This window comes from Gossypium arboreum, chromosome 11 (assembly GCF_025698485.1).
Source record: "Gossypium arboreum isolate Shixiya-1 chromosome 11, ASM2569848v2, whole genome shotgun sequence".
Taxonomy (NCBI): domain Eukaryota; kingdom Viridiplantae; phylum Streptophyta; class Magnoliopsida; order Malvales; family Malvaceae; genus Gossypium; species Gossypium arboreum.
In genome coordinates, this window is record NC_069080.1 from 11,696,208 (window position 1) to 11,768,296 (window position 72,089).

A 72,089-nucleotide genomic window follows, 5' to 3' on the forward strand; every position below is an offset into this window, starting at 1 on the left:
GATTGAGGTTCATTACAATATAATACATTGTTAGATTTATTACAATCTTATTTTTTTAATTATTTTGTCACAAGTGTGTTTTCTTTTTATTTCAGGATGTTATACTAATAAATTTAATTATTTTAATAATTCTTAAAAATAAAAATATAAAAACTAATTTTAAATTTGTGAAAATACAAAGATATTTTCCAAAGAAAGACTACATGTATCAAATAATAGAAGACAGTATGTAACCTATTTATATAATTCCCCCTCATCTCTTTAATACTATTTTACAACTTCTTCTTTGGGCTACGAATCCTTTTTATCCAAATGAAAGCAAGTTTGCAAAGATTTCCCTTTCAATTCCAGCTCTCCCCCTAATCAGTCTCCAAATTCATACCAATGGCAGTTTGCCTTTGTCCAGAATTGCCATCCAAGCTATGACAGAAAGCTTAGGAATGTGCAACGGAACCAAATAAGACTATCCCATCCTAACCTTTTCCTAATCTTAGAGAAAATCAGGGTTGAAGTATCTCATATCTGCACCAATGCTCTTTGCACTTAAATGCCAAATAGACTGATTTCTAATGACAGCCATGCCACCCGAACAGACCCTTCCTACTTGGCATCGTACAAGTTGGTTCCAAGAGACCAAATCTTTCGGACCAAGCTAATAAAATAAAAATCGGCAGTCCTAGATTTTTAACATTCGAACGAGTGGTCGTTGGTTAGCATTAGTAAGCAAATTATTGAAGACTAGATATTCCTTCAAAAGCGCTAAAAAATGAATGATATTCCCATGAAATGATCTGTGCTTTTTCTCCAACGTGGAAAGATGATAAGATATGTGCGTTCAGCAACCATTTGGAGTTACCAATTAAAATCCCTGTTCCTCTTATCGTTTCATTTCCTGAAAACCTTAGCACAACTTTTCTTCTCTTAATCCAAAAACAAACAAGCAACAATGGCAACCCTGTGTAAGCCTAAGAGCTGTAGCCAACGTACACGTCTCAAAAAAGGGTGGCCCCGTCAAGGTGGCAACCCTAAACCAGCCCTGGAAAAGGGTGTCCCAGTCCAAGAGGCGGATGCAGGTAATGAAGCCAGTGAGAGCTGCCCCGGATAGCATATCGGAAAAGGTGGAGAAAAGCGTCAAGGAAGTGCAGGAGGCGTGCTCGGATGACCCGGTAAGCGGAGAGTGCATAGCGGCATGGGACGAGGTGAAAGAGCTGAGTGCAGCAGCCAGCCACGCCAGGGATAAGAAGAAAGACAACGATCCTTTGGAGAATTATTGCAAAGACAACCCGAAGACAGATGAGTGCCGCACTTACGATAATGGAAGTATTATTTATATTATGACGTCCTTTTTTGTGTTTGGTGATGAAAAATTTGGAGTTGTCCTAAAACTCTTTTTAAGTTGTTAATGTCACACTGAAGATGTTATTGGTGGTTTACTTGTTAAAATCATGTAATCCTATACCATACCACACACTGGAAAAAGAAAAGAAGAAAAGATTAATTAAAAGAGTTTTTACGGATATATAGCATATACTATATACTCAATTCCTGTTTATGCAGACTTCTAAGCTTTATGCACCCTGGGTTTTCCTCCTGCACCAACCTCCAGCTCTTGCTTTTGGGGATTTTTATATCAATTTTGATTCAAAGGGCAACATTGAAGGCTTTGAAGAATATAAAGTGATTGACCCTTTATAAATACATTTACTTTTCCATCTTCGTTTTATTCTTTTTTAAGAAATTACAGTTACAACTATGACCCGTGTGGAATGTTGTCTTAATAATAGTTGAAGGCCGGAAGAAAAATAAAACATGAGACCAACAAATATATGACATCTTTGTAAATTTACAACTTTTTTTTTTAGAATTTTAATTCCTATTTTTTAGACATTTAATATTATTAAATTAGATTCATTATAATATTATTCTTTTGATTATGTTACCATCAACAAAATGTCAGACTTTAATTTTATAGTTAAATTTTTAGAAATAAAAGTAAAGAAGTAAATTTCAAATTTTTAAAGAATTGATATATTTTAACTTATATATGAGATTGATTTAATTGTACACAAATGTCGATCGGGAGAAAGCAACAACCGAAGCTTGAAACTAGAGCATGACAGATGGTACCCTCATACATCCACCTGCAGAAGCTAGGACTTTAGTGTTCAAGTGAAAATAAAATGGGTTAATCCCTATTTCTGGTCATGAAATTTGGCAATAGGCTTTAATTTTTGTTGTTGTTGTTGTTGTTTATATTAGTCTTTGTATTTGGTAATTGTTTATATTGAGTTTTGAATTTTTTTCCTAACATTTTTAAAGGAAATATTAGGGATTAACTTGGAAAAAAAAATTAGCTCTCAATGTGAGAATAATTATTAGTTTAGGGACTAACTTGAACCGTAAAAAGTGTATTCCTTAATGTGAGAACACATGCTGAGATCAAACCCCAAATAATGCATTAAACCAAATAAAATTTTAAAAAAAATTGGAAATCAGAGTTAAATCTTCATTTGAAAAGGACTTGAATTGAACTGTTAATAATTTCGGACCACTAAAAATGTTTTTATCCATTTAATAAGGAGGCGAAGGCCTGCTCTCCATTTGCAATCTTCATTTCGCATCAGCATTTAAATTACATCAACAGTCCCCAGTATTACGTTTCAATCATTCAATCTTCAAAAATTAGGTACTAGTCACCGATGTTATCAAGTTTTTACATTTTAATTACTTGTCTCATTGAGGAAATGATGTGTCATGTTAATTCAAAGGGTTAATAATTAATTTGACCTACACTAAATAAACAATATTTAAAAACATACAAAATCATTAAAATAATTAAAATTTAATAAAACCTGAAATATTTTTTGTTTGTTGATAGATATAATCCACTCGTTGGCCAGCCATAAATATATACCATAAAGTTCAAAAAAAAAAATCAAAAGTCCACCCTGTCGTATGATTCGTTTACTAAATGAATGGCTTTTTGTTGAATGATGTGCAGGGAAGAATTATAAGATTAAAATGGTTTAAGCAACTAGATTCAAATGGGCAATGATTGCTAGATTGTTCCCTGGCAGAATTGACAATGCAGTAAATACCATTGGCATGTGATAATGGCTAGGAAACATAGAGACCAATCAAGCATTTACAGAAGGAGAAAGACTTTATCATCTTCTTGTTTTGCCACTCAAGCTTTCCCCTAAAGGATTGGATTTGATAATTCAAAACAATGCTACTAGTGTGACCAATCCACCATTTCATGAAGCAACATACAGAATCTGCCTCAACTACCACTCGTTTAGCCCTCACTCCTTCATTAGCTAGACTAACCCATTAATTTTTCACCACTTTTAGTGCAGTTCACAAAAGAGGTATGTTCTTTTTTAACTAACAGTAAAAATGATTATTTGCTTTTTTTTCTTTTCATGTGAAAAGTGGAAATAGGATTTTGGCAAGTATTATGGGGCAGCATCACCCGTTAGCCAACACAAGGAAGAAGAGTCTATCCATCATACTCGAACATATCAACCAAAGCCATAATTGGCTGTATCGAACAGGGGAGCTGCCACGGCTCCGGAATCTCGGGGATATCAATGGCATACCCGTCGGCTTCTTCCACAACTTGCAGCACCGAATTCAGAGACCGTAATCTCTCGGTCAATTCCATCGCCTGAGCTCTTAAAACATTATTGGCCGATTGCATCTCGATGTAGTATTGGGTGGCGACGCCGATCTTTTCAGAGATCTGACTGTTATCTTTCTGTAATGCGTTCACTTCCTGAACCAAATCTTGGAGCCGCTTCTGCTTCCTCATTCTTGATCGCCTTGCCGATTCACGGTTTGATAGCATTCTCTTCCTTTTCCTCTCATCGATGTTTGCGTACTGCGGATCCGAATCGGATGAACTCGCTGACCTTTGCAAAGAAGCCATAGCAAGGGAAGTGTTGTTCTTTTTTTTTTTATCCGGAAGAATATTTAATATGAACTGATAAATTGAATGATAATTAAGGAATTCAAATTTCTTCAATAGTCAGAGAACTTAACTAGGGGTTAGATCTAGATGAAGGGATTGATGAACAACGAGGGGAGCTGATTCATGAGAAAACGTAGAACCAGTAAAGGAAAACAACTGAAAACGAGTGAAGAATACGAATTCGACGCATGAGGATGGCGTAGCTCATAGAAAATCTAAAATCATTGAAATAGTTCTATAATAAAGACTCAACTCCGCATTCGCAGATCAGACATGAACAATATAGTCGAAAAATAACAAACAAGCAAGTCAAGAAAAAAAAAGCCCTAGTTCTAAACCAGATCTAAGATAAAAGAAAAGAAAATGAGACAAAAAAAAGTGGAGACTCGAAAGGGAGAAGGAAAAGAAAAGAACAAGAAACTAAGAATACTTAGCTGGATGAAGAAAATTAAACGCGAGAATAATTGCAGAGCAGACGAAACAGGCGCTGGCAAAGGCGAATCGAAAAGAGGCTTTGAAAAGAGGGGATGGAGGCTTTTATAGGCAAATGAGGAAGGACTTGATTGGGTGTTGGATTAGATTAGTGGATAAAATAATGATGAGGTGGAGGGGTATTTAAGGTCTTTTCACTGAGTAACTTAGTGGTTGGGTGTCAGTGCTGACGTGCAAAGTAACGCCAGCTTTACGTTCAGCACTTTCTTAGCACTTTCCAGCCCTTTTTTTTATTTTGGAATATACCCTATGGATTCTTTTTATTTCCTATTTCCAATAAAAATTAAAAATTAAATCATACCACGCAATTTTTAAAAGTAAAATTAAATTAAAATATAAATCTTAAAAGAGGGAATGACTGATAAAATTTTTATAAAAGTTTCAAAATTTAAAAATCAATATTTTTAATAATTGTTTTGATAATATTTTTAAATTTTTACTCTAAATCGTGTCACGTAAGATATAACATCTTATTTAATAATTAAATTAATAATTTTAATAATAGAATAGCATTATTGTATAACATTGATATTTTGAAAATATAATTAGAATGTTTAAAAGTTTAGGGACCATTTTAGAATTAAAGTTATAGTTTGAGATGTATGGTCCAATTAACTTTAATATATATATATATATATATATATATTGGGTGAAAAACATAGAAATAGAATTACGTCAAGATGAATTGAACAAAAGTATCATTAATCTTGTCTTGTCGAATGAGTTCCAGAACTTCATTCGGGGCAATAACATAAACCTAAAGACTTGAATTCTTGCCTAGACTCAATTTCGCCAAACAATCAACAACTTTGTTAAAATCTCTATAGACATATTTGATGCACCATTGCCCTTCAGTTCTCATAATTCATCGTACTCTTTTGAGCACAGTAATATCAGAGTCTGTCATCATATTTTCTTATAAAGCCCTGGCAATCTCTAGATTATTCGTGTGAATCGTGGCCCTTTTAAAACCTTTGCTAAGCATCACCAGTAGACCATCTAATATTCCTCAAAGTTCTGCTTCAAATATTAAGCATCATCCCAAACAATAATTAAACCCCAAGATCTAATTCCCACGTTGATCGCGTAAAACACCCCCAACAGAAGCTCTCCCATCACTGCTAGTAACTACACCATCAGTGAACAAATTAACCTACATGTTGGCCATGTGTGTTTGAGAAGTAGTTGTTAGAGAGGATTGCTGGTTGACTCATGACTAAGATCGAACTGTTGTGCCCAACTAATGTAAACCTTAATAGTTTCAAGAGGCGTCCAAGTGATGCATTGAAAAATGAACAAGTTATTGTATTTCCAAATACGCCATGCAATTAGCCCGAAGAGACAAGACTAAGAAACCCCTCGTTCAGACAATCACACATTTGATCAAAGATTAGAAGTCAACCAATCCTGTAAAAATCTGAAAAAGAAATGACTTTGTCTATTGCTAGGAATGACTTGTAACCAAGCTTTCTTCCCAGCCAAGCAATCTTTAAGAGCATGAAGAGTATCCTCAATTTCACAACCGCAATTAGGACAAGAGCTATTATGGTTGATTCCCCGCCTAGAATGCTCCAAATTAATTAGAAGCTTTTGCTTAGAAGCTAACCAAAGGAAAATTTTTACTCTCTGTGACCCCTAAACTTTATATATTTATTAATTTAAAAAAAGTTTTACTCACTATTTGGCCTCTGAACTATACTCATTTTCCCATTTTAGTACATGAACTTTTTTTTTTCGTTTTGGTATCTATATTTTACTCTATTACATGTTTTATTAAATAAAAGCTAATCGTGCTAAAAAAAGTTGGCCAATGAAAACATGTCATGTCATGAAGAACATGACACACTGATTGATAGCGTGGTATGGTTACCAAAGTTAACTGATGTTGACCATGTAATCAATAAAAATTATTAAAAATGGTTAAAATTTATGAAAATTATTAGAAAATACTAAACAATTATAAAAGTAATTAAAAAGTGTTCTCGGAGCTTATATTATTCATTTTGGGTTGATGGGTTTTTATTTTGGTAATATATATGATTTGTAAAAAATTAACTATGGGAATGAAGTATATATTTTATAATTTTTCAAATTTTAAAAAGTTATTGAAATTTATAAAAAATGTAAAATATTTAAAATGTTATAAAAATATTAAAAATTATAAAAATATATACTTCATTAAAACACCTACAGTCAAATTTTCTTTTTCTTTTTACAAATTGTAAAGAAAGCCAAAAGAAAAAAAACTCACTACTCAATATTGAATAATATAACCTTCTAAATCACAAGTTTTAATTATTTTAATATTATTTTAATATTTTATAATTTTTCAATATTTTAAATTTTAAAAATATTTTTAGATATTTTTACGATTTTCTACATTTTTTACATTTTAAATTTTTTAATTTTAAATGATTTTTGTTTGATCAACATGAGTCAACGTAGGTCAACTTTGGTCAACCTTCCATAGTATCGATCAACATACCACATTACCGGTCAATATGCAAAGTCATAGATGACGTGGTGTGTTTTCATTGGTTAACTTTTTTAAAAGGTACTAACACGGATAATAGAATAAAGTTTAGATCTTAAAATGGGACAAAAATAATAATATCAAAGTGAGAAAAGAATATAATTCAAGAGCAAAATAGTGAGTAAAGGTAGTTTAAAATAACTAAAATACTAGTTAATAAATCTTATTAAAAAATTGACTTGTAATTTGAATTTATTTTTGTGGTGAACTTGTCAATTGGGTCATAATATCCTCGAGTTTATGGTAAGAATTTTATATTTGGTAAGGGTGAATAATCGGTTTGGTCGGTTTTTTTACAATTGACTTGAACGCATTAAAACCAAATCAATTAATTTTTATTGATAAAACCGATCAAAGTGAACTAATATAGATTTTATCAAATATTTTGATTAACCGACCTAATTTTTTATTATATATATTTATTATAAAATATATTTTTAAATCATTAAAATATAATATAATGGAAGCCATTTTTTTGGTCAGTTCAGTTATAGAATTCAGAAATTGAGAATTGACCAACAAAGCCGACTAAATCGAGGATGAAGCCAACAAAACCATCCCACCCGAAAAAATCGAAATAAAAAATGGATTGTGTCGATTTTTCGATTAAAACCGAGCTTTACTCTCCCTTAGGATTAGGTGCTAATGGTTAAATTATGCTCGAAAAGACTTTTTAATTTGTTATGTTTGTATTTTATGTGTTGCTATTTAAATTTGTTTGCCCGGAGGAACAAGTCAGGAGTACGCCAGAAAAGCACAATGAAAGGGGAAACTATGCATACAGTGGATCTAGTTGGACAAGTGGCGTATTGTAGGATTAAACCATATGAGTCTATTTTATTTAACTTCTATATTGTAATAAATTATTATAGATATGATTTATTATGTTTAAATACATTTTCCTGTTTCTTTAATGATAACGATTTACGATAAATGTCAAGGAAAATGTCTTGTGTTAAAAGTCTAAGAATGTTGTTTAGAAATTTTATTAAGTGAATTGTGTAATAACACCCAAGATCCATACCCAAAGTATCGTGTCAGATTAAGGGCATTACACATTTGCTGTGGATTCCGATCTAATCTCTTCGGTGATTTTGGCATGCTAACGAATGTAATAGCTCTTATGAGCAAATTGGCGTGTTCTCAATTGGTTACTCGTGTATTTCTTTTATTCAGAGTGGTTTATTGGGTTGAATGTTTTCTGAATGAAATGTTTATGATATGTTATATGTTTGAATGAGATGTGCTCAACTTATATACCTAAATGTGTTGGCAAGATGTGGAATTTAGTTAAGTTATATGTATATATATATATAAATAAATGTTTTGGCGAGGTGAGTTTTTTTATGCTTTTAACCTATGAGGTTGCTAGGTATATTTAATTTTTACCCCGTTTAATTTCTCCTTTCTTATAGATCGTAGTTGGCGGAACTCGGTAGGCTGATTGATCTACAACTCACACTATCCAACTTCTGTTCCTATGGAATTATTTTAACTCTACATTGGGTCTAGTGGCATGCACATATAAGGGATCTATTCTACAAAATTGAATGTGAAATAATTAGTAATGGATTGAATGTTATATATATACTCTTTCGTGATGCTTGTTCAATGTTGACATAGACAATTAGCACGCTTGAAATGAAAATGATTGCATGTATTGAATATGCAAACTTATTTTGATAATTGACGGAATTAAAATGCAGACCACGTTATCTTCGTTGATTGTGGCATGGTGTCCAAATGCTACTCTATGTGGTGGATAAAATTAGATCCTGTGGTCACGACATTCATATTAAGTACAAGAATATGGCGAACTCGCTTTCATATTCATTCGGCGAAGGGCTTGAGAGGACATCTTTTGGTGGACCACCTTGCCGTGCTCCATTTGAAACTTTCAAATGAAAACTATAAATCACCTAAAGCTAAGGATGTCTATTTTAAAACCTAATCAGTTTCGTTTAAGTTATAACCTCTAATATATGTGTAATCTAAATAAAATTATATAAAAAAAAAAATTGATAGTTGTGCATGTGAATGTCTCTGTTTTACTGCAGCATTTCATAAATCAGATTTGGTAACTAAACTGGACGAAGAGTGTTACATTTAGACTCTTATTTATGATTCTTTATCACTTAGAACACACTTCAATCAGTTGTCTTTCCATTGGACTAGTAAGAGAGCAAATGAGACAACTCATTCTCTTACTAGGGTGGCCTTATTCTATGTGAACTACAGTAAGTATGATATTCCTTCCACTAATCTTCTTTTTGTTATTAGTTCGGATACAGTGAAAGAGATGGATATATGATCGAGTGTATGGTAAGTCTGTTTGGTTAGGATTAGTTTTAGGTCTTTTCCTTTATGGATTTTTATATATCTTTTAATATAAATCTTATATATTTTACTTAAAGAAACAATTTGATAATATTTAAGATTAAATTGAATTTGAATTAAAAAATTGCTAATTTTTTTGGTTTAAAGAAACTTTTTATTTATCAAATGCAAGTTACAAAATTATATTAAAAATATATTTAGCTTAGACTCATAAATCTCAAGAATAGTAGAAGCTGACGAAGCAAACTAGAAACCTAGAATAAAAACCAAGGCATACGAGCCAAGAACATTTGACCAAAAAAAAAAAGCCAAGAAACATAACATCAAACTTCACTCGAAGCTTGCACATCAAACTCACATAACATCAAATCGAATCATCAATTCGGACAGACAAAGGTTGAATTAGTTAGTAGAAACACAAGCATCAGAAGAGTCAAGCTCGCAAATTGAGGCATTAGCCACTAGATTAGGAGTCATTTTATGGTGCATTGACTCTCGCAAACAAAGCCATGCTCTCCTCAACAAACCATTGAACTCCAATATAAATGGAATAGAGAGAAGAAAGAGCTTTTAAGGACTAACAAACGTTTTCCTCCCCAAATGAGATAATAAAGAGTCGACCCATCAAAATGGAAGTAAATGAAAAATGATAGTGTTCTTCCAACTAGTCAACCATGTTTGTGGTAATGCTTGTTATTATATCAAAAAACAAGTTGAAGAGGAGGAAAAACAAGGGAATATATGAATATATGAAAGGAGGAATAAGATGAAGAGGTTGGAATAAAAAAGTAGAGGGAAGATCGGAGAGAGGAGGGACGGATGGCGCACAATAATCCAAATAGAAGTTGGTTGCACGATGGCTATAGCAAAGATGAGGGGTTTTAAGGTTTCTTTAAAAGTTTAGAGAGACATAGAATAATTTTGAAAAGAGAGATAATACTTTGCTGAGTTACTGTTAAAGTTATTAGAAACTTGTTTGATAGTGCCAAATTTAAATAGATGTTATTTTTAACTAAAGATTTATTGTGCATTAATTTAACATATGCAGTTTTAGTACAATGTTGCCAACGAGGTGTTGATATTGTCGAAAAAGGCTAAGGCTCTAACTTAATTTTTACGTAATTAGATATGTGTTTTGTCATGTGTAATTACTATGGATCATTTTTGTACAATTATATTTCTTTGCTCATTTGTGTTTGAAGGAATATTTATAATTGTAATTAGAATAAATATTATAATAAAATAAAAATTTAAATTATTCTCCCCAAAGTGAAAGCACTGAATCCTAGACAAACGAACAAAGTGTTGTGTGTGATTAGTATAATTGCATCTCAAGTCTTGACCCATTCAATTAGATCTGAATTATAAGGCAATCCAATTAAATGCACCACAAGTGTTATTTAAATGCGGGCATTTAGGCTTAGTTTTGTTTGTTACACTAAATTTTAGGCACACAAGATAAGGTGGTGAAATTAACCTTAAAGAAAACTAAAAAAAAAAAAAAAACCACCCAGAAAAAGCCTCAAGAGCAAATCGGGATGATTCTTCATTCATCCACAAGCCACATCGTTTGATTCAAGATCTCCTATTCAGCTTCCTGGCGTAGTTCATTCAATCCATTAACTACAAACAATTTTATTCGCTATTTACAATTTCCCGATTTAAATCTAATACAAAATAAATGGTCGAACGAGCAAAAATGGCGACCGATGATATTCCATTGGATGACAAGGCCAAGAGAATGAGAGATCTATTGTCAAGCTTCTACTATCCATATCATGGTTCATCTCCCAAAGCTCATTCAAATTACGAAAACTTGGATTCCATCAATTCCGCATCTTTCAATCCTGAGCACTACATGAACCTTCTCGTACGCCTCTCCTAATTCTCTTTATCCAAATCATGAGTTAAGATTTAAAGGAATTCTAATGCTAGATTTATAGAATTTTTTTATGCTGAAGTCTGTTTTGACTAATGATGTATTAGACTGGATTTGAATTGGAAGGTTTGTTCCTTTAAAGCATGGATTGGATTAAATCTGTAGGTACAAAAGTCGAATTTGGAAGAGCTTCTTCGGAAGCATGTTGAAATGGCAGCCGAAATCAAGAACCTTGATACTGATTTGCAAATGTTGGTTTATGAGAATTACAACAAGTTTATTAGTGCCACGGATGCAATTAAATGGTAACTTCTTTCAATCTTTGAAATTGTTAGTAACAATTGTCTCTGCTACTATATTTATTGAATAGATATTTCCATGCAAATTTTGTTACTCCTTTGTTTGATTAGGATTTACTATGTTGTATTAACTGGTTTTCAACTATAATTTATTTAAGAACTCTAACTCAAACATTATTGATTTTAACAGGATGAAAAGTAATATTGTAGGCATGGAAGCAAATATGGAGCAACTTCTTGATAAGGTGTGTAAAAATATTTTTGCGTCATCTCTATTTGAAAATTTTAAAACAATGCATTCAAAAGAAACGTAAAGAGAGGATTATTGCAAAGAGTAAATTTTATTCATTTGCGATTGTAGATAATGTCAGTGCAATCTAGAAGTGATAGGGTCAACACTTCTCTTTTTGAGAAAAGAGAACACATTGAGAAGTTGCACCGAACAAGGAACCTTCTGCGTAAAGTTCAGGTATCGAAAAATGTTTGTGGTGAATTGTGAGTAACATGACAATAGTTATAGAACTACACTGAAAGTAGGTTAACCAAATGTAGCCATTATAAGTATAGTGCAATATTTTATCAAACAATCAATGGTAAAGGCTATGACATTTATGCGTTTTAGATGTTACTGCACAAGGGAAATTTTCAGATTGGATAATTATAATATTACTTTAAGTTTATATATGAATGGGTGAGATTCAAAATTTGTTTTATGTGGGAAAGAACAGTTCATTTATGATCTACCCGCTAGACTTGCAAAGTGCGTCAAGTCAGAAGCATATGCTGATGCAGTCAAATTCTACATTGGAGCTATGCCAATTTTTAAGGTCATTGATGCTTGCCTTATTCATCTATTTTGTATATTAATTTTATTGTTAGTACTTAACTTTGCTTTTATGTCATAGTTTTTTATTCAAAAAGTTTGACACAGACCATTGATTTTCTTACCAGGCATATGGAGATTCATCTTTCCAGGACTGTAAACGAGCATCCGAAGATGCAATTATTATAATATTAAAAAACTTGCAGGCATGTTTATCTTTGTGTTATGCATGCAAGGTGATGTTTTCTGATAAATTTTTAATGCTTGATGAAATTTTCTTCTCAGGGAAAGCTATTCTCAGATTCTGAATCCATTCAAGCTAGAGCTGAAGCTGCAGTGCTTTTGAAGCAATTAGATTTTCCGGTTTGTATTGAAACTTTTAGATCAGATTTTAACTTAGGTTAGAGCTTAAAGCATTAAACACTAGATAGTCTAGATTAGCTACGGTGCAAGCCATTTTCTATGCATGAAAATACATTAGCAAATAGTTGGAAACTATATCATCCTTTCTTTCTCTCTTTGATGTCTTCTTTAAAATACATAAAAGAATTATTGTGGATAACCTCTAACATCTACAGTATATTTATTAATCTTAATGGTAATATTGTTCTCTACAAAAGTTTATTTATTTTTTATTTAAGTTATATCTATTTGACATAAATACATATGCATGATGCATATCCATAATTGGTGCAGGTGGATAGCTTACAGGCAAAACTCCTTGAAAAGTTAGAGCAATCTCTTGGAGACCTTCAATTGAAAACAAATGAAATTGAGAATGTTCTACGAGAATCTAATGATCCTTCTAAACAAGGAAAAGGTTTTGACTCGGTTCCTGGTATAGGCCATGAGGTAACTAAGCATGAAGTAGCATTTTTTTTTTTTTGTAATTTCTCATATTTGACTTGGTGGGTAGGAACTAGGGTGGATAAATGAATTATAAAAGGAAAGAATAAAATTGTATTTTTGCAAAGAAAATGCATGGCTTTTTGAACCATGTTAAATTTTTATAATGCACGTTCTTTTGTGAAACTCTTATATTGCCTTGCGAATCTTATGCCATCAATGTTTTAAGGTTGATTGTTTTCAATACAAAAGATTATGCATAATGCAACTGGATGTATGAAATATTTTATTTCTGCATTGCAATTATAACTGTCTATAAAGGCAACTAACCAATAATTTTCTTCACTATTCAATGTGTGCTTGGTACTACATTACTGACCAAACTCTTTATTTGTTTTTTACAAATTTCTTTAGGGTTGAATGCTTGTTCGTTAGAGCTCTATATCATTGTTAGTGGATCTTTGTTAATGACCAGATAATGTGTTTTCCAAATTATCTCTAATTAAATTAGCCTATATGACACTACTTTTGTGTTTTTAGTTCTTTAACTGTAGTTAAATTAGTCATCTCAAGCATCCCTAAAATAAAAGGAGGTTGTAGGGAGTACGAGGGTAGAAAAGTGCCATCTAGACTCATGAAGAACCTTTTCAATTATCTAAAATAGGTCTCTGTCCATGGATTTGCGGAGGCTATTCGTGCTTATCGAGTAATATTTCCTGATTCTGAAAGTCAATTAATTAAACTTGCACAAAACTTGGTTATCAAGTAAGCAGCTTCAATAGAATTTCTATTGTTTATAAGAATACGTAGCACGAGAAAGTTCCACTTAAATGTTGCCTTTTTCTTCAGGCACTTTGAAATGACTGGGCAACGTGTAAAGAGACGAATTTCTTCTACCAATTTCCTTGGTGCTCTTCGTAAGTAGTGTGCATTTGCTTTTTCTCTTCCTTCATGGTTTTAGCAATGCAGCCCCAAATATTTAACATAACTAATGAAAAAGTCTATCATTATTAGCAAATGCACATTCCAACAGTGTTTGCATAAGTCAAATAGTTTATCATCTTATATGACATTTAGAGATGCCTTTGTCATATTATTCTTGATGGAGTACTTGTTTAAAATATTCCCCAATTAACTAGAACTAAGACTTTTTTATGTCCACGAGAAGATTGATTCGAGATAAATCACTATTGTTTAATACTGGTGTGAATTCAAACTTATTTGTTTCTAAAGTCATTAACATTATTAGTTATTTTGCTTTCATATTAACTTACGCGTTATAATTTTTATAGTATTTTTTATTCTTATTTTGCACTTAAATTTATTTAGCCATTTTTTCCCATTGCCAAATCCATTGTAGGGGCTATATGGGATGATGTGCTTCTGATGGATGGAGTCTTAAGTGAGGCTGCGCTATCTAATTTTTCTTTGGAGGTCTATCTCAAATTTCATATGAAATCATTTTCTTTCTAGTCTTTTGCATTTTTATCTTCTTTAATCTTGAGTAGAAAGATAAGCAGTGTTCATATTGAGGGACGAAACACCATCTAATGATATTTTGTGGTCTCAGGTTGCTCATGCAACTGTTAAAAAGTATGTTGCCAGCACATTTACTTACCTTCTACAAGACATATCAGGTTATTTTTTCTATTGATTGTCCTGCCAAAAAATATTTTACTCTTTTGGAGTTTCAAATCACCCAAAAGATGAGAGCATGGTTTAGATTTTACCATGTGCAGGTTGTTGTTTTTACCCATTTTATGACAGAAGTCTAAATATCTAATCAACTATTCTTCATTCCTAGCTAAGAGTATTAGTCCACTTGAATTTTACCTGAAATGTATATACCCTAAACCAAGCTTTGCAAAATCCTATTTATTATCTTCCACTTACAACTGTGGTTATTCTAGAATAGATATCATAGTTATATCATTAATAATTTTCAAAAGCATGTTCAGTTGGCAGTTGTTTATGGAAAATGATAGGTTCACTAATGGTTAAACCATATATAGGTATTTATGCATGTATTCTACATAAACTTTTAAAAGTTTGTAAATTTGCGCAAACTTGATTATTTCTTATTGATGTTGGTTTTATTTTATGAAATTTACCTTAAGTCTGAGTTCATTCTGTTCAATTTACAGATGCTCTCTTGAAAGTAAAGGTTAGCCCAAAAGAGGCAGCAGAGGAACATCCCTTACAGGCTGCTTTGGAGGCTAGCAAAAAAACAGTACTCCAAGGCAGCATGGATGTCTTACTGGTAACCATGAGATGCTAAACTGACTCTTATTTTATGCATGTAGAAACGACTCAAACTTTTCATTCATTGTGTACTACTTCCTGTAAACAATGCACGTCCATATTTCATGTTCCTAATTTTCATATTTCTCTCTTATTTAGATACTTATACTACTTCAATCTGTAAATGCTTGACATACTTTCTAGATTGAAAAACAATATCAATCTAGTTGCATTTTTATAGTAGGTTAGTGTGTGTGTATGTGTTTTCTTGCGAACTTGTGCATTTTCATTATTATATTGACTAAATTTATAGTGTATGCGCAACTTATTCATTGAGCATTGAGTTTCATTTTTAAACGATTTGCTTACTACAGGATTTTCGCCAACTTCTTGACGAAAAGTTAGGGCTGCTAGTTAAACTGAGAGCTTTCATAATTGATTGGGTTCAAGAAGGATTTCAGGACTTTTTCAGGTCTCTTGATGGTTGTTTTCTCTTGCTTTCTGGAAGAAAGAATTCATCAAGTCAAGATCAAGGATTTTCAGAAGGAGCACTTGGTGAAAAAGTTCTTGCTGGTCTTGTCTTGGTCCTAGCTCAACTTTCTGTATTCATTGAACAAACTGCCATCCCAAGAATTTCTGAGGCAACTTTTTCTCTCACCTGATAAATTTACCTTACCACCTAATAAATTTTCACTACTATTTTGGGCTCAGCCATATTTTCATGTTGCACTGTCAGGAAATAGCTGCCTCCTTCTCTAGTGGTGGTGCACGAGGCCACGAACATGGGCATGTTTTTATTTCGGGGGAGATATGTCAACTATTTAAGTTAGGTGGTGAAAAGCTTTTGCATCATGTAAGAATTTATTCTTTTCCTTGTTTTGAAATTATTAAAATTAAAATTTATATTGGATCCGTGGGATGTGTTTTATCTAGTTTTAGTTTTGGGGTTTCGAATTCACAAGCATGTTGATATCAAGACAATATGTTGCCTCAAGGGAGCATATATGTTTAACGATTTTATTTTCTGGCATTGAATGAGCCATTTCTGATATGTTTTTTTAAGGGAGAGCCAATTATGTCATTGTTAATTATAAGTTCAATTTTGTTTCATTTTGCAGTACATAAATATAAGAACGCGAAGAGTATCTACTTTGCTAAGAAAGAGGTTTACAACACCAAACTGGGTCAAGGTTAGTTTACTGTTGTATAATCCTCAATTTTGAGAGAGATTCCCCTTACTAAAATAGTTTAAGTTTTCAATAATTTATGTTTTTTAATACCTGCAGCACAAGGAGCCTAGAGAAGTTCATATGTTTGTTGATTTATTTCTACAAGAGGTTAGTGTCTCTTTAATAAACTTTCTGACTTGACATAGATATAGTTTTAAATCTTTGCCTTGCAGAGTTCGATATACATAAATATTTCGATAATGTAGAACTTTTCTAAGATGCATTACGCTTTATCCCGCGATTCTTTGTTCTAGTTGAAAGCAGTAGATAGTGAGGTGAAACAGATTTTACCTGAAGGGCTATTGCGTAAGCATCAACGGTCTGACAGCAATGGAAGCACCAACTCATCACGTAGCAACGCATTACTAGATGATAAAATGAGTAGGTCAAATACCCAAAAAGCCAGGAGTCAGTTATTAGAAACACATCTAGCAAAATTGTTTAAGCAAAAAATAGAAATTTTTACAAAAGTTGAATATACACAGGTATGTATCACCTATGAATTTTTGTGGTTGTGGAAAAAGTGTCAATGTGATGCTATTGAAACAGAATGAATGGAGTTTCCTTGTCACTGCAGGAGTCAGTTGAAACAACTATAGTGAAACTTTGCCTTAAAAGTTTGCAAGAATATGTCAGACTCCAAACCTTTAATCGAAGTGGTTTCCAGCAAATTCAGCTGGATATTCATTTCTTAAGGACTCTTTTGAAGGAGAATATTGAAGCTGAAGAAGCGATTGACTTTTTACTTGACGAGGTAATTGCGAAATTCCTAGTCACGAGCTTTAATCTTTCTGTGTTACATAATAAAACCGGGGTATTGCTCATTTTTATCTGATTTTTGTTCCGCTAGTAATGAAATGTGGATGTTGGATGTAGGTAATTGTTGCTGCTTCAGAGCGTTGTTTGGACCCAATTCCTTTAGAGCCTCCAATTCTGGACAAACTTGTACAAGTAAAGTTATCAAAATCCAAGGAACATAATCTAGTTAAACCCCCAGATGTTGGTAGGTGAAATTGCTATGGATAGCCCCACTTTTTTATTTCTCGTGCTATAATTTTATGATGTGATTCATTGGTCAAAAAGTTCATTTACATTTTTGGAGATTTTGTATGAAATGGTGAAATGTAACAGGAATTCCAGTTATATATAACTATGAAAGTTTATTTGTAGTTAATGTTGTATGAGCTATCTTATCATATATATGAATGCTATGAATGTTTTGGTTTCTTGTTGAGAGGGAAAAAAATGTTCCAATTCCTCTTCCCTCTTTTTATTTTCCCTTCTTGCTTTCCTCGAAGACTAATTATCAATGCTATGAATCATCACATTTCAAACTTGAAGCAAGTTTTATTTTTGTGTTGCAAGAACAGCATAGTCATTTTCTTTTGGATGAAAATATTACTTTGTTAAAAGGATTTATCTATTTGGTCATTTATAAATTAAATCGTTTGTGTATAATCATAAATTAATACAAAAAAGAAATTATTGTCACCATTTAAAACACAATTGAATCTTAATATAACTTAAAGTTGATAATCACAAACTCAAAAATAGAGATTTGATTTCATAAATTAAATATAGTATACTTAGTACCTGTGAGATACCTTAAAAACAAAAATACAAATCAATCTCCTATTTAACTTTTAAGACACAAAGTTCTTGATGTAAAATCAAAGAACCAGTAAGAAAAAACAAGAAGAAGATATGACCAAAGCATCAAGCAATGACTTGACCAAAACAACAACAAAGAAAGATCCAAAGTTTTGATCCACGACATTACTGCATCACGTGGATAAATGATCCTACCACTTTGCTCCGGAATGACCACAAAACATCATCTCTTTGATCGTAGTTTGAAAGAGTACACGCGAGCGAGGTGTCTAAAAGAAATGTTTGCTTTTAACCTCTAATAAAAAGAAAGTGAAATAAATCTCCATTTATAATATTTTACTTTACAACAAATAGAAATAAAAACGAGAAAGCTTGATATGTTATAATTTACTAGTGTTAACATCGTTTGATTTTATTATGAAAATTGATAGATCGTTAAATTGGTTGTCACGTGTTTATGGTGTGACGATCTTTCACCTATGTAGATAATATTTATAATATTGATTTAAAACATATTTAAAAATACTCTTTCCCACTCAATTCCCAACATTTCTCTCACTGCGTCTCAAAACATGAAATTTTGCATATTCCAAAAGCTTTTGTGGTGATTATCACGGCAGAAGAAATTAGTCAAACACTGTTGATGGAAAACTTGTAGACAAAAATGTTGTGTTTTAGTTTATTTTAATTTGGCTTTAGTATTAGTTTTAAGTATATTTAATATTTTTCTAAAAGTCATAGTTCCTTTTTTTTTTTTTTTCTGTGTTTGCCATATATACGGAACTTTAACAAAGGACTTTGTTGAGATAGAACAATGTCTTGGTAAACAGGACATTAGACTTTAAGATGATGATGATGAGGAGAATAGCCCATTTTTCATGCATCCCAAATTTTGTAAAGTCTTTGTAAGACCTTCGACAGTGGTCAATTGGTTGTCTGGTATTTGTTGGAGTGTTTTGATAATGTTGGGGGCTAGGATACAATTTACTGGTAGTTACCAATGTGATGCATATTTGATTAGTTTATAAAACTTGTAGTGTCATGGTTATAATTTGGTTTTCTCATCTATTGAACTATTTTAAAAGAGAATAACATTTGAATTATACCCATGTATATTATCACCTAGCTTTAATTTGAATGATTCTAAAAGTTTTTTTTTTTTCTTTTGAGAAATTAAATTTTTAATTTAACTTGAGAAAATATTTTTCTTAAAAAACAACTTGTTTAAGAATGTTTTTATCTTAAAAGTACTATTGAGAAACATTCCTAAGTTAACCTTACTTTAATTGTGGTTATGTCATGTCTGTCTAATTTTTATTTTAGAATTACATATTATAACTAGTTTGGAGCGAGTTGTTTGTGTGCATTAATATAATACTTTATTTAATTTTGTTTTTTTAATTAATTAATGAATTATTTGTTTAAAAATGTATTTTAAGTTTAAAAATTGATGTAAATTAATTTTAATATTGTGGAAGGTAAAAGCTAATTTTTAAAAATATATTTTAAGTTTAAAAATTACTATATATATATTTATGTCAATTTGTTTTGTAGTTTGTATTTCTTATAATTTATTTAACATAATTATAGATAGGATTATAATTAATTTAAAAAATTTAGGGCATTTTAATGCATCCATGCACATTTCAATATATGCACATTTAGAGCATGTATTATTTAAGATAAATATCACACAAAACTTGATATAAAAATAAAGTACATTTATATATGTATAATTTTGTATTCATATAAAATTATTAATTTTATTCAACAAAAATATAACTTATAATAATATATTAAAAATAAAATAAATTTAAATGCATAAATATTATGAATAATAAATATAATTTTTTAAAATTAATTAACAAATTAAATATAACAACATGAATTTTTTTTGTAACATGTAATGAATTAATGAAAATATATCTTTATAAAGGATTTGCCCTGAATTGTTATTTTTTATTCTAAATTTTTTGAGATATTAAAAAATATAAAGAATCTGCTTTGGATTAATTTTTTAAATATAATTACCAACGACACGTGATAGATAATTATTATGGAAAATTACCATTTATAAATTATGCCACATAAAATTATTATTTTATAACCTTATATTGTTATAATATATATGAGATTAAAAATATCAATTCAAAATCTTTAAATAATATTGGTTGAAATGAATGATTAAGCAGATTATGTTTTGATACCATTTGGAAAGTGATTAGTTAATTTGGATTAGTATTTGCTACATTAATTGTATATCTTTTCTATTTCACAAGTAGTATTAATAAAACTTTTATTTATTGCTCTGTCAAATACTAGTGAATGGAGCACCACAATGACCTTGTGGCTGTAGTTTAGTGGTTAGAATTCTACGTTGTGGCCGTAGAGACCTGGGCTCGAATCCCAGCAGCCACAAATTTTTATTTTCAATTTTCTTGCTCTGCTGTAAAATCAATCACAGCCCAAAATTTTGATAGAATTATCATGAACGCGCATGACCGTCCACCCACTCTCTCACAAACTCACAAAATACACCTGGCTGTACCGTATCCATAGCATCAACTTTTTTCCCGCCCAAACCCTCTTTCCCTCCTCATCTTGTTGCCGCCAAAATCTCATTGTTTTCACTGCCTAATTCCCATATTCTCCCTCACATCTGTTTTCTCGCTCTCGCTCTCGCTCAGTTCACTATCTCATTTCATTCACACGTTCAGTGAAGGAACCATGAAGGACCTCAACTTCGACGCGGACAAAGGTACTCGTCTCCCCCATCCCTCTTTCCATCTCTGCTGCATCATCCCTTCACTGATTTTTGGCTTTCTTCCCCCCCCCCCTTAATTTATCGACAGCTGTCGCCAAAGATTTCATCTCAAACTTCGCAGACGCAAATGGCGACGCAAAATACATGGACATCCTTGTGAGTCTTCCTCTTTTCTTTCCCTTCATCCTTACCATCTCTAAACCCTAGATCTCTTTTTGTTTTTTACTACTTGAGTACAAAAAAGAAAATAGTACTTTACTAGTATTCTTTTTTAGTTCTCTTGCCTAATTATTTATAACCCTTATCCTTTTCTCCATTTCAGCAAGAGGTCGCGAATCGTAAAATTAAAGCAGTACAGATCGATCTCGAGGACCTATTTAACGTATGATTCTTCCTATTTTCCTCTTAATTTATTGTAGTTTTTTTGAACTTAATTTATTTCATTGGCTGCTAATTCCCTTTTTGCAGTATAAAGACTTGGATGAGGAATTTTTGAAGCGGGTTACTGAGAACACTCGAAGATACATTGAAATTTTCGCAGGTGCCATTGACGAGCTTTTACCGGAGCCTACTGAGGCATTTCATGATGATGATCATGATATATTGATGACACAGAGAGCCGAGGACGCTACCAATAATACAGATGGGTCTGATCCGCGTCAGAAGATGCCTCCAGAGATTAAACGTTACTAGTATGCTTCAAGAACTAATTCTTTTACTCTTGACACATTTAAACGTGTCCTAAATTCTTCCTTTGAGGGATAATATATAATTGCTGAGTTTATGTTGGCATTTTATTGTTCTTGTAGCAGTGCATTTGGAGCTCATGTTTTACTAACCTGTTGGTTAGTTCTACCCTTTTGGGTTTTAATAATAATTTTGAGTTTATGTTGGTTAGCAAAGAAAAAAAGAGGAGGTACAGGAAAGAGTTAATATGACTAAACCATTGGGATTAAAAAAGTTTCCATTGCTTACAGCTTAAGTTCAAAAGTTTGTTGTGGCATTTGGTGGCTAGCTAAGTGGAAGCCCCCAAAATGGTGTGCAATTTGAAGTCAAATACAACCAGATTTAGATGCCATGTGATTCTAATTATAGTTAATTATTTTCTAGTGGGCCTTGAAAATTGTAAATTGTTATTAGTGGAAATTTTGTGGGAAGAAATTTTTCTAGTATTTTAATAATTTGATCTTTTAAGATATCTGTACAAGAGATATTGTTTAGCATGCTCTATTATGCATATACGCTGTTTAAATTGTGTGAGAACTGATTCTTTTTAGGATACTTAGAACTGCGTTGGTTATGTTCACTTTTTTTTATCCAGTGAAGTTTATATCAGAGCACCTTCAAAGGGGAGGCCGTTTACCATTAGGGAGGTGAAGGCTTCGTATATTGGCCAGCTTGTACGAATATCTGGTATTGTGACTCGTTGTTCGGATGTTAAGCCTCTGATGCAGGTAGCTGTCTACACATGTGAAGAATGTGGTTGTGAAATTTATCAGGTAACTAATTGTCAGGTTTTATGTCTAAGCATTAAATATTCTCTTTGCCAGTAGGGATTGGTTGAGATGATAAGGATGATATACTTCACTTGTAAGGCTTATATTTGATTCTGGATACCTGAAGTCATTTGTTGTCGATTTATGAGTCAAATGTAAGTTTTGACTAGCCTGCAGCATGCTTTGGTCTTGGAATGGGATAACATCTACCACATGTATATATTTCTACCAAAAAAACATATTTTCTTCATTTAATACAATTTTGCTTAATTTGATAGTTGAATAGCAATCTAAAAATAGTGCCCTGTTAAGCTAGATATCATATACATAGTTATCCTTTTAACTGGTTTGCAAGGGACCTTAAAATGTTGGCTTGGTGTATTTTCCTGTAAATTTTTTTTTTCTCTTTCCATTGTGTGCCAAACAGGATGTAACTGCTCGAGTATTCATGCCCTTGTATGAGTGCCCCTCAAGGCGTTGTTCAGTGAACAGGAAAAAAGGGAACCTTATCCTTCAACTTAGAGCATCCAAGTTTTTGAAGTTCCAAGAGGTTATTGATCAACATGGTTTTTTAAGATAATAGCAATGAATTACTCTGCATTGTTTGTAATGTGTAATATGAAATTTTCCAGGCCAAGATTCAAGAGTTGGCGGAGCATGTTCCCAAAGGCCACATTCCGCGGTCTATGACAGTTCATTTTAGAGGAGAAATGACGAGAAAGGTTGGTTGTCATGTTGATTACATGTAGATGAAGTACCAAAAAATATATTTCCTGAAACTTCTTTATGTAGACATTGCACCTGTTTCTTTTCCCCTTTCCTCCCTTGCAACACTGCATTTCATGGCTGGAGACAACATCACATACTGTTCATAATGAAATCTAACTCTGCTGACAATGAATTTGTGTTACCTTGTTTGTCAAATACAGGTTGCTCCAGGTGATGTTGTTGAATTATCAGGCATCTTTCTTCCCATTCCTTACACTGGATTTAGGGCAATGCGTGCTGGATTAGTTGCAGATACCTATTTGGAAGCCATGTCTGTCACCCATTTCAAGAAAAAATATGAAGAGTAAGCTGCTTTTCTAATGTCATTTTTGGAAGGCACTTGTGGTTAATATCCATCTTTATGCTTTCTAAAGTCAGTATGTTAGCTTGCATAGAGGACATCTGATATAGGGGTCTCGGTTGTCTCCATTCACTGAAACAGATTATTTTCAACTATCCTTACAATATGTGCGTGCATGTATTTACACTCAATTATCCTCAAGTGCAGGTATGAACTTAGGGGAGATGAAGAAGAGCAAATTGCACGATTAGCTGAGGATGGTGATATATATAACAAGTTGGCACGGTCATTAGCACCTGAAATTTATGGACATGAAGATGTTAAAAAGGCTTTGCTTCTTCTTCTTGTGGGTGCTCCGCACCGGAAGCTAAAGGATGGGATGAAGGTAATATGTCACTTTATGTTCTATTGTATTTGTTGGCAGTAATTTTTTTGCTTATCATTTATCATTAGTAATATGGCTCACTACAAAGGTTGGCCAATACCTTTTATTATTATTTTACTTGGAGAGTTCAAATTATGCCCTTGAGCTATATGGCATCAATTTTGTCACCCCCTTTTCTTTCCTACCATCAAAGAATCTTCTTTAATTAATACCTACCATTTGCTTCCATTTGTATTTCTCATTTGAACATACTAATAGCGTTTCAATGAATTACTTGGTTACTTTGCAGATCAGAGGAGATTTGCATATTTGTTTGATGGGTGATCCTGGTGTTGCCAAAAGTCAGCTTCTCAAGCACATTATAAATGTAGCACCCAGGGGAGTCTATACCACTGGCCGAGGAAGCAGTGGAGTTGGTCTAACTGCAGCTGTGCAGAAAGATCCTGTCACAAATGAGATGGTCTTGGAAGGGGGAGCCCTGGTGAGATGTGTTCTTTTCTTTGTACTATAATTTATTGTATTCAAATGGATATGTTTATGGTATGAGAAAGCATAGAAGAATATGGCAACAATAATTGCTTACAGTAAGGACCGCGTATATCATGCCAACCTTTTGTCTGTATCACCCATGTTACAAATTATGCCTTGTTCTGTTAACAGTTATACTTTTAAGTTGGTTTTGTTTTATATGTGCATTTAGTATATCTGATCTGAAATATAATCTGTTTCATCTAATTATTATTAGTCTCAAATATGATCCCTTTTATCTGATTATTATTTTCAAAGTTCCTATGGTTTAAGAGAGACATCTTGATTCTGTTTCAGGTGTTAGCAGATATGGGTATATGTGCTATTGATGAGTTTGATAAGATGGATGAATCCGATCGAACAGCAATACATGAAGTTATGGAGCAGCAGACTGTGAGTATTGCAAAGGCAGGGATCACCACATCTTTGAATGCAAGAACTGCAGTTCTTGCTGCTGCTAATCCAGCCTGGTAAAAATATTTCAGGTCCTTCAAAGTTTTTCTAATTCTTATCGCGACTTATTGTTTTTGGCTACTATCCTACATGAACTGAAATGGAAATAAGGGGGGTGGGGGTGGGGGTTGGGGAGAAAAAGAAGAGCATTTTATTAACTTGAATCATATAACTTGTTGTGAAGGGGAAGATATGACCTACGCAGAACGCCAGCTGAAAACATCAATCTCCCTCCAGCCCTTCTGTCAAGATTTGATATTCTGTGGTTGATCTTGGATCGAGCAGATATGGATAGTGATCTTGAGATGGCAAGGCATGTTGTTTATGTGCACCAGAATAAAGAATCTCCTGCACTTGGCTTCACTCCACTTGAACCATCTGTTCTTCGGTAAACACATTAATTGCTTTTCCATGGAAAACTTTTAAGAACTTTATAGTTGACTCTTCCTGTTTGTTTTATGAATTTTCGGGTAGCTACATGTATTGATATCTCGCTTTTCTTTGAAGTTCCAGCATCATGTTTGTAACGATTTTTGTCTAGAAGCCTTGATTTCTTTAGTTATTATTTTATCTGGTTTTATGTTTTTTGTTTGCAGTGCATATATTTCTGCTGCAAGAAGATTGTCTCCTTATGTTCCAAAGGAGCTAGAAGAGTATATTGCTACAGCCTATTCCAGCATTCGTCAAGAAGAAGCTAAATCAAGTACACCTCATTCTTATACTACTGTGAGGACCCTACTGAGCATTCTTCGAATATCAGCAGTAAGTCCTGATTTTCTTTACTTTTTTTTTTTTTACTGATAATATCTTCCTATCTTTTTCTATGCTTAAACGGGGTTAGGGAGGTTCTGTTTTCTTTGGGTTGGGCTAAGGGGAGGGCAGAAGGATGTGGAATGTCTGGATCTGAAATGTGGGTTCCTCGCTGATTTATTGTTTACAAAGAAATTCTCTTTTTATTTTAGTTGTTCAATATGAAATGCCATGTAGATTGACAATAAGAGTGTGTTGTGCAAAAACATCTGCTCCTGGGTGGAGCTGTTTTCTTTTTGTTGGAATTGCAATTTACATGAAGTTCATATAATTTTATCACAGGCACTAGCACGGCTTCGTTTCTCTGAAACTGTGGCCCAGAGTGATGTGGATGAGGCTCTTAGGCTGATGCAAATGTCAAAATTCTCCTTGTATTCTGATGATCGTCAGAAGTCTGGTCTGGATGCCATATCTGATATATATTCAATATTACGAGATGAAGCCGCAAGGGCTAACAAGATGGACGTGAGCTATGCCCATGCATTGAATTGGATATCTAGAAAGGTTTTTTCTCGATACAAGACAGTTGAACTTGAGTTGTTGTTGCTTATTATTTGGGAAAGTGAAATGTTATTCCACAATGAATGCCACTAAAAACTGAAATGTGTATGATTTTGGTTGTCAAGTTTATGTAAAGCTTAAAGATTTTTTGTTTGATTTGACAGGGATATAGCGAAGCTCAGTTGAAAGAATGTTTAGAGGAATATGCTGCCTTAAACGTGTGGCAGATACATCCCCACACTTTTGATATTCGATTTATAGATGCTTGAAGTTGCTATAAAACCACTTGGAAGATTAAGCTGCATCCATTTGCCAAGTTCGAAATTAAGAGATAGTTGTCCGCTGTACCATTTTAAGTTAGTAGTTAGTATTTGCAGAGTTGAGTTTGAACCTTGTTTGACTGTAAGATTGCAAGTGATTATGTTCTTCACATGCAGCAAGATAAAAAACGTTTCTGTTTCAACTTTTACTTTCTACTAATAGCGAAAGAGATGATTGTCCAACTTACTGCATTATTGTACTGAATTCACCCTTCCCTCTCAGCTCATGTTTAGCTTGTTGGAATTGAATAGAAATGTAATGGAATAGTTATGTGAGAATTGAATAGAAGTAAGTATAAAATAGTTCGATCAGATGGTCATTTTGAAGGACGAAGATACAAAGCTCAGATGCAACATCCATGCATTTAGCATGTACGTCTGCAATTTAGAGAGACCAAGCTTTGCGAATCGTCAGCAATAAAATGCTGAATAAAATCGAAATAAGCTGAAGCCATAAAAAATAGGATAGTAGTAACTTTTTTGAAATTTTATTTTGGTTTTGTATGTTTATTTAGAATGGGGTATACGATTGGTCATGACTTTAAGTTTATTGGTTAATATAGAAAAGACTTATAATTTTACTTTTAACTCTCATTTTTTAAAATTTAAAATACATTGAAAATAAATATGATAATATTTTTCCCATTTGATTTTTTTTGTTAAATCATAAAAATACAAAATAGGTAAATTCTTTTTCAAGGAAAGAATAATCTTTTGAACTTTTCAAAGAAAAAAATAATAATCTCTTCAAAATATATCCTATTTTATTTAAGAATTAAAAGATATATGTATATTTTATATTTTTAATATTAAAATTAAGTTGTGCAGGATTTGTTAAATCCTTAAAATGAAAAACATATTTTGCAGTGATTCTTAATAACTGGCTTGTAAGTAATATATAAGCAAATTTGTGAATTAAAATAGGGGGCATAAATCATATATCATTTTTATAATGACAGGACATTGAAGCCTTAAAGTGGAGTTTAATGACCAACTATATGGCGATTTGTGTAGGCGCCTCGAGAGGGAAGATAAAAAAAAAGAAAGCAAGAAGGGAAGGGCCACCCTCCAATCTCAAAACCAAAGGCCAGCACATTCTCAATATCCTTGTATAATCATTGGTCGATGTTACTGCCCAAAAAGTTGCACACGGCACTGAAAACCTCACCAAGTCTATATAATTTACCTTCAAAATTAAAAATGAGATAAATAAATTAAATCATCTATTGAGAGTCGATTTTTTTAAAAGAAAATTTTCAAATAATATTCATTGAATAGTCTATCAATCTTTCAACAATTAAAAATATTTTATTTCATGAAAGATTTTATCTCTAATATTTTGTTGATAGCCTACATGCCACGAGCACATGTTTTGTAGGCCTAATTCTTAGAGTTAAGAGCGTGTTAGTTGGTGATATTTACAAAGCTAAAAAAAAGTGCCAGTATAGAACATGTAAATAAAAATAGACTTGACATGCGGGGAAATGCCTTATATGCCTTAAGTAGATGATTTGAATCTCTACGTGCACATTTAAGGTTAATTATTAAAAATTATAAAAATATAAATTAAAATTTTCTTCAGCCAACTTGTCTTATAATTTTTTTGTTAATATGTTTATTTTTTTATAAGAAGGCTGTATCGTACCTGTAACAATTAATAATCTCAAAGATAAATGAATTAAAATTTCATATATCAATCACCCAAAAAAATTACCTAGTTAAGAAAAGTTGTTTTATTCCCAATAATTTCATTAAATAAATGATCCCTTAACTATGATGTTAGGCGTTTAATTCTCCTTAAAATAAATGGAGCACATTTTATAGTTAACAATTCATCTATTCGAAAAGCACCCACACAGATAAACTTAGTTATTGCTTTCAACAGTGAATATCATTACAACAAAAAATTTTCGTTAAATAAACAAAAGGATAAATCACATCAATAGTAACTCAACTTTCAAAAAATAACAAATCAGTCCTACTAACTATTTTCCGTTACAGACTTAATAGAAAATTGACCTGACATTTAACGAGATAGAAAAAGAAGAAGAAAAATAAAAATTTTATCCAAAAAATTCATTAAGGAGAAATTTAAAAAACTTCCATTACCCACAAATTAAAACCCATAAAACCATCATTAAACCAAAAATTTAATTCATATCTCTCTTTTCATCTCTCTTCTACAAGAAGAAAAAACCCACGAAATCATTAACCCAAAAATTAAAATTCTTTCTATTCCTGTCTCTGATTTCATCTTTTGTTTTTAAAGAAAAGAAAAAACTTAAAACATATTCTGTTTGGTTCTTAATTTAGGTTTCCACTACTGTAAATTAATTAGTAAATGTCATCTGTCCCGTTACGCCTGTAACTAAAAACATTAGTGTAGATGATTGATTTGTTATTTTTAGATAACTTTTTAAAAGTGAAGTCACTCTTAATGAATTTACCCAATTAAAAAACAAACCGATATTTGGCCCCCGGTTTATTAGAATTTGAGGCTAGAGAAGTCAAAGTGGCGTCGTTTCAACAAAATCAAAAACCCTAAATCTAGAGCCAAACGCCAAAACTTTGGTAACACCTGCCGTCCTGGAACAGCGGAGAAACTCACACCCAGAAAGAAAGAGCTTCTTTGATTCTCAGGTGACTAATGTATTCTCTTTCTCCTCTATGTTTTCCTTTTTCGTCTTTCCGCTTTTATGCTATGCCCATTTCCTTTACCCAATTTGGTAGTGAATAATGTTATAGAGCAACAGTAATACAATTAATGCATACAAACTTGAAACAAAAAAAAGTACAGTTGAAAACAAGGGAAGAATCCTTCATACTCATCTCTGTTCTAGTTATTATGGGGCTTCTGGATTAATAAATTTCATGCCTGCTTTGGTGGGATTCTACTAATTATTGACTTGCCTAAAAATTGTAGAGATTGTGATAATGGAGGGTCAACCGAAAGTTAAAGCCTCACTTAGGCTTGGTTCTGAATTCTACACAGTGAATGCAAAAAAGGTCGGTGCTTTGTCTGAGCAGCTGTCTTCAATGAAAGAAGAAAGTATGAGCATACTGAAGGATTATATTACCAAACACAACGTTCCCAATGATGTCCCTGATGAATTGGTTGAAGGCTCTTCTGAAGACGACGAAGAAGAAGAACCCAAGAAGTCTAACATCAATCCCAAGAAAGCTAAGATCAACTAGTACTTAGGTAAAAAACATGTATGGAATTATTCTAGTTTTCAACCTTGTCAACCTCCTGTGTCATTGAAGAAACGTGAATCAACTATTTTTAGCATTATGTTGAACAAAAAATGCATTGTGAAATAGATTTGGAACTGATAGACTTTGGAGCATGTTTGTACTTGTTTGTTTTAAGTAGATATGATTTTTATGTCAAGAACACGCAAAAAAGGATAAAGGAGAGAACCCTATCAGCCTATCAAGAATTGTATTTCTTGGAGCCTTTTAGCAAATTATAACCATGCACAAAAGTTATCCAGTGCTTATATTTATGGCTTTTCTACTTGTATTAGTCCTTTACCTGTTCACATGTTTTCCTATAAGCTTTTCGTTGAATTTGTTCGTATTTACCTACAAACTTATAGAAGAGGCTTTGTTGAAAGGCGTTTGTTTATAGCGAATTTGGTGAATGAATTTTTCGAACCATTAATCAATTATTTGCACAATTTTAGTTTTTTCTTTTCTTTTAATGTTAATACCACCAGACAAGACTGGTAATCATTTCAAGGTTTAAACACTTTTGATGGCAATTATGTTCTGTTAGCTCCTTGACTTAACTTTAATATAGGAGGGCAAAAGGATATTCCTGCTAGCAAACATCAATGGAACCATCTCCTAGTAATTGACAGCAATTGACGATGTATTTGATAGTTATGCCATTGTCAATCATTCGTTTTGCCCACTTTAAGATACAGTAATATGAATATGATGCGACTACTTTCTTTTTGGTCGACCAAACCCTGCCACTATGAGCTGGAACGTGTGAGATGCATTGTGCCTGCCTGCCATTGAGTCATAGAATTTCTGTGCTAGTTTTGGCCTCCTGAATGGAAAATTATTATTTGTCAATGGAGAAATTTTGACCCATCAGGATTCAAGGGTTTTGATCAACTGAACTTGTAAGAATTCATTTTGGTGTATGAGCAACTGCATTATTTTGAAATTCCCCCAACCCGGCCCCACCCCCCCACAAAAAAAAAAAAGGCGGTTAGCACCAATTAGGCCCTTCCTCATAGTAAAGACAATGCTGCAGTGCTTGGCATTTCTTAAATTTCTTATTTTATAGTACATTGGTGGGTGGATTGGCAGATTATAATCCTCCTTTAAAAAAAGAAAAGAAAAGCAAGCTACGGCCCACCAATCTGTACACAAAATCCATGTTTTTTTTTTTCTAATTTTTTCCTTTTCTCTATTCATATTTCTTTCTTTGAGGGCCTCTATTCATATTTTCATTCTAAAAGAATCGGGGGGAAATTTGGATTACAAGAGGGAAGTGATTGGAAAACTTGTATATATGTATAGTAAGATTGTCAGACATTTTGAAGCTGCTCAACATTGTCTTCATCATCAGAGTTGGAGATATCCTCGTCGGTAACCTGTGAAATTTGTGGTATTTAGTTGAAGCTACAGATTTTGTAAATAATTACGTTGATGTTTAAAAAGGGTAAACGAGATAGGGAACTGACATGCAACTGTCGCCGAATGCTGTTCCGAATAGCTGTAATTACCCGAATCAATATGTACATTGGCAGTATAATGCCAGTAGCTCTAAAAAACAATATCTGCAAAATATGCCAAAAAAAAAAAAAACAAACATAGATTAGAAAAAGCTACAAAACTATTCTTAGGATCATACGGAGAAAAGGAAGAGGGTACATACTGTAAGAAGTGCAAATGGATAATGATCAGTTTCGCCATTCAGCACAGCAAAGAGATGTTTGACCAGCAAGACGACAGTAAACTGCCAAAACACATTAACACGATAATAATAATCAAATGTCAACTACTTGTTACCGGTGGGGTGATTTTGGACTAAATCCTGTTCTCAATTGATATAGCAAAGAAATGAAAGACATACAATGAGGGCCACTGATTGGCAGCAAGATGCCCCTCTGTCTGCAGCTGAAGTACATTCGGACAATTCATTTTCCTCAGCCAATGCCACTAATCTTTGCTCTTCTGCTTCAACCTCTGTTCTTGGAATTTGTAGGCCATCTCTGAGATCCAACAAAAACGATTAGGGGAAAAGCATGCCTAACTTTTTACGTTAAATAAGAAATAAAATAAAATAAAATAAAGTTGAATGCATTTTTGTTAAAAGTGGATAATTTTTTTATTAATTTTCAACCGTAGCAGCAGCTGGCAAGTCATGCGCCATTACCAACAAATTACGAATAGAGAAAACAAAATTAAAATTATACCTGATGGTTACAGCATCTTCAATCAGCTGAGCCTTCTTTGAAGGAACTGTTACTGTATATCCTGGTTCATATTCCTGCATTATACAATTAAATTTTTTTTATTCATAACCGTTGATTATAATATTTCAATGTTCGAATAAAGATTAAATAAACCTCTGGAGACCTTTTTTTTTTTTTTTTAAACTTCCGATATAAATAAATCATAGTAATAGTTCTTTAAAAACATTCTTTAAGAGAATTCCAGGAATCTGAGATATTGATATTTAAATGAAGTAATGGAACCAGAATTGGAAACCATACTTTAGTTTGTTTGATAATGAAGAATCCGATAGCAACCAACTTGAATCACATGGAAGATGACAGGGAGACTTGGACAAAAAGAAAGTTCGAAACAAGTTTTGAATACCCCAAGGTCCAAAACAAGAGTTTGAGAAAACAAATAACCCGTTTCGTATCAACACAATAATTAAGAAAAAGAAACAAAAAATTGCTATAATAACCAAATTTGAAAATATTTACAATTTTTGTTATTGCTATGATCATTAAAATTCAGACCTGAAGACAAATTTCACAAGTTGTGTTTCCCTTCTCGTTACACCATCTCTGTATACAATCTCTATGAGCAAACTGCGAACAGGTAAAATCAAATCAAATCAAAACAAGGAAAACCCAATTATCGGAATCTGAAAGGGGGAAAAAGGTTTTACCTTAACAGTGCCTGAACAAGCACAAGGAACTTCCAAGCTCTTAAAGCTTTCCAACTCTTCTTCATGGCAAATTCTACAGAGTGAAATTGACGAATTCGATGAGAAATTATCGACAAACAAAATAACATCTCCCATTTGTTCTCAACTTTTTCCCCCTTTTACTCTGTTTTTCAAAACTTGCTTTCCCCTTATTATTGATGTTCAAATTTGGCTATCCTCTGTTTTCCTTTTAAATGTCCCTATTTCATCTAGAAACTGGACTTTAAATATAAGAAACGGGTATCGAAGTTCCACAAATGCCCCCCTGCGTTATTATTAAGTGAAAATTACATAAATAATTGGCTTCATTTTTATTTAATATTTATTCAACGAAAGACGCGGTTTAAACTTTAAAGCCAGTTAGGAAAACCGTAAACTCTAAGCCTTTGACTTGCTTCCGCAGTATTTCTCATGCAAACAATTCAATGGTCAAACCCAAAATAAATGCATGTAAATTTTTTAACGTGTTTTTTTTATCTAACAAAATTAGACTTTTTCCCTTTTTTTTTTTTTTTAACATTTATTGATTCAAATGGAAGGTTGGTTTTTAGTGTAGATTTTTCTTTTTTGTCGGATTTAAAATTTTCGCTATTAGTAGTAATGACTAGCTTTTTTATCGTAGATGTTTTTAGTAAAGGTAAATAATTGATCAATAAATATGCTATGTTCTCGTAAGTAGGAATTAAGCTTTCAACCAAAAAGTTAATAGTAGGAGCATAGCTTCAGTCTCTCAAAATAGAAAATTTTTATTTAAAATTTTAAATTTTTAAAATTATAAATTAATAAATATAAGATTACACTTTTAACCTCTTAAAGTAATTAAAATTTTGATTTAATCCTTTAAAATTATAAAGATATAGAATGTTAAAATGATGAAATTATATTTTATTATCGTAAAAATTATAATTTAATTTCAATCGTCCCCAAAAGAAATTTCTAACTTCGTCCCGATTAAGAGAGAAGATTAGCAATCGCCAAAGTTATATTTTATAGTTAAGTGTTAAAAATATAAAATAATACATTGTAAAACTTTAAGAAAATAAAAGAGTTATTGTTTTAGAGAAAACATATAGTAAGTATTATGAGAGAAGTTATTAAATATAACAAAACATTTTGAAGAAGAAAGCTGATATTTTAAAATTAAAATGTTATTGTGGGATTGGAATAACACGGTTTTTGCTTGGTTTGGGTTGAATTGTATGATTCCTTGCTTGTAGACCGTGTCGGAAATAATATATTTTTTTTAATTTACTTTTAACATATTAGCTAGTAAAAGATTATATGAAACAAGGTAAATCATATGAAAATTTGAGCCACCATCAACATTACCAAACTATTAAAGTTATATCACTTAGATTATTTTATTAAATGACATGTTAGATCTTATATAAGTAATGAAATTTTAATAAAAATAAGTATTGTAAAATAAATGTTTTAAAAATATTGACTTTAAAATTTTTGAAGCTTTTACAAGAGTTTGATCATTTACTTTTTTTTTTTTTTTTTAGTTTTACTTTTAAAATTACACAACAATATTCTATTTATTTAAAATTTCATTTTAAATTAGCTAGATAACATTTGACATGTCATTTAACGATTTTAATATAAAAAATTAATTTATATAAATAATTTTTAAAAAATTTGGGACCAATTAAAATGTAATATATTTTGTTATATATTATTTGACTACTAATATTTTATTTAATAAGCTTTTAAAGATAAATTATTGTTTATCTATATACTGAATTATAGATAAGAATTTGATTGAATTGTTACCCATAAATATATTTTAACTCATTTGATAAATTAGTCCTTTTGATGGGATTTAATGTTAACACACTAAACATACAATCTTCTAAAGTTTACCATTATAATAAAAATAAGTATGCTATATAATTATTTTTAAGTATGCCAAAATAGAAAGAACAAAAATAACAATTTTATTAGAGTTGTTTGTAAAAAGGGAGGTATACGCAAATATATAGAAATAATAGAATAGTTAAGAGTGAAAAGAGTAGTAGTGGTGGATTGAGATTTATTTTCATCTCTCATTTTCTAAAATGCCATTGTTGTATTGTTACCATTTTCCATTATTACCCATCCTTCCTCCAAAAATCATCTTTCGTAATTAAACCTGTCCCTTTATGGAACCCAAAACCAAATCATCATTGCATATTTGTATTAAGGGTGAAGTACCTAGTTTTTCATCATTTTGATGACTGAAAAAAATAACAAATATGGCTCTGCTGTTACATAAAGTTTTATTTTAGTCGCATTTGATTAATGAAAATTTTGTTTTAACTTTTATAAATTTTAGCTTAATCACTTATTTTATATATTATTGTTTTATCAAGTTCCTTTTACTAAGAAAGAAATTAAAATCAATTCTTTAAAAAAAAATAAATTGATTTTTCCATGTAAATCTCTATATCTTTTCTTATAAAAATTTAAGTAATTTTTTATAAAAACTTTTAGTATTTTTTCTTTTATTTAAAAGAAATACTAAAATTAATTCAAAATAAAAATAAAAAGATAAAATAAATTAACAATAACATTATTCTTAGCCAAATTAATGTTTTGCGGTTAAAATGGAAAGCAATATGTAACGAATGCGATATTTACAAATTGTTTTTGACCAAAATAAAAATGTATTAAAATGGAGTGAAAAATTATATATTTTATCCTTGTATTAAATATAATTTGGGCAAAATTGGAAAATTGTTTTTTGTGGTATGAAGTAACAGACTGATTAGAGTTGATCATTGTTAACCAGGATCCCTCTGTTCTCCAATTCGAAAGAGTTTCTTTTGGGTTTGAATTTCAGACGTCGGATCTTGAATCAACGACTCCTGAAGTTTTAAAAAAGGGGCACCGCTTTTTAAGCAAATTAGTAACAAACGCGCTCACCAAAAAAAGGAATGAACATAGAATTAGCTGTGTGGTTCCATTGGATGGGACCCTCCTTTTTTGACAATGGATAATATCCTTTTTCAACTATAATAAATTATAACTAATATGCAGATATATCCTTCTTTAGAATTTTTAGGATGCTGACATCTGTGCTTATCCTTTTGTCGATCTTATCGTCTTTTCCTTTTTCTCCAATTTATTTTTCTCACTCTAATTGGACAATTTTGATTTGTATTCTTCCCATAATTATGTGTTAGAATAACTTATATTTTCAAATCATATTCAATTAATATATATACTTATTGATTAAATTGGTATTACCAACTCAATTTAAAAAATACAGGTCAATTAAACTATAAGATTTTTAAATCATTGGCTTAATATGTATTTTTTTAAATTTAAATATATATATATATATTTGACTGATGTTATAAATTGCTTAGAGCAGTTGTTTGATCACAAAATGGCAGCGACTGAAGTTTCCAACTTTTAAGCCTCACAAATGTGGCACAGCAACTAAATTGACACAATCGCACCAAGTGGGCGGCACTGACATGCGCTTTGATGGTCCACTTCATCAAACTCGCCCTCGCCGTCCGTTTTCAAGTGATTAGGGTAATGGAATCCACGTCTTAATTACTTGCGTGCATACAATATCTTGCCTTGCTCACTTAATTATTAAGGCCTAATTCATGTTATTATTTAACAAACTGGATGGAATAACAATCATTCAGCCACTGCTGCTGTCAGTAGGCCCATCTCTTTCTTTTTTAGTTTGGGAATTTAAGGTCGGCTAATGATATAATCATTGTGGGAATAAAAAAGGAATGAGCGTATGTATGGTTAGCAGAAGGGAAGGTTAAGTTGGTGAAGTAATAATACTTAGCTTCAAAGTTCAAAGTTATTAGATCAGTGGAGGTACTATAACTGCTAAATGGATTAAGATTAAGTTGGCTAGTTGTTGGTCGGGTTCCTATGAAAGGAAAATGTAGCCTACTTGTGATTGAATTTGGGTTGGTCCACACTATTTGGTCCTGGTAATGGGGGACGCTCACACTTGCCTAATCTTTTCTCACTTTAGAACCAACCTAATCATTTTTGTTAATCAACTCTCATGATTCTACTTAAATTGGAACCCTGCAAGGCAAGACCAAGCAACCAACGAATCGAAGAAATAAATGAGGGTACCAAGCCAAACCAAATCCTTTATCAATTAATCAGGAAGTATGGATGACTTCAGTTCCATTTATTTTTTTAATCCTTTTCGAATTAAAACTAATTTATCTAAAAATTATTTATAAAATCTCATTATAAACGTTTATTAAAAATTTAATTAAACTTTAATTTAATCCTCTCAATTTTCACTAAACATAATCAAATGTTAAAATTATTTATATTTTATGACTCTTACTTTTTAATGATAGCCAAAACACCCAACTTGAAAATGTCAATAATTATAACTAAAAACTTAGAAGTTTTAACAACAATAATAGAAAAATGAATATGGTAGGTAAAAAGAGATGAACACTTGAATTCTTGGAAGTTTGAACAATAATAATAAATAAGCAATGAATGTGTGAGACATCAACATTAAAATTACATTTAAGGTTTTTTATTTAATTTTATATTATATAAAAGCATAATAAAAGTCATATTTAGAGTTAAGAAGCAATGGATTTTATTTTTGAAAATTTGAATTTTTTTTTTAATTTTTCGATGTTCAATAAAATAAATTAAAATCAAACTGAATTAGTGTGGTTTAATAACATCATCTACTCAAAATTAAATTGAACTATAAAAATATCCGAATCGAACTAAACAAAATGTACTAACCGAGGCTGCCTTTTACACATTGTAGAGTTGGGATTTCGTCTTTTTTATATATATTAAAATTTTGGGTGATTTACAGTTTCTTTTTCACTTTGCTCAAATCTAAGATTTTTTTTTTTTGAAACATAAAACCTTCCAATTCAAAAAGAAGAAAAAAGAAAAGTGGTGGTAGCAGGTCCAAATGGAAATGGCTTATAAACAATAAACCAGCAGAGTACAATGGGCCAAGAAACTCAAGCCCATACCTTAGGTAGGGGAACCCTAAACTCACAAATAGGGGATATGAGGATGGCTTAAGTAGTAAAATGGTCATCTAATGAAGAAGTTGAAAGACTCTCAAACCCTTATTCCATCTCATCACACCCAACTTCATGGGAAGAAACGCATGGATTCACCAATTTTTTTTTGAAGTTGAACTATCCCCTAAGTGTGTGTGTGTGTGTGTGACAGGATTTACTAATGTGTCATTCCTAATTACCCTGTAAAATTCACTTATGGCACCAAAGTCTCTGCTATTGTAGTTTTCTCAGTAAACTAACATAATCTTTCCATGGAAAGTGCCGTTACTCTTAGTCAAAGTTCTGTTATGGCTCCGTCTCAATTGTCATCCAGAAATCGATTAAATAAGAAATATTTAACCTTTGGTTATAATACATGGTAATAAACACAATTCTTACATATAGTTCGAGGAAAGGTAATAAAGAAAGAAAGAAAAGAGGTCATGTTTTTGTTTGTAAATCACCCAGAATGTAATAATATTAAAATATTTGAACTCCAATAGATATTGAGTTGAGTTTGAACATAATATATCCTAGTCAGGAAGAGTAATCTTTTAACACGTTTTGTTAATGAAGAAAATATGTAATGCTTTTCATCAGTTATTACAGAAGGGGGTTGCCAGAAAATGGTGAGTGGGTAAAGGTGAGGTCACTTAAACATTTTAAGATACCAAGTCACACACACTTGAGTTGAACACCTAAACCTCACCTTCCATACCAAAGAACAAAAGCAGAAGAAGACCCCACTGGCAGCATCCGCCTTTCCTCTCCTCAATTTACAACTGCTCTTTCATCTTCCTATAATTTTGCCTTCGATTCTTTGACTCTCCCTCTTCCTCCCACTCTATATATACCCACGCAGCCTTCACATCCTTTCACTCTCAATATCCACAGTAATAGCAAATGCTGCTTTACTGTCTGCAGCTTCAAACTCGAGTTATAGCGAAGCACTCCAATTAACAACTTCAAGCTTCCCATGGGAAACTACACATCCACCTGCTGCATCCAGGATGCCAGCCTTAACAAATTTGCCAAGGTTATTGATGCTCAGGGGAACCTGCGGCTAGTGAAGCTCCCAGCAAATGCAGCGGACTTTATGCTTGAGGAACCTGGCTACATCATCTCTCCCGTGGAAGAGCTCAAACGAAGCCGTCGCCCGGTTGCTATGCGAGCTGACGATGAACTTTTGGTAGGCAAAGTTTATGTTCTGGTCCCTACAGGAAGGATTCATCGCAAAGTAACGGATGCGGATATGGCCATCATAGCAGTAGCTTGTCGTCGAAAGAAAAAGACAAATGGTGCTAAGGTTTTACCGGAAGATAGGGAAGTTGAGGAATGTATGAAAGGGGTTCCTATTCCTCCGCCTGCCTACCCATTGGGGAATTACAGGCCCTGGATACCTGTATTGGAAGCTATTCCTGAATTGCTATAACAAATTTCTTCATGCTTTTTTTTTAATTTTTTATTTTATTTATATATATATATATATATATAGGTTTTTTTCACTTCAACAGGTCAGAGATTTCCCAAAATAATTGTTGAAAAACGAGAGATCTACTGCTAGGAAGGCTTGTATGGTATACTTGAACATATAATGTTGTGGTGCAAATCTTAGACCATGTCATTTAATTAAAGGACTAATGCTGTATTTAATTGGTTTTAAGCGAGGACTACTCAACACCGTCCCTCCCATAGCGAACTGAATTCACAACTGCCGATTTATTTTGTATTTCAATATATTAATTAAGTTCGGAAAAAAGAAGGGGCCAAATTCACAAGTTTAGTATTATTTAGGTAAGTCTCACTTATTATCAATGTAATATCCTCAAAAATTCTTTGGTTGTAATAGTATAATTTTGAGCTGTTACTAGTCGAAATTATTCTAAATAAATAAAATAAAATTTATAAGTGTTAATGGAGAAGGAAGTAGGAGATTAGAGAAAATTTAAAAGAATGATATAGTGGGAGATATTAAATCGAGGTATACACTAAATTGTAAGGTTTTATAAATATTGGGGTCAGTGAAAAATTAAAAATAAAAAGATTAAATTTAGTTATTGTTGGAATATGTGAGGACATGAAGAGCAGTTTCACCAAGATCTAGTGGATAATGATGAAGGATAGATCTTTGGCTAAATTAGCATGCCAAAAAAAAGTTTATAGGACAAATAGAATTTTATTTTTTAAAAAAATTTATGGAAATTGGCCAAATTTTAGAGAGTGTATGTGAAAGTTCTGCATAGGTGACTAGAAATAGAGGTGCTTATGGGTTGGGCTTAGTTTAGGTTGGGCCCAAAAAAAATTTAGGCCTAAGCTCGGCCCAAAAAATTGGCTTAAAATTTTTCTCAAGCTCGACTCGGTTAAAATGCTAAAATCTTGGTGCTGTCCACCCATATTAATTTTATATAATTTTAAATATATATAATACATAAAAAATACTAAAAATATTAGAATAAATATTTCTCAATAAATTAAAAATAAATTTTAAAAAATATGTATACTTAAATAAAACTAGGATAGATGCAACTTAACAAGCAAATGCTTCTAAAATAATAAAAAAATTAATAATAAAACAAGTGTTATGCAATATTCAAACAATAACAACAAAATAATAGTAACATAATAATGAAATGATAGCAAAATAGGGAAAAACAATAAGAAAATAACATTAAAACAACAAAAAAGAGCAAATTTTTTGTATTTTTGTGAATTTAGACCGGGCCCAGGCAAAAAATGCCTTACCTGAGGCCTGATTCGTTTTTAAGTAGGTCTTATTTTTTTACCTAAGCCCATTTTCCAGGTCTATATTATCTCCCAAACTATCCCATTTTTTGGGCGGGCCTTTGGGCTGGGTGGCCCCGCCCATGAACAGGTCTGTGACTAGCTGGAAGCGCTCTTTCCCTTTATATATCATTTCTTGACTTTTTTTTTTAAATAGATGATTAAATGTACGTGGTCTTGTCTTTGAGTCACAGGTTTGATTCCTCTCCCACTCACATTTGTATTTTTCATTTCATGTTGTTTTAAGCTTTTTATTATTTTCAATTAATGTTTTTAACATATTAGCTAAAATGGTCAAATAACATTGATTTTATTATTGAATTCGTGTTCAATTCCTTCTCTTCTAAAGACATTTGTAATTTTCATTTCATGTTTTCTTATTTTTAATTAATAAATATATTGTTTCAATTTTTTATTTTTAATTGATCTTTTTAATTAATGTCTCTTTTATTCATAAAATCAAATAAAAAATGTAATTATATAATAAAAATATATATATTTTACATATTGTTATGAATATCTTATTAAATAGATGTCCATCATGATCAAGATAAAGTTTTAATATACTTTAAATTCTAATAATTATTAGAATTAGATCTCTACTTCTATTATACTTCTTACGCCTATAAATAGAGATTTTGATGAAGCATTGGAATCATCCCTTTGATAAAAAAAAGTACATTCTTTATTGCTTTCATGTTTTCTTTGTTCTTTATTCTCTCAGTCTCTCTTTATTTTATAACACGTTATCAGCAAGATGATTCTCTATATTTTTTCTTTTAAAATCTTTCGAAGTCATCCCCCAAATCCAATTCCTCTTTCATCTTGAACTTTCACCCTTACAATTTCATCTTCAAGATGTTGAAAGATTAAATCTCATAATGGATCATGGTGATTACGATGATGTTAAAGATCTTCAGATATATTTTACTATATTTTACATATTATATCATGTTTATTATAATTAGAGACTGATCATGACAACATTAATAGATAGATTATGATTTAAAATCCACGCATGTTTGCGATGTGATTATGAAATAAAGAATCTATTGGGATGTTTATAAGTCCGTCCTACTAGATCTGATGCATTCCTTGAAGTGAATGTAAACATAAAGAAAAAGAAAATAAAAGATATACTCATGGACCACTAAAAGTGGGAACATAGTAATAAATAAGAGAACAATGAGAGTTCTCAAGATAACTCTTCAAATGGTAAAGATAACTTATGTTATTAATGTAATATGAAAAATTATTGGCCACATATGTGGCATATACCCAAATATTTTGTTTCTGTTAATATTCTTTGAGGAAGAATATGAGAATGTAGTAATAAATTCTATCATTATAGATAGAAAGTATTTATCTAATTTTATACTAAAACAAACAAATATTATTTCAATATTTGATAGTACAAAATTAGTTGAAAGCTCTAGAAGAGTTAATATATTAATACATTGTGATGGTTAATCCATTGGTTTTAAAAGATATTAAAATGAATCTTATATTGAGATTTTGAATGAGGAAAATATTATATTTCATATGAATCACCATTGCCATAAATATCTATTTTGAAAGGATGAAAAAGAGAGGATTGAGTTATTAATTTATATTTTTTTTATAATCTTTGTGATCTTCTTTTGTCATCATTCGCATTAAGGGGTTGGAAGCAAAATATTTGACTGTGAAAGATCTACATAAATTCTGGGATAGTTTAAAAGAAAAATGTGAGTAGTGGAATATGGTAATTTTATCTAAAGCGTATTATGGTTTGATGCACTTAAAGTTGCAAGTTTTTTTAAAAACTGTGAGTATAACTCTATAGTATTCAAAATAAGTTCTCAATTAAAATTACTTGGAAAAATATTACTGATGAGAACCTTGCAAGAGAGAACTTATTCAACTTTTCATGATTCAAATGTGCTCTTACAGTAGCAATATCATGAAAAAGAATTACTTATGATTGAACAAAAGTTTTTAACCACGAAACCTAACCATTCTCTAAAGAGAATGTAGCTGTGTATAATAAATTCAAAAGGCATAATCTTTAACGTGGATGTAGTAAATTCCCTACATTTGAAGATTTTGGCATATTCCCTTAAGCGAATATTGCATATAATCATTTGGAAATTATATTTTTTTTGTTAACTTAGTGACATTATAATATTCACATTGATTTAGACATTTTTAGTAGTAAATGTCACAATAGCACTTATATGTGGATACAAATTAAAAGGAATGATAATAAAACTATCAATTTGTTACAATTTAGTACAATTGAAACATATGTTAAATAAACCAGAAGTTTACTAATACAAATGCGTTTACTACTTGGTGTGACAAGTTAGACCATCCTGGACCATATATGATGCGAAAATTAATTGAGAATTTATATGGACATTCAATTAAAGAACCAGAAGATTCTTTAATTTAAAGAATTCTCATTTGTTGTTTGTTTTCAATGAAAATTGATTATTAGAAACTCACTAGCTAAAGTTGAGATTAATTGTCTTGCATTTCTGAAAAAAATGGGCTCATTTATCCACCATGTGGATGATTTTGTTATTATATGATTTTGGTATATGCATCTACAAAATAATCACATGTGTTATTAATTTGCAACCTGTCGTTTGCAAAATTACTTGTTTAAATAATTAATTTCAGATCATGCAATTAAGGCTCCGTTTGTTTGCAGGTAAAATATTTTTCGAAAAATGATTTTTGGAAAATGATTTCTGAAAAATGATTTACTTTTCTGGTGTTTGGATGAATCTGTATAAAATATTTTCTGTTGTTTGACAGATTTCCTGAAAATATTTTTCGGAGAAGCTGTTTTTACATATATATTAATAAATTTATATTTTAAATTATTTTTACATATATTGCAATGATTTATTTATAAATAAATTAATCAAATTAAATATATAATAATACTCAATTATTAAGTTAAAATATTAATCGAAAGTCAATTGAAATCAACCAAAGTCAAATAAATTATTTGTAATTGTGTTATAAAAGCAACTATCATTCTTACAAATCAAGCAGTTTCAGTTACTAACATGTATATCAATGATATGAAAGCAACATAAAACTTTCTCTATTATCAATGACCATCTGCACATATCCCATCCCCATCCCTAATGCCCCAAACACCTTTTATTCTTACCCACCCTTTATCCAGATATGCAAAGTATATTGAATTACATAAGAATCTATGAGACATGTATTTGTGATGCTAATATTGCATCAAGTTGTTTGATCAAGATTTTTCATTAGTACATAGTCACCATAGTCTGGAGTTTTCATATAATTGTGCCATCAATGAACACCATTTGGACGAAGCTCATCTTGAACACGTGCAGCTTCTTTCTCATTCCCATAAGTCAAGAAGTAGTTTGGGTTACCACGAGTTGCTTCTCTATACAAGCCAAAATGTGTTTCCTTTGGAAGATGGTCATAGTTCTTCTTGAACATTGACACATGTTTGTTTGCAAGTCAGAAATTTTAACACATTATCACAAGTACAAGATAACTTGTAAAACATATTATTTAACTATAATAATAATCAAACGGTCCAAAATAGTAATGCATTTCCTAGACAAGTAATCCATATAAAATGTTTATATTTCTGTTGTTTCAAGTTCAAACGACTACCCTCAACTACCATGACACCTTCCAGCATAGCACTAGAGCCTTTATATGCCAGCATATCCATTTAAGTTATGCATTGTAGCAAAAAGGCGTCTTATCCGTTTAAGTTAAAATCATACATCATTTTGAACTGAATTTTAAAGATGGATGCTTATAAAAGTAGTTTTAATTTCCTGTCATTTCTTATTTTCTAAAACGTTATAATTGTCATTACCATAGGAGTATATTTGAGAGTTAAAATCCCCTTTCTTAGGAGTTTCAGCCTAAGGTCTTTATCACCCCAAACAACATGTTCCCTGTACCTACAAAAACCAGAGGTCTGTAGTTTGACATCAGCGCATCCATACATTTGTATCGAGCAGAAAGGTGCAATAAAGCAACGCATCCAGGGAAAAAAAGAAAAAAAGACTACCTTCAAGTTTATACCAGTGAAGTAACTCTTCCTCTTTGCAGTTGAAGCAATTATGAATGCCTGCAAAGAATAACATTTATATAGACAATGACTGAACCGTTGATAATCAAGATCCAAGATGGTTCTGGCTCATGCAATTTAATATAGTCCCTTAACACCTCACAGGAATATTAACCAAAAAACTCATCATGCATAATCGTAATGCCTTATGAATTGCTTGGGAGGTGGGGACGCTATAAAACATCATCCTTAATATTGCTTCCAGTTTATAAATTTCAATCCAAAAGTGTAACATTCCGAAATAGGGCCTAAACGGAATAGTGGTTGCGAAACCACAAATCTGGGGTAGAAAAAAATTTATTTTATTATTATTTTGAGGTTTATGGTATGATTACATGATTGTGCAAAAATTTCGTAATAAAATTCTATGCATAAAGTGCTTAAATTGAGGTTAGGGACTAAATCGAATAATTTGCAAAACTTGCATTCTAGAAGTTTTTAGTATGAAATTATTTTGGAATATTAATTAGGAGATCTTAAATGGTAATTTGACCAATTTTAAGTTCATGGACAAAATTAGGACATGGAAGGAATTTTGAAAGTTTAGTAAGGAGGGCATTTTGGTCATTTGGTTATTAACATTAATAAAAGGTAAAAGATGATAAAATTGTATCATCTTCTTCAAGTTACCAGCAGAACCTTACCTCTCTCCATAGCTGGGGTTTCTTCAACTTTCAAGCTTCATAGTAAGTGATTCCAAGCCCGCTTTTAATGATCTTTACGTTTTGAAGTCCGGTAGCTCGATAAAGCTTATGCTAGCAATAATTTAAGTTAGAATCAAATTTGGAAAAATACCCATAGGTGAAATTTGTGTATTTTGATGTTTTATGATGGAATATGAGGTTTTAAATTATGTTAGACAACTTGTGCGACTTGGTTTTAAGTGAAAACGAGTAAAAAGGCTTAATCGGTAAAAATACCTAATAGTCATAAGTACATGTTAGTGTGTGAATTTGATGTTACCATAGAAGGGAAAAATGATCAGCATGTCATAAAACATAAGAAAATAGGATGAAGTTTAATTTACGAGCCTTGGGGAAAAAGTGAAAATATGTGGAAGTTTAAGGGCAAAAATGTAATTTTGCCAAAGTTTGAGTAAAGGGTTGTTTTGATAAATGTTGATATTAAATAAGCTAAATTTGCTATTATAGATCAAGAAGAGCGAAATTCAAGAGTAGATCGGGGAAAAGAAAAAGTAAAGGACTAAATTGTAAAGTTTAGTCACATTTTGTATCGAGGTAAGTTTCTGATAAATAAATGCAATATTCTTTTATTTTACATTATTATTGTCAATTTCAGCATTTATATATTTATGTTATGAAAATATTTAAAGTCGAATTTAAGGTGAAGTGACAGAGGAAAAGTGTTAGAAAGCCCCATTGAACCCTAGGAATGTTAGGATATTAGGGTTGTGAGACGTAACGAAATGAGCCATGTAAGTCCATATTAGAAATATGGCTTTGGAGACAGGATTGAGCCATGTAAGTCCATATTATATATGGCATTGGAGCAGGAATAATTCATGTAAGTCCATGTCAAAGACATGGCATTGGCGAGGATATTGATAGCAGAAGCGACCTAGTATCCTTAGTATTCCGAGTGGTTCAACGGGTCAGGATACGAGTTAAATTATAGTGAATTAACAGCAAAGGAAAAGTAGATTATACTTATGAAAAAGGAAAGGTCAGGTAAGAAAGAAGGTAAGGGAATAAAGAAGAAGATAGAAATTGAGAAGTAAAGAAATTTATGATGTTAGATGATATTATGCATAATTATCCATTATGTTGAATGTTGTGACTTATTTGCTTGTAAGCTTACTAAGCCTAGTGCTTAATCTCTTTATTTTCTTCTTCTTATAGTACTTATCTAGCCACTCGGGGATCGAAGGAAACATCGGAGGTCGATCACACTATCAAAGAAATAACTCGGTATAATTAGACGTTTTGTTTTGTGTATGGCATGTATAGAAACTTAGCCACTTTTGGTATAATATGAACAATGAATGATGTGTAAATACTTGCTAGTGATTAGCTAATAAAAATGGCTGATGATATGCATGTTTATTAATATGTATGATTGAATGCTGATTATCACATGAAAATTATGCAAAATGTGAAAGTAACCTAAAAACAGATTCAAGTAACAGCAATGACATAACTTTGAAAAATCACTAAAAATTGTAGAAACATAGTTTGAAGATGAATAATATATGAAATTAAATCTTATTATGTCTATTTTCTTATGGAATAAGAAAAACAGGTAAAGGTATTATATTTTATGAGATATTTGAGTTTTAGTGAAACAGGGTCAGAGCGATTTCTGGACCCCCTGTTTCAACTTTGGAAATTCACCATAAATTGTACAAAACTAATTAGAAGGTATAATTTATATAGTTATAATCATTGTTGAGTATAGTTTTAATAGAAACAAACGGCTTAGTGATATGAATTTTGTACAGGAAGAAACATGGTTCGTAGTAAGAAGAGGTTAGTGCAATCGAGTTTTGAAACAGGGGAAATTTTAACTAATAAACTGTACTAATTGGCCAAGTCAAAAATCTATGAAAAAAATTAGTAGATAGATATATGAGTCTAGTTTCAGGAAGAATTTACGGATCTTAATTTTGAGTTTTGAAACTCAAGATATGAATTTTTAGGCGACTACGATGCAGAATGGCAGCACATTCCGAAAAGCTTAAATAAACAATTTAAACCTATTTAAGTGATAGATTAAGTTTAGTAATGCCTCGTGCTCGATTCTCGCATGATTTGGGTAAGGAGTGTTACATTTATTGGTATCGAGCAGATTTAGTCGGTTCTCGGAGCAGTTAGTGTGAGAAAAGTCTAGCTATACATGCGATACTTGTATTTTGATAGTGTGACGACTCGGCGATTTTTTAAATATTTTGTTTTATAGTAATGGATCCGGCGCAGCCGGTGATGATGATGTAGAAAGTAATGCTTGCTTCCACGGAAGGCGGCGCCATCCGAGAATAGGCCGATAATAGTTGATCGGGAGGAGTGACTCGAGAAGCTTTCTTCCAAGCTTTGAATGATTTGTTTGCCGAGTTCGTTCGTACGAATCCTGCAGTTAGACCTCCACCCCCTCATGATTCTCAGGCTACCCATGTAGCTCAAGCTTCCCCAGTCACAGGTACAGTGGTAAGAGAAAAACCACCAGTTGATAGGATCAGGAAACAAGGGGCAGAAGAGTTCCGAGCAACAAAAGATGATGATGCAGAAAGAGCAGAATTTTGGTTAGAAAATACTATCAGAGTCTTTGACGAATTATCTTGCACACCCTAGGAATGTATGAAATGTGTAGTATCACTTCTTAGAGACTCAGCCTACTATTGGTGGAAGACACTTGTATCGGTTGTAAAGAAAGAGAGGGTCACTTGGGATTTCTTCGGGAAGAATTTCGTAAAAGTACATCGATCGAGGTTTATTGACCGTAAGAGAAAGGAATTCTGGAATTGAAACAAGGCAATATGATGGTGACCGATTATGAGCGTGAATTTGTCGTGCTCGATAAATATGCTCAAGAATGTGTGTCCACAGAGGCTATCTTGTGTAAAAGGTTTGAGGATGGGTTAAATGATGATATCCATTGTCGATGGGTGTCCTAGAAATAAAAGAGTTCGTTATTTTAGTTGAGAGAGCACTGTAAGGCGAGGAGCTATTAAAAGGAAAGGCAAAGTTGAGACAGAGACACAAGATACAAAGAAGAGACAGATGAGCGAGATCATTTCGGGCTACATCCAAGAGGCCCAGAGAGTTTTCTACGGATCTAGCTTTTCGGCAGGCAATCTAGTCGAATAGAGGTAGCAGATTTAAGGATCCGAAGGCTCGGACCATCTCGACTACAAGTGTAGGTAATGTCGAACCGGGGTAGATCAGGTGTCCACAATGTGGTAGACTTCATTATGGTCCTTGTCGGGCAAAGTGAAAATGTTTGCTATAAATGTGGTGCTCCGGATCATTTTGTACGAGAATGTCCGAAGTGGCTAGCCGAGAGGTAACACAGAGTGCTAGATCCTAAATGCTCCTACTAGAGGCGGATCACCGAGGCAAGCGGGAGTAGGAGCAAATGTGAGGTACCTCTAGAGATTCTTGTGAGACCGGATGTTAGAGCCCTGCAGGACTTATGCTATTCGTGCACGCGAAGAGGCATCCTCCCGATGTGATTATGGGTACATTTTCTCTACATGATATTAATGTCATTGCTCGATTGATCCGGTTCGACTCATTCTTATGTTTGTATGAAATTGATGCCTAGTATAAGTATGCCTATAGAATCTCTGAATTTGTGATTAAAGTATCGAATCTATTAGGCAAGCATGTATTAGTAGATAAAGTATGTAGAAATTGTCCTTTAATGATTAGAGGCTCTTGTTTTCCTACCGATCTCATGCTATTGCCATTTGATGAGTTTGATGTGATTCTTGGTATGGATTGGTTGACTACACATGATGTGATAGTGAATTGTGGAAAGAAATTCATTGAGTTGAAGTGTGAAAATGGTGAAATTCTTCGGGTTAATTCAGAAGAGTCAGATAGTTCATTTCCTATAATTTCTGTTATGTCTGCTCAGAAATACTTGAGAAAAGGGTATAAAGCTTATCTTGCTTTTGTGTTGAACACTAAAGATCTAGAATTGAAAATTGAATCGATTTCGTGGTATGTGAGTTTCCGATGTGTTTAGGAAGAAATACCGGTTTGCCTCTGTTAGAGAAGTTGAGTTTGGTATTGAGTTGATTCCGGTACCACGCCCATTTCTATTGCTCCTTATAGAATGACTCTATTGGAATTGAAAGAATTGAAAGCTCGATTGCGAGAATTAACAGATAAAGGCTTTGTAAGACCCAGAGTTCACCATGGGGTGCACCGTGCTATTTGTGAAAAAAAAGACGGATCGATGAGATTGTGCATAGATTATCGGCAACTTAACAAGGTAACAAGAAAGAACAAGTATCCATTGCCTAGAATTGATGATTTGTTTGATCAATTGAAGGAGCTCTGTGTTTTCCAAGATAGATTTGAGATCCGAATACTATCGGTTGTGAGTTAAAGAGTCGATGTCCCAAGATCGCTTCCGGACTAGGTATGGTCATTATGAGTTCCTTGTGATGCCATTTGGCTTGACTAATGTTCCGCCATTTTATGGACTTAATGAACCGAATTTTTAGACCATACTTAGATAAGTTTGTAGTTGTGTTCATTGATGATATTTTGATTTATTCTCATGATGAGACCGAGCATGCGAGCATTTGAGAACAGTTTACAAATTCGAGAGATAATCGGTTGTATGCCAAGTTCAACAAAAGTGAGTTTCGTTACGAAGTTGGTTTTCTTAGACATATTGTCTCGGTGAAGGTATTAAGGTTGATCTGAGTAAGATTTCAACCATTGTTGATTGGAAGCCTCCTAGAAATGTATCGAAGTTAGAAGTTTTCTTGGTCTTGCGGATATTATAGACGATTTGTGGAGGGATTTTCCATGATAGCTACCCGCTGACTGAGACCTGCTACGGAAGGATGTTAAGTTTGAATGGATGAGAAGTGCCAACAAAGTTTTGACAAGTTAAAGGCATTGTTGACTAAGCTCCTATCTTAGTACAGTAGGAACAGGGTAAAGAATTTGTGATTCTGGTGATGCATCCTTGAATGGGCTCGGTTGTGTACTCATGCAGGAAGGAAAGGTAATTGCTTATGCCTCTAGACAATTGAAGCCACATGAGAAAAATTATCCGACACATGATTTAGAGCTAGTGCTATTGTATTTGCATTGAAGATTTGGAGACATTATTTGTATGGTGAAAGGTCTGGGATATTTACCGATCATAAAAGCTTGAAATGCTTGATGACTCAAAAGATTTGAATTTGAGGCAAAGAAGATGGTTAGAATTGCTTAAAGATTATGAGTTAGTGATTGATTATCACCCGTAAGGCAAATGTAGTTCTTGACGCTTTAAGCGAAACTTTTATTTACATTGCGAGCTTTGAATACCAATTTAGCCATGTCGGATGATGGTTCTATTTTAGCTGAATTTAGAGCTAAACCGTATTTCTTGAAGAGATTTGTGAAGCTCGAAAGATGATAATGAGTTACAAGCTAAAAGAGTTCAATGTGAGTCGGGCATAGAATCGATTTCGGATTGGTTCGATGGTTGTTTGATGTTTAGAGACGAATTTGTGTACCAAAGAATGATGAGCTTATTCGGAAGATTTTACAGAAGCACATAGCAGTTCTTTATCTATTCATCCAGCAGTACAAAATGTATAATGATTTGAAGAAATTGTATTGGTGGGTAGGAATGAAAAGAGATATTTGAGTTTGTTTCTAGATGCTTGATTTGTCAACGGTAAAGGCCGAACATCGGTACCCTCGGGATTATTGCAACTTGTGCTAGTTAGGAATGGAAATGGGACGAGTTACTATGGATTTTGTGACAGGATTGCCGTTAACACAAAAAAGAAAGATGTAGTATGGGTTGTGATTGATAAGCTAACTAAGTCGGCTCATTTTATCCCAATCCGTATGGATTATTTACTTGACAAGTTGGCCGAAGTTATACATTTCGTAGATAGTTAGACTACATGGAGTGCCATTATCGATCATTTCGACATGAGATCCAAGATTTACTTCACGGTTCGGAAGAAGTTACAAGAGGCTTTAGGTACGAAGTTGAGTTTTAGTACGACTTTTCACCCTCGAATCGATGGTCGGTCGAGAGAGTTATTCGGTACTTGAAGATATGCTTAGATGTTGTGTATTAGAATTTCAAGGTAGTTGGGAAAAATACTTACCATTGGTAGAGTTTGCCTACAATAATAGTTATCATCAAGTTTGAAGATGGCACCTTATGAAGCTTTGTATGGACGTAAATGCCGCACACCTTTATATTGGATGAGCTTAAAGAAAGCCGATTTACTGGGTTGATCTAGTTAAAGAAGCGGAAGAAAAGCGAAGTTATCGAAATTGTTTAAAAGCGACTTGACGGTAGAAGTCGTATGCGATTTAAAAGAAAAGAGATCGAATATCAAGTTGGTGACAAAGTTTTTTTGAAAGTATCCCCGTGGAAGAAAGTTCTCAGATTTGGCAAGAAAGGCAAACTAAGTCCACGTTTTATTGGACCGTTTGAAGTGATTGAGAGAGTTGGACCATTAGCATATCGGTTAGCTTTGCCGATTGAGTTAGAGAAGATTCATAATGTATTTCATGTGTCTATGCTACATCGTTATCGTTCAGATCCGTCACATGTGATTTCTCAGACAGAGGTTGAGATTCAGCCAGACATGACTTACGGTGAAGAACCAGTAAAGATTTTAGCTCGAGAGGTAAAGCAATTAAGGAACAAAAGTATTGTATTTGTGAAAGTACTATGGAATAGACATGGGGTAGACGAGGCTACATGGGAACCCGAAGAGGCTATGCGAAAACAGTACCCATATCTCTTCACAGGTAAGATTTTGGACGAAAATCCCTAAAGGGGAGAAATGTAACATTAGAAATAGGGCCTAAGCGGAATAGTGGTTGCGAAACCACAAATCCGGTAGAAAAAATTTATTTTATTATTATTTTGAGGTTCATGGTATGATTACATGATTGTGCAAAAATTTCAGTAATAAAATTCTATGCATAAAGTGCTTAAATTGAGGTTAGGGACTAAATCGAATAATTTGCAAAACTTGCATTCTAGAAGTTTTAGTATGAAATTATTTTGGAATATTAATTAGGAGATCTTAAATGGTAATTTGACCAATTTTAAGTTCATGGACAAAATTAGGACATGGAAGGAATTTTGAAAGTTTAGTAAGGAGGGCATTTTGGTCATTTGGTTATTAACATTAATAAAAGGTAAAAGATGATAAAATTGTATCATCTTCTTCAAGTTACCAGCAGAACCTTACCTCTCTCCATAGCTGGGGTTTCTTCAACTTTCAAGCTTCATAGTAAGTGATTCCAAGCCCGCTTTTAATGATCTTTACGTTTTGAAGTCCCTTAGCTCGATAAAGCTTATGCTAGCAATAATTTAAGTTAGGAATCAAATTTGGAAAAATACCCATAGGTGAAATTTGTGTATTTTGATGTTTTATGATGGAATATGAGGTTTTAAATTATGTTAGACAACTTGTGCTACTTGGTTTTAAGTGAAAACGAGTAAAAAGGCTTAATCGGTAAAAATACCTAATAGTCATAAGTACATATTAGTGTGTGAATTTGATGTTACCATAGAAGGGAAAAATGATCAGCATGTCATAAAACATAAGAAAATAGGATGAAGTTTAATTTACGAGCCTTGGGGCAAAAGTGCAAATATGTGAAAGTTTAAGGGCAAAAATGTAATTTTGCCAAAGTTTGAGTAAAGGGTTGTTTTGATAAATGTTGATATTAAATAAGCTAAATTTGCTATTATAGATCAAGAAGAGCGAAATTGAGAGTAGATCGGGAAAAGAAAAGTAAAGGACTAAATTGTAAAGTTTAGTCACATTTTGTATCGAGGTAAGTTTACTGATAAATAAATGCAATATTCTTTTATTTTACATTATTATTGTCAATTTCAGCATTTATATATTTATGTTATGAAAATATTTAAAGTCGAATTTAAGGTGAAGTGACAGAGGAAAAGTGTTAGAAAGCCCCATTGAACCCTAGGAATGTTAGGATATTAGGGTTGTGAGATGAAACGAAATGAGCCATGTAAGTCCATATTAGAAATATGGCTTTGGAGACAGGATTGAGCCATGTAAGTCCATATTATATATGGCATTGGAGACAGAATAATTCATGTAAGTCCATGTCAAAGACATGGCATTGGCGGATATTGATGAGCAGAAGCGACCCTAGTATCCTTAGTATTCCGAGTGGTTCAACGGGTCAGGATACGAGTTAAATTACAGTGAATTAACAGCAAAGGAAAAGTAGATTATACTTATGAAAAGGAAAGGTCGTAAGAAAGAAGGTAAGGGAATAAAGAAGAAGATAGAAATTGAGAAGTAAAGAAATTTATGATGTTAGATGATATTATGCATAATTATCCATTATGTTGAATGTTGTGACTTATTTGCTTGTAAGCTTACTAAGCCTAGTGCTTAATCTCTTTATTTTCTTCTTCTTATAGTACTTATCTAGCCACTCGGGGATCGAAGGAAACGTCGGAGGTCGATCACACTATCAAAGAAATAACTTGGTATAATTAGACGTTTTGTTTTGTGTATGGCATGTATAGAAACTTAGCCACTTTTGGTATAATATGAACAATGAATGATGTGTAAATACTTTCTAGTGATTAGCTAATAAAAATGGCTGATGATATGCATGTTTATTAATATGTATGATTGAATGGTGATTATCACATGAAAATTATGCAAAATGTGAAAGTAACCTAAAAACAGATTCAAGTAACAGCAATGATGTAACTTTGAAAAATCACTAAAAATTGTAGAAACATAGTTTGAAGATGAATAATATATGAAATTAAATCTTATTATGTCTATTTTCTTATGGAATAAGAAAAACAGGTAAAGGTATTATATTTTATGATATATTTGAGTTTTAGTGAAATAGGGTCAGAGTGATTTCTGGACCCCCTATTTCAACTTTGGAAATTCACCATAAATTGTACAAAACTAATTAGAAGGTATAATTTATATAGTTATAATCATTGTTGAGTATAGTTTTAAGAGAAACAAATGGCTTAGTGATATGAATTTTGTACAGGAAGAAACATGGTTCGTAGTAAGAAGAGGTTAGTGCAGTCGAGTTTTGAAACAGGGGAAATTTTAACTAATAAACTGTACTAATTGGCCAAGTCAAAAATCTATGAAAAAAATTAGTAGATAGATATATGAGTCTAGTTTCAGGAAAAATTTACGGATCTTAATTTCGAGTTTCGAAACTCAAGATATGAATTTTTAGGCGACTACGATGCAGAATGGCAGCACATTCCGAAAAGCTTAAATAAACAATTTAAACCTATTTAAGTGATAGATTAAGTTTAGTAATGCCTCGTGCTCGATTCTGGCAACAGTTTCGGGTAAGGAGTGTTACAAAAAGTCTCATCTCATAGCAGTAGATATCCAGTTCAAATTTATAGAGGTTTAGTGCCTTAATAGCTTGTTGCATTTCCTATATCTTAAAAAGTCTTACAACTCAAAAATAGCAGTAGTAAAGAGACTGAGGTAAACAAAAATATCCAGTTCAAATCTATGTATGGGACTTGTCCCTAAAGAACCAGAAAAGCAACAGATGGTAAATATTTGCATGTGCACAAATATAATGAAAGAAAGCATGAAATAAATGCAAAATAAAGACAATTTATCACTGGTAGACTTCACATTCAGCAAAGGTATAAGTTAAAAAAATAGTAGGAAGAAACATTGAGAACAACCTTGCTTTCAGCTAAAGTAATAATTAAACAAGCATAAAATTAATTGAAACTTCAACTTATAAATGAACAACAACATATAAATGAACAACAACTCCCTAAAGAACAACAACATATAACTTATTTCATAAGTAATTCAGACAAACAAGCGGAGGAAAATCAATTGAAACTTCAACTTATAAATGAAATACAGAGCAAAAATTAATTCAGAGGAAGCCAAAGTCTTCATAAACTCACAGGAATAGATTCCAAAACTCTGGAAACATTGGGAGATTCTGCATGTCCTTCGACAAAGAGGTAAAAGGTTGTGACTCAATAACCTTATGATAAAACATCCATGGTAAAATGCACCAACCCTGATGTACTTATTGGAATACAAATCTGCTATATGAGAAGCAAAACAACCTAAGGCTAAAAGAATCACACTAATTGCTTCTGAACGAAAACTAGACTAACATAGAAGAGATGGTAGGAACATAGAATGGATTTATGTGTGCTTACGACAAAACTAATTAATGAGAAAGAAAATCTTTTGATAAAAGAAGTAAATTATAAAGAAATTTTAAAAAAATCGAACATGTCAATTGGGAGAAAGATTCAATTTACACATCAAAAGAGAAAAAACATGGAATTCAATTAATTGAATGATAATAATAAGTTTGATACAGAATCTGAAGCACAGAAATGGATCAAAGTCGAAATTAGAGAATTCAACAACATCCCAAGCCAAAAACACCATGGTTAAGCAATATCGAACAAGTATCAATCCCAAAAGTAGGATCAATTCAGATTAGTCAGGGAAAAGAAGAAGAAGAAGAAGAAAAAGCCGTACCCAAAAACCAATTTCAGGGAAAAGAAGAAGAAGAAGAAAAAGCCGTACCTAAAACCAATCTTACAGAACTGGATGAAGAACAGAAGAAGGAGAAAGTCTTACCTTGTTTTGGAAAATCTCAGAACAGATGAAGAACGGATAGTGAGATGGGAGGAAGAATTTCTGGAAAATGTCTTACCGATTAAAAATCTGTAAGACATTTTCCGTAAAAAAAGGCTCGCTTTTTACCGTGTTTTGGAAAATCATTTCCCATGTAAATTATTTTCCTGCAACCAAACACTGTAAAACTAGGAAAATATTTTCCGGAAAACCAAATCCTTGCAAACAAACGGACCCTAAGACAATTCATCTTGCTGATGTTGGTGAGTTTACATCTCAAGTTTTCAATGATTATTGCATGTCAATTGGGATAAAAGTTGAACATCCTATAGCTCATGTTCACACACAAAATGATTTAGCTGAATTATTTATTAAATGCCTTCAACCAATAGTTAAATAATTACTTATGAGAACTAAACTTTCTATTTCAACATGAGATTATGTTGATTTATATGTTGTACGCATCAAGCCAATCAGTTATAAATACTCCCATTACAATTGATTTTTGGTAAAGAGCCAAATATTTCTTATCTTTGAATTTTTGTATGTGCTTATATGTTCCAATTGCTCCACCACAACGCATAAAGATGAGTGAATCCTCAAAGAAAGTGGCGAATATATATTAATGACAAGTTTCTTTGTATTATTAGATGTTTTTAATGCATTGGAGATTCAATTATGACATTATTTGTGATTATAGTTTTGATTCGATAGTTTTCCCGACATTAGGGGAAGAGAAACTTGTAATGAGTTAAGGGGAGAGTAATTTGAACGAGAAGTTCAATAAGGATAACTCATTACAAGTTAACTATTAGATGTATTTACAAACTTAATGAGAATAACCAAGTGTTATATAGATTGATCGGTTCCAAATATGAAAATTATTCTAAATGGTCATATAGTGGAAGTGGATGCTCCAGAAGGGACCCAAGACATAACTAATAAGTAAAACTTCAGAAGAGATTCAGGTACCTAAAATGAAATTTTAAAATAATGAAAATAAGAGATCTTGATAAGTTATGTCAATTCGAGAAAATGTGGAACCGAATAATAAAAGTGGTCGACAATGATTTTGCATGCACTATTATTATTGAAATAATAAAATAAAAGGAAGATCTTGAATAAATCTATTGAGAAATATAGATATGGAATAAACTGATCAAAATAGAAAGATGCAACTCAAGTACAATTAAATTCGTGGAGTTTTTGAACCAGTAGTCCAAATATCTAAAGGTATAAAGCTAGTGACGGTGCAATTAAAGTAGTTTTGCAAAAGCGAAATAAAAATATGAATTTTTTTGCTAAGTTTTGACATTTATTATGAAAAGATATAATATTCTCTTGTGGTGGATGCAATAACCTTTAGATATATTATTAAATTGACAATTTATAAAATATTTAACTTGCGTCTAATGGTTGTTGTTACAACCTTTATAAATCACTATATAGTAAAATTTATATTGAAGTCCTTTAAGGATTTAGAATGCTAGAAGCTTATTGAAATTCTTGGGAAATTATTCATTTATATGAATTGAAATAATTTGAATATATGTGGTAAATTTGAGTAGTTAAAGGAAGATTATAAAATGATCCAAAATACCTATTTGTGCTTTTATATAAGAATCATGATTAAAGTTTGTTATGATTACTGTTGAATCTCCTGAAGAGATCAAAATATATTTTCCCAAATTTCCCTCAATCATGACTTTTAAAAGAATGGTAATATAAATGCTTAGTAAATACATTCAAATAGTCATTTGAAAAACTAGTATTCAAGTTTGAATGCGTAGAATATGAAATATGTGATGTTTTCATAATGGGGAGTAAATATGCGTTGTACTCTTTTTCCCTTAACTAATGTTTTCCTGGTAAGATTGTTAATGAGGTAGCATATTATGCGTATTATAAATTGTGTACTCTTTTTCCTTCATTAGGGTTTTATCCCACAGGTTTTTCTTAATAAGATTTTAACGAGGCACATTATTTACCAATAGACATCCAATGGGGAGTGTTATGAATATATTATTAAATGGATGTCCATCATGATCAAGATAAAGTTTTAATGTACTTTAAATTCTAATAGTTATTAAAGTTAGATCTCTACTTCTTTTATACTTTTTATGCCTATAAATAGAGATTCTGATGACTATAAATAGAGATTCTGATGAAGTATTTTAATCATCCCTTTGATCAATAAAGTACATTCTTTATTGCTTTCATATTTTCTTTATTCTTTATTCTCTCTGTCTCTCTTTATTTTATAACACATATATTATTATGTTAAAAATATTTGAAATTAATACCTCCTTTATGTATATAATATAAACATCACTAATTTTATTGATATATTTTTCTTTATAATATTTTTATATCAAATATTTATTTTCTCCACATATATTATGGGTATGGTGATTTCTAATATTATAAGATTAAATAATTATTTCAAATATCATTATTTTTCATCTATATTGTGGGTATAATATTTCAAATATTTTTATATGTGAAATATTTCAAGTAATTATTTTAAATATCATTATGTTTATATGTGAAATATTTTAAATACACATACAAAAATATATAATAATAAAATTTACTACACTCATGATATGGATTGAAAAATAAATATTACACCTATAAAAATTATATTTACTAAATAATGATATTTGTAATAATTATTTGATTTTATGAATAAAAGAGATATTAATTAAAAGATGAATTAAAAATAAAAAATTGAAAACAATATATTTATTAATTAAAAGAGAGAGCATGAAATAAAAATTACAAATGAGTTTAGAAGAGGATTGTAACACCCCAAACCCGGCCAGACGTTATGGTAGAATCGACGTGCCACATTGGAGTTGAAAACCCACGCCCGTTTTAGTGTTTTAAAACCATATATTTTGTTGAGTTAACAAAGTGTATGTAAGCTAGGCACCGGTAGGTATCCGAGATAGAGGAGGTGAGCCATGAAGGTCGCTAAGTACCAAGCTCTTTAATTGGATCCAATCTAGACATGCCCACAACCATAGCCACACTTTGTCATATCGAGTTTAAATTTGTTTAAGTGGACGTCTTTGATAAATCGATTAATCGTGGTGTTGAGATATTTTGAAAACAAGTATCATTTTGAAACCACGTCCTAAGTCTAGCCCATTTGAATAATTATCAACCAGGTTTAAAGTTATTAAAATTAAAGTAATCCCGAAAAGAAATAAAAGGAAAGTTAAAATGGCCTTATTACAACCCAAAAATAAATAATATTTAAAGGAAATTTAAAGAAAACCAACGCTTATTTAAAAGTCCAAAGACAATCACCGTAGCACTCTGAATCCCTCCGCCCAAGTCCCCACATCAAGGCTCACTGCAAGGTTAAGGAAAGGGGTGAGTTTGGAAACTCAGTGTGCAACAAGCCCTTTCGAGCCCAAAACAATGATGACTGTTGGGTCTAAGCCCAAATCCAATCTCAAACATGTACTAGGCCATAGCCCTTTTCATATTTCATATTTCATAACACCGGGTCAAGCCTTTATCAGAAAGCGGTATGGCCGTAGGCCCATTTTATATCACATGTAATGTCAAATGAAAGAATGCAACCCATTGGGAGACTACTCAACCCACCATCCGCTACTCTCCACCCGTACCAACCAACACACCATGTGGGGATTAACTCGACCCACTCCGCCATAACTCTCCTTGGGCAAGATATGCTTTATCATATAACCGAGGCCTAGCCTCTTTTAATAATCAGGGCAAAAGCCCTTTTAATAATCGGGGCATAAGCCCTTTAATAAGCAGGCGTAAGCCCTTTTGATAACTGGGGCATAAGCCCTTTTGATAATCGGGGCATAAGCCCTTTTGATAATGGGGCATAAGCCCTTTAATAAGCTGGGCATAAGCCCTTTTCACTTCCTCCATTCATATAAAAACCCAACCCAATGCATTTATGAACATCTCGTGTGCATATCATACATATCATGTGCATATCATACATGTCATGTGTATATCATACATATCATGTTTATCAAAATCCCATGCATTAAGTTCTTATATAAACCCTAGGGGTATAATGGTCATTTTTACCTAGGGGCAAAACGGTCATTTTCATATTATAAGGGTAATATTGTAATTTTACCAAAATTAGGGTTTCCATGTTCATTATGATTACAAACAATTCATGGGTGCAAACAGTGATTACGGCCCATTTTTAGCGAAAACGAGTTATTGGGCCTAAAAACCCCTAATGGGCCCTACTTAGCCAATTTCGTCATCTAGGCCCATTTAGCCTATATTCCATAATGGTTTTATCAGTCTCGATCGCAATTTAACGAGTTTTCATATTCTACCAATTTTACCCAAATGGGCCCGAAAGCTGTTGGGCCTATTGCGACCCTCGAGGCCTAACTTACCGTGAATGCAAAAATCACGTTCTTACCGCTTCCAATGTTCCCGATCATCATCTCAACGAATCTAACTAACTAATGAGCGTTCGCTTTCATGAGTCCTCGAAATGCCGAATTTTGGCATTTGACTTTTCAACATTTATCGCTTTAAGCTATGAAAGGGTTCGTTTACACACGATTTGCGATATTCCTTGACGAGATCTCCTATGCGATTTCTCCTATAATCAACCACTTATAGATTAGACCATGTTAATATTAAACCAAATTGAAAACTACCTATTATCATCACTTACACATTCGCCACCATCCACAATGGCCCTTGGGTTCATACCTTTGCGAAGTTGATGACTAGATTTAGTCACTCCGATGATCCAAGCTTTTCACACACTCCTCGATCGGTAGCCTTTAATCCTCACTAGTACCAACAAACCAAATAACACCAAAAACCCTTTTAGCCTTAGTCGACGGAGGGTTTTCACTTTTCTTAAACCACAAGATACAAATGGAAAGAAGGTTCAATACTTACCAAGAGATCTACTCATTGAAGAACGTTCCAAATACCTTCCTACCCCATATCCGTTGTGAATCCAACTTAAACGTCGTAGAAAATAGATCTAAATATTAATTTAGAATCACTAAAATATGAAGCTTTCGACTTTTCAAAGAAATATTAATCTAAGCTATTTAGAGGTTAGTACACACTGTTATGGGTTGAAGTTGAAACATTTCCAAAATCAATCGCCTCGATAACCACCACATCACTCAAACTTAACTAATCCAATATCAATATATGTAAATCCTAAGCACATCAGGTCATACGGAACATAAGGGCATATTCGTCATTTTACCATACAGGGTATTTTGGTAGTTTTACAAATTGAGGGTATTGCGGTAATTTCACAAACCAAGGGTATTTTAGTAATTTTGTAAATCGAGGTAAAACAAGAATTACGTAAATCAAGGGTAAAACGATAATTATGTAAATCGGGGTAAAAGCGGTAATTATGTAAATTGGGGTAAAATGGTAATTCTATAAATCGAGGTAAAATAGTAATTACAGAACCGAGGGTAAAACAGTAATTCTATAAATCGAGGGTAAAACGGTAATTTTACAAATCGAGGATAAAACGGTAATTCTATAAATCGAGGGTAAAACAGTAATTGGTAAACTAAAGTATTCTAAACATGGATAACAATACGAATGGGCCTAAAAAGCCTTTTCTCATTCAAATGGGCCCACACTCGTGTGGCCCTTTTAGCCCAAATCTAGCCACGATATGATATTCACCTAGCCTAGTCTAATATTTACTACACAATCAAACAACTTATCCAATTGGGCCCTTGAGCCCATTGGGCCCACATGGCCCTTTCTACCATCGCGACCAAGTAGCCATCCAACAACAAGAGTAGTGATAAATACACACCTGATAGGAGACTGGAGTTAATCCACGCTCCGAGCACTCTTAGCCGACGGCCAACCCAAACGAGCACACCATACAGCGAAAGGGATCAGCCAAGAAAGGTACATTTACTCTCCTCATGGTTCCTTCTATTTAAAGCCAGCTTCACAACCACTCTTATATTAGCTTCCTGATGTGGGATCCTCCAACATTAGAGTTTAAATTCAACACCAACTCTTGCATTTGTTAGCAAAATAAATGCTCTTTGCTTGCCATGGGATTCGAACCTATGCCTCCCCTTAAATGCTCCACACGCTACTTGCCACTAAGCCACAAGGCTTTTTTGTCATATTTTATCCCCAATTAATTATAAGGTCTAAAGGCCAAAGTCCAGGTTCCCTTTAAAAAAAACAAAATAAATTGCAAGAGCCAAGGCTTGAACCCAAGCTCCCATACAACCTTAATGACGCCACAACCACTAGACTACATGCTTCCTTGTGTCATTTATTTACCACAATAATTTAAAAGGCCCTCATTCAAGCATCCAGGTTTTTTTTTCACTTAATACCAAAATTTTTGCTAAAGCCCAAGTTTAAACCCAAGATTTCTCCAACACTTCTCAAAGCCATTAACCACTAAAGCAAACATTTAATTGTGTTATTTCATTGCACAATTAAATACCTATATAAAACCTCTTTACGGACCCACACTCAAGGCCCAATACTTTTAGGCCCAAATTCGGGGTGTTACAAGGATGAATTGAACCTAGGACTTAAAGATAAAATAATTATTATTTAACCATTTAACCAAGGGAGCTAATATATTAAAAGCATTAATTAAAAACAATAAAAAGCTTAAAACAACATGAAATAAAAAATACAAATGTGAGTGGGAAAAGAATCGAACCCGAGACTCAATGACAAAACCATTAACATTTAATCATCTAACCAAAGATATTAATTATATTAAAAAAGTCAAAAATGCAATTTAAAAGGAAAACGTGTCTAGTTGGGCACGCTTTCTTGTCACCTGTACAAAAACCGCATCCAATGACTCTCTCTAAAACCAACCTATTTCCTTAAATTAAAGAAAAAAGGCCCATTTGGCCAATAAACAGTCGTATGTTAGGCCATGTGGAGGCACACGGGCGTGTGCGATTACATGAGTAAATCAGGTAGGCCGTGTAAGGCACACATGCATGTGCAATTACATGGGTAAATCAGGTAGGTTGTGTAGGGCACACGGTCAAATCATGTAGTCTGTATGAGACACACAAGCGTGTGGAATCACACAGGTATGATAGGTAGCTTATGTGTGTAACATCCTTAACTCATATCTATCGTCGAAAGAAGGTTACGGAGCATTACTGAAATTTACAAAACATGTAATAGGCATTTCATATCATTTGGCATTCATATCAGAAAATAATAATAATGTCCCTTATATGAGCCCTTGAGGCCTAAAACATACATTAGAAACAAGTTGGGACTAAACCGAAAACTCAGAGAATTTTTTACGAAACTTCAAAAATTTTCTTAGGTCAGACTGTGTGGCTCGCACGACCAAGAGACACGTCAATATCTCAGGCCGTGTGGGTATTCGAAATATGGCACACGGTCTTATCCTAGCCTGTGTCTATACCCATGTAATTCTTTGACTTGGGTTACACGGCCAAGTCACACGCCCATATGAAAAATATTGAGCATTATATTTTGAATTTCAATGATGCAATGGACACACGAACAAGTCACACGCCCATGTGCTAGGCCTTGTGTCACACATGACTGAGACACATGCCCGTGTCTCTGCTCGTGTGGACAAAATAAGGCAATTTCTAAGCCATATTTCTCACCCAAATTTACCTTGCACCTATATAAACACTTAAACATTTTCTCAAGCCAATACAAGACATTCAAATCCATTCAAAATCAAATCTTGTACGTGATATAATACCTCTTATAACCAAGTATACAAATTGACCTAACTTACCAAATTCTCATATATTCATATTTTACCAAATATGCTAACTCAATTTAATCATTAATATACCAATATGATTCTATCAATCAATTATTTCAAACACATATCAAACATGATATAACCTCTTATATTCACATCAAAACATGTCCATCACAAGCCATTCCAATGGCTAGTTACAACGAAAACATTTATATGCCAACATTGGCCAAGTTAACCTATACATGCCATTATAACCAAAGTTAATTTACTAAATGTACTGAGATGAGCCGATAGATAGTGTGATGATATCTCCGCCAAGCTTCTAACCAAAAGAGCTTTTGAATTACTATAGAACAGAGGAAAATAAAACAGAGTAAGCATATTATGCTTAGTAAGTTTGTATAACGAGACATTAACTTACCATTTATTTACATTTAAAGTAAGCATGCAAAATTCATCCAAAGAAATTTGGCAATTTGCCAAAACACATATAACCTTAAGAAACATGTTAGTCATTTACTTCATGTGAATATCAAGAAACAAGAATGAGCTCATCATGTAAAATTTTTCATATACATATATATTCCATATCATAAAACACATATAACCTTAAGAAACATGTTAGTCATTTACTTCATGTGAATATCAAGAAACAAGAATGAGCTCATCATGTAAAAGTTTTCATATACATATATATTCCATATCATATATTCATATAACATATACATTTCTATAATAATTCATCTCAAGTTTAAATTATTTCATGTCGGAACTTTTCTTGTTGAATTTATTTGAAATATCGATGGATACACAAGTAGTACACTTGAAGTGTACAAAACTATAATCTGTCAATTCATATTCGGGAATACTCATACGAGCATATAAACGGGAAGCTCTCTCTCGATCCATATAATAGGAAGCTCATGTAAGCTGTATAACGGGAAGCTTATCCGAGCTGTATAACGGGAAGCTCATAAGAGCTATATTCATGAAGCTCATGCAAGCTAATAACGGGTAGCTCTGAAGAGCCATTAATTAAAAAGCTCTAGATAACTATATATCGAGAAGTTCAAGCGAGCCATATCGAGAAGCTCCTGAAAGTCATTAATCAAGAAGCTCACAAAGAGCCTTTTATCGGGAAGCTCCAAAGAACCATATACGGGGACGCTCATAAGAGCTGCGGTATGTCCACAACACATGCAAGATCACAATAGATCAGGATGCTCCGAAGAGCTATTAACGGGTAACTCGCAAGAACCACATAACGAGAAGCTCATGAGAGCTTATAACGAGATGCTCTTTCAAGTTATAATGTGTCCGCAACACATGTAGGACCACAACCAATTCGGGAACCCTGTATCTATCGAATTTCATTTATTCAAATGGGACTTAACATTTATCAGGCTTTGTTGGATATGTAATCATTTTCATATAAATTGCAATTACACAATTCAAATATACAACATTCAATTCAAACATATAAATATTTATAATTTAGTTACACGAACTTACCTTGACAAGTGTTCGTGAATTGTAATCTACTAATCCGATACTTTTTCTTTTCCTCGATCTAATTTCGTATTTGGTCTATTCGAATCTATACGAGTAAATTTAGCCCAATTTAATACAATTCATATTTAATTCAATCCAGTTCACATCTTAGGCAAAATTATCATTTTGCCCCTATACTTTTATTTAATTATGATTTCATCCCCATGCTCGGAAAATGAAATTCATGCAATTTAATCCTTATTCCAAGCCTAGCTAATTCTTTACATTTAAAAATAACAACCCATGTATTTCATGAAATTTAGAATTTTTCATAAATTTTACATTTTTACAATTTAGTCCCTAAATCAAAATTTCATCAAAATTTCCCTTACAAAAGTTATTTATCTATCAACAATCTTTCATTTTCTACTATAAAACTTCATAATTAATTCATACTTATCCATGGAAAAACCTTAATACTTTGATAAATTTACAAATTAATCCCCGAGATAGGTAGATTAAGTTATTACGATCTCAAAAATATGAAAATTATTAAAAATCGGACTTGAATACTCACCTAATTGAGTCAAATAAGCTTGCTATGTAACATCTCTAACCTATATCCGTCGCTGAAATAGGGTTACGGAGTATTACCGGAGTTTTCAAAACATTTACAGATAATTCATATCAATTACTATTTATGTAACGCCCCCTTACCCGAGACCGTCGCCGGAGTCGAGCACGAGGCATTACTAAACTTATTTGAGCACTTAAACAAATTCGGACAAAGTTGTCCAAGCTGCGTCATGATTGCTTAAAATTTATATCTCGAGTTCAAACTCAAATCCAATTCGTAAATTTTTCCTTAAAGTAGACTCATATATCTATTTACTAATTTTTTCTAGAATTTTGGTCAGTCCAATTAGTACAGTTTATTAGTTAAAGTATCCCTGTTTGAGGTTTGACCGCTCTAACCTCTGTGTATTATGAATCAGATATCTCCCTGTACAAAGTTTCAATTCTAATAAAACTAGACTCAATAAGGAATCTGTACATATAAAGCATGACTTCTAATTATCTTTGTACAATTTATGGTGAATTTCTAAAGTCGAGCAGGGATCCGAAATCGCTCGCCCTGTTTCACAAAAATTTAAACATCTCATAAAATATAACTCATATACTGTTTTGTTCCATTCATATGAAAATAGACTCATAATTCTTTAATTCCATATTTTATTCATCATCTAATTATATCTCTACTATTTTTAATGATTTTTCTAACTCACGTCATTGCTCTTGTCTTAATCTATTTTATGGTAAATTTTACCTATTTCATGATTTCCATGGAATAACTAGCATTTAGGCATACATAACACAAAATATGTCCTTGATTAGCCATTCCAACAGCTAATCATTATCAAACATTTCCATACCACTCAATAACCATATCATAAGACTATATACACAAAATGGTTATAATGCTATACATGCCATGCTCAAAATATACAAACCGTTATACCAAGATGATACACGGATAGTGTGAGCGAGCCTTCGACCATTCCTGATTTCCGAGCTAGCTTGTCAAAACTACAAGGAATGAAAAGGAGGGAGTAAGCATAAATGCTTAGTAAGTTCACATGCAAATAGCAAGTAACACAACTATATAAGCAAACATAAAACATCATTTTCATAATCATCACCGAGACATTCATATCACATTTTCATTTACAATCTTACCATATTGTTGTTATGTCGAGTTTTCAACCCGAGGGTTAAGTACAAACCTGTTCAAAGTATTCATTTCACGACACTTACCAATACGTCCTTTTCATCTCTAGTATTCCTCTATTTGAGTAGAATTTTACCCATTGAACACATCGGAATATAATTCGGATACATGGAAAGTTTGCACATAAGTGCCACATATGTAGCCAAGCTACCATGTAACCCGCCCACAAGCGAACTCGGACTCAACTCAACGAGCTCGGGCGTTTGCATCCATAAGTGAACTCGGACTCAACTCAATGAGCTCGAATGCCTAGTTACATCTCTTGAACTCGGACTCAACTCAACGAGTTCGGACATTCGCATCCATAAGTAAACTCGGACTCAACTCAACGAGTTCGGATGCCCAATATCCTAGTGACATGTCACTTGTATCCTAATCCATTCCTAAGGTTCAACGGGACCTTTTTCCCAATCATGTGTCTCAACTATCTCCTACGGAATCGTCGATCTGATACTCGGTAGTATTTCACATTTTCCAAGTATATCACATAATTTGACATATTATCAAACAATTATCACAGTATAATATTTCATAATAATTATCATATCATTTAAATAACATAAAATATTTAAAATAATAACTATGTTACCAACATTTACATATGAACTTACAGGTGATTTGTAGAAGATATTGAAATTTAGGGACTATTCCGCAACTTTTTCTTTTTCTCGTTCTTCTTTGGATTCTTGATCTATAATATAAAGTATTTCTAATCATTAGCATTTATTTGACTTCTATTTCACTTCACAATTTATGCTGTTCAAATTTCGAAATTGCACTTTTACCCTAAAATTTATAGTTTTTACAATTTAGTCCCTGCTCATTTCACCCATCAATTGAACTAATTTTTTTCTCAATTAACATTTTATTTTATCATTATAAATTATTTCACAACCTTTGATATTCTGAATTTCAACACTAACATTTAATTCACAAGTTTTTCACAATTAGGTCCTAAATACCATTTTCTATCAAAATGACTTAATAAAACAACCTTAATATGAAATTAGAACTTCAATTTCATAATAATTCATCATATACTGCCCTTACTCAGCTAGGGTAACTTCCAATTTCACCCACCAAATCAAAAACTAATGAATTAGATGATTAGACCTAATTGCAAAAGTCTTAAAATACAAAAATATAAGAAAAGGGCAAGAAATAAACTCACATGTAGTGAAATTGTGCAAAACCAGCTTAGAAGCTCTCTCCATGGCTGTCTGGCGAAATTATGAGAAGAATGGCCTAGAAATCTCTTTCAATTTCAATTTATTTGTTTAATTTTGTAAAATTTACCATTTTACCCTTAGTTCACGATTCGATTTTTTCTTGCTTATGCCGCCTCATCCATTCCCTTTAGGCTAATTTGCCTTTTAAGTCATCCTCATTTAACACTTGAGCCATTTAATCATTTTATCAAGTTTTGTACCATTTTCAATTTTGTCATTTTAATTAATTGACTATCCAAACGTTAAAATTTTCTAACGAAAACTTAATACTAACTTATTTACACTCCATAAATATTTTTAAAAATATTTATGGCTCGATTATGAATTTGAGGTCTCGATACCTCGTTTTTATTCATTTTATCTACAACTTCCTATACTACATAATTTCATTTAATTCAAAATTATTTATAAAGCCACACTTAACATTTACTTACTAATATCTAAACTCACATGTCGATTTAGTGATTTCAAATCAACATTTCGATATCATCTGAAATTTGGGCGTTACAACTCTTCCCTCTTTAGGGATTTTCGTCCCGAAAATCTTACTGGAAAAAGGGTCTTCACTTAGATTCCTCAATTTCATATTTGGTCTTTGAAGAACTTTCACTCAGCGATGCCTCCAATATATCTCTTTAATTTCTCATATATTCTGAAAGCTTACGGACTCATCTCTTAATTGTTCTTAAATTTTCAACCCTTCTCAGTTTCTCATGATATCATGACATAAAACCCATATCTCAACTTGATTTAATGGAGACCAGAATTCCAAGAAATCCAACAATCAAAGAGATCTGAAATTCCATGAATCTGATGAGTAGGAATTCATTCAATACCGATATGATTTATAGATCTCGCCAAACCTTTAAGAATAGGATACATCACATTTTCCTCTTTCCGCCATAGAAATAATTCTGATATGGCCTCAAAAATAATCATTCTCATTTCCATCCCAATATCAACATTGGCAAGGATAATTTTGATAGATCCCAATGCTCGGCTTTAACCCCTTTAACAACTCAGATTTTATGTAACATCGAATGCTCTAAACTATCACATTACCTTCTTGTCTTGAAACACATCACAATTCATACAACGGTACATTCTTGAAAGTCGAAGTCTTTGCTCAATGTAGACTAGTTTAGTTCGGGCGCTTCGGTTACCAATATTCTCATCTATCCGAACTCATCAACATGTAATAAACTTTTCAGCTTTCACAAGGCGAAAACCTTATCATTCGTAGTGACTTTAACTAATATCCAACTCTTTCTAATAAATATACACTTCTCGTTCGGACTATTTACTCTTTTATCAAGTACAAAATGAAATTCCATTATCAAACTCGAGAAAATAATTACGACATAATTGTCACTTGAAATCTTTCAAATAAATAATTCACCATACCGACTGAAACTCGCGCTTTTATCACCTATGCCTTTACTGATGTCAAATCCTTACACAGAAATTAGAAAAAATCCCAATACTAAAATCACCACATTACCAAGACCAAATTAGAAGTATAGTCATATTTGACATGATTATCACGAGTTGAAGAACATTACTTGAACATGAGTCATAATTGACAAATTATGGAACAAAGATAACAAGAAAACCGAATAAAGAAATCCAAGATAGAGAAACCCAGAATAAAGAAATCCAGAATAAAGAGATCCAGGATAAAGAAACCCAAAATACGATACTATGCCGGAGAATCGAAAACCAAACTCATAAAGAAAATACGAGAATACCACGATAATTCTTCAAAGAAAGAAAGTCCAAAAGAAAACATCATTTAATCCCTTTGGAATCAAGTATAACAAGAACAATATATCTTCCCATACATATATATCATATGAAGCATCAAGTAGAAGAAAGCAGAATCATAATATCATACGTATTCTCTCATCAATTCTTATCGATCGAAATGAAATAGAATACCCGATGAAATAGAGCAATATAAATTATAACCCGGTCAGGACTACCGATGCTTTCATCCAACACTAGGATTAAAAGACATTCCCATATAACAAGAATTTCTTGAAGATCAATAGCCATAGAAATATTTACGAGAACGGGTAAACACATAGAACATCTCAAAAGAGACGCTAAATCTGTCCGGTCATAACTATCACACTCGAGATAGTTCACATTTCAAATATCATTTCCTAACTAGTTCTGCGTCACAAATTTCATATTAAACCATTTACTAAAGAAGGCCGATTCTGAATAAATTTCGATTTACACTTTTCTCGACCTTATACGAGTAATTTGATTTACCAAAGAGAATTCCTTCTCTAAGCGGGACGATGCATAATTCCAATAATCTTTATATCAATCCGATACTTTCTGGCTCGACTTTACTTATCAGCTCATTTTCAATCTCGATCATACTTATAATTATTCTATCCTTGAACTTTTGGGTTCTCAACCGGAAACTTATTCAATACAAATCTCATGAAATTCCATTATAAGTACCACTTCGTTAAGGGGGAAGGGTTGTAGGACCTCTGACTCGACTTTCTTATACATACACATATGACACAACTTCCATCATCATAGCAACATCATCAAAATCATGTCATTCATTCAAGCAATGCAACATTCATGTTGGCTTACACAAATTTTCCTATTGTCCCATTTAGACAATAGACTTATGCATACATTCTATGTTTTCTAGATAGCTTTACTTATCCATTTATTTAATTAAATTAATTCATGCTCATGACATCATATAAGGCCAAACAAACATAGATATTTGCATCACAATCACAACTTTCATTTCTTGCATCATCATGTACATATCATTACAATCATATAATTCATCCTACAATTTAACATAGATAAGTTCATTTCATTATAATCCTTTATCTCATAAAAATTATATATCATTAACATTCAACGTCTAATCGAGACAATGACATTTTCATTCGTATCATGATATTATGACCTTTATTCATACCTCTATTACTTTCTATTTATTCCGTTCATCTTATCAAGTAAGCCACATACACTACATCATATGAGCATTAAGCAAATATGAATATTTATCACAATATGAACTTTCATCTCACATATTATCACATATGTATCATAAATTTTTATTCATACTTTTCTGAACCGAGACTTATCATAATCATAACTTTACTCAAATACCTTCACATAACATTGAACATGGTCAGCGCAGCTCGGTTGGAGAGTACAAAGTACCCTGTCTAAATAAGACGGTACTTATACGCGTCGGAGGACATCACACTATCACAGATCAGTGGCATGTATAGCTAAACTTTTACACATGCTAAGTTAGTCCGAGAACTGACTAAACCTGCTCTGCTACCACTAAATGTAATGCCCCCTTACCCGAGACCGTCGCCGGAGTCAAGCACGAGGCATTACTAACTTATTTGAGCACTTAAACAAATTTGGACAAGCTGTCCAACTGCGTCACAATTGCTTAAAAATTCATATCTCTAGTTCTGAAACTCGAAATCCAATTCTGTAAATTTTTTCTTAAACTAGACTCATATATATATTTACTAATTTTTTTCTAGAATTTTTGGTCAGGCCAATTAGTATAGTTTATTAGTTAAAGTATCCCCTGTTTCAGGGTTTGACTGCTCTGACCTCTATGTATTATGAATCAGATATCTCCCTGTACAGAGTTTCAATGACTATGTCGTTTGTTTCTAATAAAATTAGACTCAATAAGGAATCTGTACATATAAAGCATGACTTCTAATTATCTTTGTACAATTTATGGTGAATTTCCAAAGTCAGAACAGGGGATCCGAAATCGCTCTGGCCCTGTTTCA

General features: G+C 32.4%; 6 protein-coding genes, 2 long non-coding RNA genes and 1 other non-coding gene across 9 annotated transcripts; 7 read left to right on the forward strand and 2 right to left on the reverse strand.

The window, feature by feature from the left end:
- The first annotated feature begins 809 nt into the window (after positions 1–809).
- On the forward strand, positions 810–1,504 carry LOC108473029 (calvin cycle protein CP12-2, chloroplastic-like). The gene has a single exon (XM_017774596.2). The coding sequence runs from the start codon at positions 1,068–1,070 to the stop codon at positions 1,401–1,403; it is 336 nt and encodes a 111-aa protein (XP_017630085.1). The 5' UTR covers positions 810–1,067; the 3' UTR covers positions 1,404–1,504.
- A 1,640-nt stretch (positions 1,505–3,144) lies between these two features.
- On the reverse strand, positions 3,145–4,508 carry LOC108471076 (bZIP transcription factor 53-like). The gene has a single exon (XM_017772652.2). The coding sequence runs from the start codon at positions 3,929–3,931 to the stop codon at positions 3,503–3,505; it is 429 nt and encodes a 142-aa protein (XP_017628141.1). The 5' UTR covers positions 3,932–4,508; the 3' UTR covers positions 3,145–3,502.
- A 6,307-nt stretch (positions 4,509–10,815) lies between these two features.
- Positions 10,816–17,826, forward strand: LOC108471690 (vacuolar protein sorting-associated protein 51 homolog). Its single transcript, XM_017773269.2, has 20 exons — positions 10,816–11,205; positions 11,380–11,519; positions 11,704–11,758; positions 11,875–11,982; positions 12,242–12,340; positions 12,465–12,542; positions 12,622–12,699; positions 13,033–13,188; positions 13,847–13,947; positions 14,032–14,099; positions 14,543–14,616; positions 14,753–14,819; positions 15,327–15,442; positions 15,798–16,064; positions 16,160–16,276; positions 16,542–16,613; positions 16,710–16,760; positions 16,907–17,137; positions 17,230–17,406; positions 17,529–17,826. Exons 1-20 carry the CDS (start codon positions 11,017–11,019, stop codon positions 17,661–17,663), a joined length of 2,379 nt encoding a protein of 792 aa, XP_017628758.2. The 5' UTR covers positions 10,816–11,016; the 3' UTR covers positions 17,664–17,826.
- Positions 17,827–20,609: 2,783 nt separating this feature from the next.
- TRNAH-GUG (transfer RNA histidin (anticodon GUG)) lies at positions 20,610–20,681 on the forward strand. The gene has a single exon. It is a non-coding gene; the product is annotated as a tRNA-His (tRNA).
- A 106-nt stretch (positions 20,682–20,787) lies between these two features.
- Positions 20,788–26,868, forward strand: LOC108474221 (DNA replication licensing factor MCM7). The gene is made up of 15 exons (XM_017776154.2): positions 20,788–21,021; positions 21,116–21,183; positions 21,350–21,409; positions 21,496–21,719; positions 22,349–22,526; positions 22,951–23,073; positions 23,156–23,245; positions 23,453–23,595; positions 23,800–23,977; positions 24,267–24,458; positions 24,803–24,975; positions 25,143–25,346; positions 25,555–25,720; positions 26,051–26,272; positions 26,434–26,868. Exons 1-15 carry the CDS (start codon positions 20,991–20,993, stop codon positions 26,536–26,538), a joined length of 2,157 nt encoding a protein of 718 aa, XP_017631643.1. The 5' UTR covers positions 20,788–20,990; the 3' UTR covers positions 26,539–26,868.
- Positions 26,869–28,961: 2,093 nt separating this feature from the next.
- On the forward strand, positions 28,962–29,936 carry LOC128284161 (uncharacterized). The gene is made up of 2 exons (XR_008274501.1): positions 28,962–29,229; positions 29,513–29,936. It is a non-coding gene; the product is annotated as an uncharacterized LOC128284161 (long non-coding RNA).
- Positions 29,937–30,833: 897 nt separating this feature from the next.
- On the reverse strand, positions 30,834–32,997 carry LOC108472592 (uncharacterized). Its single transcript, XM_017774135.2, has 7 exons — positions 32,732–32,997; positions 32,580–32,651; positions 32,025–32,098; positions 31,682–31,820; positions 31,484–31,564; positions 31,290–31,385; positions 30,834–31,199 (listed from the first exon to the last, which is right to left on the reverse strand). Exons 1-7 carry the CDS (start codon positions 32,864–32,866, stop codon positions 31,134–31,136), a joined length of 663 nt encoding a protein of 220 aa, XP_017629624.1. The 5' UTR covers positions 32,867–32,997; the 3' UTR covers positions 30,834–31,133.
- A 5,310-nt stretch (positions 32,998–38,307) lies between these two features.
- On the forward strand, positions 38,308–39,665 carry LOC108471691 (uncharacterized). The gene has a single exon (XM_017773270.2). It carries the CDS (start codon positions 38,765–38,767, stop codon positions 39,218–39,220), a length of 456 nt encoding a protein of 151 aa, XP_017628759.1. The 5' UTR covers positions 38,308–38,764; the 3' UTR covers positions 39,221–39,665.
- Positions 39,666–45,295: 5,630 nt separating this feature from the next.
- Positions 45,296–46,759, forward strand: LOC128283521 (uncharacterized). Its single transcript, XR_008273881.1, has 3 exons — positions 45,296–45,378; positions 45,844–45,930; positions 46,552–46,759. It is a non-coding gene; the product is annotated as an uncharacterized LOC128283521 (long non-coding RNA).
- The last annotated feature ends 25,330 nt before the right edge of the window (positions 46,760–72,089 follow it).

Bases quoted from the DNA above. Each gene is read 5' to 3' on its own strand.
- LOC108471690 (XM_017773269.2), top strand. From the start codon at position 11,017: ATGGTCGAACGAGCAAAAATGGCGACCGATGATATTCCATTGGATGAC. The intron at 11,206-11,379 runs GTACGCCTCTCC...TTAAATCTGTAG, and splicing joins AGCACTACATGAACCTTCTC to GTACAAAAGTCGAATTTGGA. The intron at 14,617-14,752 runs GTCTATCTCAAA...TTGTGGTCTCAG, and splicing joins TATCTAATTTTTCTTTGGAG to GTTGCTCATGCAACTGTTAA.
- LOC108471691 (XM_017773270.2), top strand. From the start codon at position 38,765: ATGGGAAACTACACATCCACCTGCTGCATCCAGGATGCCAGCCTTAAC.
- LOC108472592 (XM_017774135.2), bottom strand. From the start codon at position 32,866: ATGGGAGATGTTATTTTGTTTGTCGATAATTTCTCATCGAATTCGTCA. The intron at 32,652-32,731 runs GTAAAACCTTTT...ACCTGTTCGCAG, and splicing joins CTTGTTCAGGCACTGTTAAG to TTTGCTCATAGAGATTGTAT. The intron at 32,099-32,579 runs GTCTGAATTTTA...TGTATAATGCAG, and splicing joins CTTGTGAAATTTGTCTTCAG to GAATATGAACCAGGATATAC.
- LOC108473029 (XM_017774596.2), top strand. From the start codon at position 1,068: ATGCAGGTAATGAAGCCAGTGAGAGCTGCCCCGGATAGCATATCGGAA.
- LOC108471076 (XM_017772652.2), bottom strand. From the start codon at position 3,931: ATGGCTTCTTTGCAAAGGTCAGCGAGTTCATCCGATTCGGATCCGCAG.
- LOC108474221 (XM_017776154.2), top strand. From the start codon at position 20,991: ATGAAGGACCTCAACTTCGACGCGGACAAAG. The intron at 21,720-22,348 runs GTATGCTTCAAG...TTTTTTATCCAG, and splicing joins CCAGAGATTAAACGTTACTA to TGAAGTTTATATCAGAGCAC. The intron at 23,246-23,452 runs GTTGGTTGTCAT...TGTCAAATACAG, and splicing joins GAGGAGAAATGACGAGAAAG to GTTGCTCCAGGTGATGTTGT.